Genomic DNA, 72,089 nt, shown 5'->3' on the forward strand with positions numbered 1-72,089 from the left:
CATTACTGAGAAAAGTCCGGGCAGGAACCCCAGCAGGTGTCATTGGAGGAATAACCCCACCCCACCCCCCAGCCCCAAGCATCTTACACAGCCCAGGCTCATAGGCCTAGGGATTGGTCTTCTCACATCATCCACCACTGGTGACAGTCTCTCACAGATGTGAACATAGGCCCTTCAGTTTAGGCTCTTCCCAGGTGACTCTAAGTTATGTCAAGTTGGTGACAAACACTAACCAATACAAAAGACTAGGGTGGAGGTGCCCGTGCAGTAGAATTTACGTATTGCCACTAAATCATATATCTAAAAATGTCAAGAATTGTTAATTTTTTTAATGCAGTGTGTATTTTTCAACATTTTTCTAATGTTCAGGAAAAAAGTTTTTTTAAAAGGGCATTATCAACACTGTGTAGGGTCAGGGAGGGTTAGTAGAATTCAGATGTGCTTCTCATACCCCATATTTAATACACATGGATCCTCTCCTTCCCCTAAGAAATGTCGACACAGTTCTCTCCATGTTTGGAGAGAACTCAATAACCCATGTTTCTCTCCGAGGCATTATTTTACAAATCTCATATTATCACACATTCCACCCCTTAGCCGTGTAAAATCCAGGGACGGGAGAACGCCCAGGATGGGAACGCGCGTGGTCACGGCAGTTGTGACGCAGAGACCTGGGAACGCGAACCGCCGCCGGCTCCGGGGCCCATGGCGTCCACCTCCCGTGCCACCGCAAAACCCTTGCAGGTCCTGGTCCTCGACCCGCCCAAGGTCCTCAGGTTCAAAGGTCCCTTCACCACCGTCGTCACCACGCATCTTAAACTGCACAACCCGTCAGCGAGGAAAGTGTGCTTCAAGATGAAGAGCACCAACCCTCGCTGCTACTGCGTGCGTCCCAACAGCGGCGTCGTCGAGCCGGGCTCCACAGTGACTGTCGCCACCATGCTGCAGCCCTTCCGCTATGACCCCAGCCGGGAGGTTAAGCACAAGTTCATGGTGCAGACAATGTTTGCTCCCCCGGACCCTTCGGATATGGAGAACTTGTGGAAGAAGGCGAAACCCAGTGAAATCATGGGTTCGAAACTGAGGTGTGTGTTTGAAATGCCAAAAGAGATTGGAAAAGGGGACGAAAGCTTGAGACTCAGAAAGCCAGCGCACCTCGACGATCCCAGGCTCGCCTCCTCCACGTCCTTGAAGAAGAGTCGCACCACGCCTATTCCTGTTCTTCTGCTTGTGATTGGAGCAGTTTTCATTGGCTTCTTTCTGGGGAAATTTATCATGTAGAGTGAGGCACAACGCTGTCCCCCCCCCACCCCAATTTAGATCAGAAACAACAACAACATCAACAACGCATCTTTTTACCCACCATCACATGGGAAGTATGATTCGTGGTGACCAACTTTGTGTATGTGTGTGTATAGTGTCACAAAGGCTTCACCTCTAATGATCTCTTATGGTTGGAGGATGCAATAAAAAAAACACAACAAACAAACAAAAAAAAAACTGTTGGGCTGCTGGACACTATGTATATTATCAGATCATCGCAAGTCAGTCACCCATTCCGTGCGCAGTGAAATGCACCAACAATTGTTCTTTTGCTTTTAATAAGAGTTCAAGAATGGTTCAGTCTCGGAAAGGTTTATTTTGCGAGTTCATTTGGTTGTTAACCTCCTGTTTTACCTCTTCATATACTGTTTATTGGGATTTGCCAACCTGCTCTTTCTGGAAGTACCGAGAGGTGTTCAGTGGGGGGAAATGCTATTCTTATTACACATGCTAATATGGCAAAAAATACTCCTATTTTTTCTGAGATAATTGTTGGCTGAGTTTTTCATCTTTACAAATCTGCCCCGTGGTATTTAACATTTTTTTTATTGTTTTTATTGAGCTATACATTTTCCCCATTCTCCTTGTTTCCTCCCTTCTTCCCTTCCACCCTCTCCCTGCCCCCCCCCCCAGTTTACTCAGGAGATGTTGTTTTTTTCTTCTTCCTAAGTGGATCCATGTATGTTTCTCTTAGGGTCCTCTTTGTTGTCTAGGTTCTCTGGGGTTGTAGACTGTAGTCTGGTTATCTTTTGCTTTATGTCTAATATTCACTTATGAGTATATACTATGTTTGTCTTTCTGGGTCTGGGCTACCTCACTCAGAATGTTTTTTTTTCTAGTTCTGTCCATTTCTTTGTGAATTTCAAGCTGTCATTTTTTTTTTTTTTCTGTGTAGTATACCATTGTGTAAATGTATCACATTTTCCTTATCCATTCTTTGGTTGAGGGGCATTTAGGTTGTTTCCAGGTTCTGGCTATTACAAATAATGCTATGAACATAGTTGAGCATGTGTCCTTGTGGTATGATTGGGAATCCTTTGGGTATATGCCCAAAAATGGTATTGCTGGATATTAAGGTTGATTGATTCCTAATTTTCTGAGAAATCACCATGCTCATTTCCAAAGCGACTCTACTTCCACCAGCAATGAAGGAGTGTTCCCCTTACTCCACATCCTCTCCAACATAGCCTGTCATCAGTGTTTTTGATCTTGGCCATTTTGACAGGTGTGAGATGGTATCTCATAGTTGTTTTGATTTGAATTTCTCTGATTGCTAAGAAAGTTGAATATTTCCCTAAGTGTCTTTGGCTATTTGAGATTCTTCTATTGAGAATTCTCTGCTTAGATCTGTATCCCATTTTTAAAAATAGATTATTTGGTATTTTGGTGTCCAGTTTCTTGAGTTCTTAGTATATTTTGGAGGTATGTCCTCTGTCAGATGTGGGCTTGGTGAAGACCTTTTCCCATTTTGTAGTCTGCCATTTTGTCTTGTTGGTCATGTCCTTTGCTTTACAGAAGCTTTTCAGGTTCAGGAGGTCCCATTTATTAATTGTTTCTCTCAGTGTCTGTGCTGCTGGGATTATATTTAGGAAGTGGTCTCCTGTGGCAATGCATTTGAGGCTACTTCCCACTTTCTCTTCTATGAGGTTCAGTGTGGTTGGTTTTATGTTGCGGTCTTTGATCCATTTGAACTTGAGTTTTGTGCATGGCAATAGGTATGGATCTATTTGCATTTTTCTACGTGTTGTCATCCAGTTATGCCAGAACTATTTACTAAATATGCTTTCTTTTTTCCATCTTATAATTTTAATTTCTTTGTGAAAAATCAGGGGTTCATAAGTGTATGAATTGATATTTGGGTCTTTGATTTGGTTCCATTGATCCTACTGTCTGTTTTTATGCCAACAACAAACTTTTTCTGGCAACTTGAGGTGTCTGTTGTGTCATGGGGAGGTTAGAGGAAAAGTACACTCTGTGGGAGTTTGAAATTTATATTGTATGAGTTTCTCTTGCAATGAAGCTCTACCACCTACTTTACTATTTGTAACTAAAATGCCATTTATTGAGGAGAGGAGTTGATAAACCTTCAAGCTATTGTGGTAGTTTGAACAACTGTAATTGATTTGCTTTCCAGAAATATAAAATAATTCTTCGAGAAGTGCTGTATGGCATTGAGTCACGTATGTACTATGCAGTTGTCTTGGATTTAAGTTATTCCATTCTTTGTCATTTCTTATTCCACTGTCTTCTCAAGCCAGACTTATTTGTCTGGATTTTGAAGTACCCTTTAGCCAGCCTAATACTTTTATTACTTTGTAACATATTTCATAATCACAGTTAAAAATAGGGTGTGTTTTTTTCCTGTCTAACTTTACATTTCAAATGAGCTTCCATTATGGAAATTTAAAATTACTGAGCAATCCCTGGGAATTTCCTTTGTGAAAAAGAACTTTTTCTTTGCAAATCTAACTGTTAATCACGTAAAATACTGTCCAGGATAAAGGCTCACTCTGGGTTCTGATATTTTCTTACACTTGGCCTTATGTCTTCAGCTATCTTATTCATACTGAAGAAAATTTTGGGACCTCAGAAGATAGATCACATTTTAAACCGAGGCTAGCCTAATACTTGTGAATTTTTATTCTTGAATTTAGGTGTTAGTTTTGTAGAAGATGTGTTACACCAGAGGGAAATTGGCTCTTGGGTTTCAATGTGGTACAACGAATTGTGCCAGGCTAGGTCTGTCAGCACGCCTTATGTAAGAGTGAAATGATCCCAAGTATTATGGTTGTCTTTTCATTTTAAATGTGTTTGACTTGGTCAGATTGTATGTGTTGTGGCTGTTCTCGATGGTATCTTTAGAACCTCTTGCTTGTGTGCAGAAATTCCCAAACACTACGTGCCACTGCGGGCGCTGCTAGTATTGGCTGTGTGCCGGCTGCTACTGTAACCTCCCTCCTGATATCTGGAAAAGCATGATTAAAACGGTCTACAGTTTCCAACCCACAGTACCGATCTACACTACCACTTACAGCTCGGTAAATAGTCAACAGTCCTAGTGATAAGTATCAAGTGTGGTATTTTGTGTCTTTTAACGAAATACTTAAAATTTCAAAGACATAGAAAAAGCCCCTAGAATTCATTTTACTTAGCCCCTTTATTTTATAGCTGGGGAATCTGAGTTCCTATGAAAATAGAAGAGACTTCTCTGTGTTTTCACAGGTAGGGAGAGACAGAACTGAAAACAGAAATCTTATTCCTGGAATCCTATCTGCTCTAGTAATTAGTAGAAAAAAAATTTTGATTTGTTAAATGACTGAAGTAATGACCAGTGCTATTTTCTAGGTAAGACTTAATTTTTTTTTCTGGGCATGGTACTGCTTTACTGAAATCCCAACACATGGAAGATAGAAGGAGGAGGTCATCCTCAGCTACAGAGTGAGTTTGAGATCAGCCTGGGTTGCTCTAGACCTTGGGGAGGGGGAGACACAAAGAGGGAAGAGGAGAGAGAGGGGGAGAGAGAATGATTGAGGGGTTATATAGCCCAAGACTATACCAGGTTGATGTGCATATTTTAATGTTTAAGCTAGCTATATTTCTCATATTGATAATTATCAAGTGCCATTAAAATACATTAAGTTTTAAGGTAGACTTTTTGTTTTGTTTTGTTTTGTTATTTTGAGACAGAGTTTCTTTGTGTAGCCTTAGTTGTCCTGGAACTAGCTCTTATAGATCAAACTGGCCTTAAACTCACAGAGATCCATGTGCGTCTGTCTCCCAAGTGCTGGGATTAAAAGTTTACGCCACCATCACCCAGCTAAGTTAGACATTTTATAAAATATAATATGAAAAAATAAGACATTGTAGTTGGTTGTTTTTTCCCCCTTCTTTGACTCTTTGGGGGCTCTCCACCCAGCTCCCAAATAATCACATGGAGTCTTATTTTTTCTTTTGAATGCCTGACCTTAGTTTGGCTTGTTTCTAGCCTATTTTTCTTAATTTAAATTATCATGCCTACCTCTTGTCTCTGGTTTATTTTTCTCTAATTCTGTATAACTTTCTTACTTTGTAGTTGGCTGTGTGGTTGGGTGGCTAGCCCCAGGCATCCTCCTCTCTGCCCTTTCTCACTTCTCAATCTTTTCTCCTTTTTCTCTTTCTGTTTATTCTCTCTCCCTGGCAGCCCCACCTATCCCTCTCCTGCCTAGCTATTGGTCATTCAGCTCTTTATTAGACCAATCAGGTGTTTTAGACAGGCAAAGTAACACAGCTTCACAGGGTTAAACAAATGCAACATAGAAGAAGCAACACAGCTTTGCATTATCAAGCAGATAGTCCACAACATAAACAAATGTGACGCATCTTAAATTAATATTCCACAACATAGCTTCTGACCATCCCACGTGTGTCAGTTTGAGTTCCTAGTTCTCTGCATATCTGCTGTTTTCAATCAGATTGGGAAAGCTCAACATAGGGAGAAGTATCTAAGAGTTTAGAGGTGGGAGTACTTTTGCTCCCCATAATGAGTGACCTTCCCCATTCCCCCTCTGCCTTGGTTGTCAGAAGCACTGGGCTAATTTGGGAGACAACCACGGTGACTGTAGCTCAGGACTGGTAATTCATTGCTCTCCAGTTTACGTCTTGATTCCATCGTCTTTATTAGAATAGGGCTCCCACAATCCTAACTTACCTCAGGGAAGCCTTTTATATACTATTCTATACAATAGAGCCCGAATCACAGTTTTCCTCTAAGAAATGAGTGGTGTTTTTCTGAATACTCTTCAGGCCAACTGCTGAGATCTCAGCAAGGATACAAGCTTAGATTTGGGGACTGGATTTTAAGACTGACATTGAGCAACCAAGGAGCAGGTGGCACAGGCATAAAAGATGTCGAAATGCCCAGAAATGGTTTACATAGGGTCCAAGGAAGAGGAGAGGTTTAGCTTGGACAGCAGAACAGGTGGATGTCTTTAAATATTTAAACTTCTGTCATATGACCTCGTAAGAGCTCTTGTTTGCATGTTTCTAGTGCCTAGACTAAGGCCAATCCGAAGAAGCTTTAGAATAGCAGACTACACGACCGCATATCAGGTTATGAGAAGTGGCTTCCCTGGAAGCAGAGCCATCCATCACCCACACGCCTCATCTAAGAAGACGTGTTTATGTTGGAGCACCGTAGGAGGAATCCTGAATTAAAGAGAACATTAACCCCACAGATTTGCCTCTTGAACAATAAGAAACCGAAGTAATCTCAGAAATTATTATTGGAGTTTAGGAACCTGCGGTCCAGAGAGGAGTTTGATTTCTCTGGTTCCCACTGATTTTTGCAGCGTGGGCAATGGAGCCCACATTTCTCATCCACGTTCAGCCGTTCACTTTACACCGCAGGCAGTTCTCCCCCTTAATAGTGCGGTTCAGCTTCTTTGATGTTAATCCTCCCCCAAGGGCTTCAGTTGAGTTAATGGGAAAAGGAAGAAAACTGCTGAGCTTTGAATGGTTCACTCCCTGTCAGCTGTTTACAGGAAACAAACACCAGTTAGACCCTTCCTTCCCACCAATCAAATGAACCCCTTTCCTTACAGAAAGAGGTGCATCTTTCACAGACCGTCAGTGAAGGGTTAATCCGTTCTCTACCTAAACTCTGACGTCATCTGATAGCCATCTCGGCTGAATATTGGTCCATAAGTTAGAAATTCACTTCTGCTTTGAGTCAGATGGAATGGAAAAAGGATTGAAAATGGTAGTAGAGCCATTCAGGAGAGGAAAAAAAAAATCCTTTAGACTTGCTGAGAGCAGTTGACTGTATTTGGCTCGAAAGAGTGGGAGGATTCTGTGTTGACTGTGGGCTTTGAGACCCTTGGGAGCCTGTTCTACACGTGGCCTAAGGCTGACTTTACTGACACATCCTTCCTGGGTGCCAGCTAAACAGATTGACCATTGTAGGGCCATTTGTAAGACTTGGCCATTGTAGGGCCATTTGTAAGACAGGAGTGCCTCCATTACTGTCCCTCCGAATCCTCCAGGAGTTCTTTAGGGGCCATGAACAAGAGTGTCAGGACTTAAAAGGTCTAACACTTAGGATGGGAAAGTTGCTCAGGAGTAGAGAGCACTTGCTTAAGACCCCAGGGGTGTGATCCCTATGTAAAAACAAGATTCGTATGGTATCCAGTAAGTTTTGTTAAGAAGCCTAGATAGTAATAAAATTGCTATTATAGTGGAGGAAAATTATTTTCACTGTTTTTAAAAAGTAAGAGTTTCTCCTCTGAAATTCTTTTTCTCTTTTTCAAAAAAAATATCTAATTTTTATATATAAAATATAAAGTACTGTGTTTCATTATGGCACTTTCTTTAAAAAATATTTGTAAAGCTAGCACTTCCAAGTCAACCAATCAACAATAAGGTTTCATTGATCATAAGATTATAATGCTATCTCTTATTGCTTCCTTTTCTTCTCCCTTCTTCTTTGTCAGGTTTTCTTCCTTCAGCCAACCCTTATCTCATGACTTCTTTTTTTGATTCTGTTCTCTCTGATCCTATCCTGTTATCATTGCTGCTGCAGGAATGTGAAGATGTAATTTAACAATATGGGCACAGGCAATGGTAAGATATACCAGCAGTGACGGCCTTTTTTGTTTCGCACTTCCATAAAAAAGGCATTATACTGCTGGTGGAAGTGCAAGCTGGTACAGCCCCTTTGGATATGAGTATGGTGATTACTCAGAAAATTAGAAAACAACCTACCTCAAGACCCAGCAATACCACTTTGGGGTATATATCCTAAGGATGCTCAATCGTACCACAAGGACGTGTGCTCAACTATGTTCATAGCAGCATTGCTTGTCATAGCCAGAACCTGGAAACAACCTAAATGTCCCTCAACCAATGAATGGATAAGGAAAATGTGGTACATTTACATAATGGAGTACTACACAGCAGATAAAAACAATATCTTGCAATTTGCAGGCAAATGGATGGATCTAGAAAACATCATATTAAGTGAGGTAACCCAGACCCAGAAAGACAAATATCATACGAACTCACTCATAAGTGGCTTTTAGACATAAAACAAAAATACCAGCCTACAAATCACAATCCCAGAGAACTTAGACAACAATGAGGATTCTAAGAGAGACATACATGGATCTAATCTACATGGGAAGTAGAAAAAGACAAGATCTCCTGAGTAAATTGGGAGCATGGGGGCCATGGGAGAGGGTTGAAGGGGAAGGGAGAGAAAGGGAGGGGAGCAGAGGAAAATACATAGCTCAATAAAATCAATTAAAAATTTTTTTAAAAAAGGCTTTATAGCTGGGCAGTGGTGGTACACACTGTTAATCCCAGCACTTGGGAGGCAGAGGCAGGCAGCTCTCTGAATTCGAGGGCAACCTGGTCTACAGAGTGCGTTCCAGGATGGTCAGGGCTACATAGAGAAGCCCTGTCTTGAAAAACAAAACAACAACAAAGAAGCAAAAATCACCAGCAGTAAAAAAAGCTTTATAGAGAGACTCCAGCATGGTGGTGCAAACCCATAATCTCAGCACCCACGATGCTAAGAAAGGGTGTTGCTGTGCATTCAAGGCCAGTCTGTACTTCATAGTAGGTACCAAGCTAACCCTAGGTACAAAACCTGACCCCGCCACTTACCCTAATATTTTAGAACATCTGTGAGGGTCAAGGGACAGGCTAGACATTCCAGGGAAGGATGATAGATACACAAGTATGCCCCATGTCCTCCTGGTATCTCTGATGTAATGGTGGGGGGAGTGCCTAAGGCCTTGAGCATGAAAGAGAGTGGGGAGAGGGGGGAGTCCAGGTACATCCAGTGAGGACTGTGGAATTAGCCCCGGGGTTGGTGCTGGCCAGCAGTTCATTCGTTCAGTGTTTCTTCCACAGATGTTGGTGTGTGTGTCAGGTGCTGTGCTTGGAGCTGGGAGTCTGGCAGGGAAGGAAAAAAAATGGGTCCAGAGAGATGCACGGACTTTCAAATGATAAGCTTGTATCCTTATGTAAATAGCAACCTTTTTCCTTTTCTTTCAATTGTAAATAGATTTTTATAGGATATAATCTAATGATAGTTTCCTTTCCCCCAACTCCTCCCAGATCCTTCCCAACTCCTTGCCCACCAAGGAGTTTTCTCTCTCTCATTAGAAAACAGGCACCTAAGAATAAATAAATAATAAAAAAGAATAAAATAAAAGCAAACAAAACAGAATAGGACCAAACAAACAGAAAAACAGAACCAAAAAAAAAAGGGCACAAGAAACACATACAGATGTAGAAACACATATCATACAGGCAGAAATCTCGATAAAACACAGAAATGGAAATCATAGTATATAAGCAAAAGACCTATAAGGTTAATTTAAAAAAAAGCCTCAGACAAAGCCTTATGAGACAAAGATTCTCCAAAATGTCATTAAGTTGATTCTGTGTTGGCCATCTACTGCTAGTCACAGGCCTGCCCTTAGGTGTGGTTTCTATACCCAGTGAGACTCCACTGGAGGAAACTGCTTTTTCCTTTGGGAGTGGATATTAACTGGAGATAGCTTCTGAGTTAGAGATGGGGGTTTGTGTCTACTTCCGGTCTCAGTTTTGGGGTCCTATCTGGCTTAGACCTGCGCAGGCCCTGTACATGCTGCCAGTCTCTGAGGTCGTCTGGGCGTCAGTCCTGTTGTGTCTCAAAGGCCTTGTTCTCTTGGTGTCTCCCATCTTCCATCCCCACTGACTCTTAATAGCACACTTCTTAAAATGATCCAGGGCTCCAGAAGGTTCAGTAGCAGGAGGAGCTGATTTAAACTGGAAGGGGCCTGACCGAGCACTCTAAGGCCTTAGAGATAACAGGAGACAGTGTATGAGCCAAAGCAGTCTTTTCCCACAGTAAGAACAGCGTGAATCACAAAGTCTTGAGGCATTTTCTTGTTATTTCAAGAAACTCAAAGTAGTCCTTGTCCTGAGCTCAGCGGAAAAGAGAGAGATGATGGACTAGTTTCTTTTGCTAGACTGAGACACCCCCCCCCCACACACACACACCATGACAGATACGAGGTAGAAAGGAAAGCAAGGCTTATTTTGGCTCATGGCTCCAGAGAGATTTCAAAGACCCACAGTGAGGAAGGAGCCTGCTCTGTCTGTGGCATTAGGAGTGTGCGGCAACCACAGCGAGTTCCGGGCCAGACCGTGCTAGTGAAAGGGACCAGCCATGTCTCAGACCAAACCAACTAAACAAATGAAAAGCCCAAACTAAACCAAGCAAAACAAAATTGCCCTCTTGGCTGCCTTGGAAAGACTGCATTTGGTGATCAAGAGTGGGAGAGGATCAGATTAGTCTAAATCATCGTGGCTGCCATAGACTTTCGTTTGGTAATGGTACAAAGAATAATTTTAATGTATGTTGGGATTAAAGAACAAAATGACATTTTAGTTAGTATGATTTTTTTGTCCAGCTAAAATAAATTTTTGGTTCTTCCCACTTGAGCGTTGAAGACACCGTCATTTGCTTTTCAGGAACTTTCTCCCATTCACGTTCCATTGTTCACGTCAGTGTCAGCATCCACCCACTCAAGTGTCACTTGGCCTGCTCCTTACTCCACAGCGGCTGTTTTTCCGAGATCGGCTGAACCTTGCTGGGTTCTGTCCTCTTACGTCTTTCCTTCTCTTATCTGCTTCCCGTTGGGGTAGTCTGAAAGGAGGAAGTCACTAAGTACCTGTCAGAGGGAGAGGGAAAGTCTGTGGGGGGAAGGCAGCTTGAGTACGTGGCTGGGGGCCCAAACTTCACTGACTTCTTTTAATTTTGCCACAGCCTTTTCTCATTTTAGTCATCACTGATCAGAAAAGAAGCTGTTCTGAGGAAGTGCCTTTCACTTCCCACCCTCACGCCCCATTAGTAGGAATGGTGAACTCAAGGCCCCTTAAGTAGAAGTAACTGCCTCCCAGCCTGACTTTCAAAATGGCGACCGTGACAGCAGGAGAAGCCACTGAGCAATTCACCGCTGCTTAAGACTCTCCAAGGAAAGTTAAGACATACTGCAGGGGCACACCCTTGAAGGCACAACTACCTGAGGTCGTCCTGAACCTCATGTATTTGTTGGACTCCTTGTCTAAGCACTCTGTTCTTGAGAAAGAACAGGTAAAACTTCCTGGTAAAGAAGGCACATGTAAGAACTGACCTATCAGCGCCATTTTCTTTGTGGAGTTAGGGAAGAGAGTAACCGCTCAGATTTTTCCCTGTGGTTTTATGGGGCTGTAAGAAGGTCAGCTGTACTTTGTCCTCATGGGCTGTCACTCGAGCATTTCTTAAAGGAAAGATTTGTACACTTCTGATGTAAATGAAGGGATAATTAAAAAAAAATTGGGTCAGCATGCAATAGGAATTTGTAACCCCAACCTTCAGGACGCTTGGGAGTTTGAGGCAGGAGGATCACAAATTGGAGGGCAGCCTTGGTTACATAGTAAAAGCCTGACAGAAAGAAACAAAAACACCCCTAAAGTTACAACACGCCTTCAGTCATAGTGTTTGGGGTTCTTGTTACAAAGTTCCTAAAACTTTTGCCCTTCCCCGATGACTGGAATCATTGTTTCTATTTATAGTGAGTCCCTTTTAGTCAGGTTACTGTAAGTACAGTATGAGGCACCAGAGACTCACTCTTTATCTTAGCCTTACCAACACTGCAAACTCTACTTATGTCAAGGAAAGAGGAGCAGTGATGGGGTTCGCTGCCTGTCCTGTGGAAAGCACAGGACCGGATGTCCAGGCATCCTCACAGCTCGTCTCTATGACCATCCTGGGAGGCTGGCTGAGAGTGGACATAACACCTGTGTGCATCCTGGTTTGGAAAGGTTGCTCAACAAATTTTCTGTTGTTACTGCATGACCAGGATGAATGGTATCTTGCATTCTCCGTCTTCATTATCTGTCACACAGGGCCTTGAACTCAACAGCAATCAATGCTCTGACTGGGATTAACTGTTTAAGGTGGGATTCTTGGACATGGTGTTTGGACAAAGAGTTTCATGACCAGAAAACTCTGGCGCGTCCTAGGATCAGAGTTAAGCAGGGTTTTGACCAAATCTGCAACTGACCTGGAAGTGGGGTGTGCGATTAGAGCTGTACGATGAAGTCTTTAGGGGCCTGGCATTACTTCTAATCACACCAAAATGGAGACAGGGCAGTGGGCATGCAGGGTGTTGGTCTGTAGCTGTGATAAAGCTTGCATAGGAAAACGGAAGTGATAAAATCCAGGCAGTCACAGATCCCTGTCAGTGCACCCTGCAAAGTGCTGTCCACTGTGCTGACGTTTGCCATTTTCCATAAGAAATATGCTAGAAAAAAGGCACATTCATCAAACTTGGATCTCTGCCCAGGAGTTTCGCCTCTGTACCCCAACCCCTGGTGTCTGCTTCCCTGTGGACCTCAGGGCCCAAGGACTCCTTCTCTATAGGATTGCTATCTCGAAACAGGCAGTTCCATGGTGGTTCCCCTTCTAGACAGAAAAACAAAACAAAACAAAACAAAAAAACAAGAAATAAACTCATCCTGCCTCACAATTAGAGAAGCAAAATTCCCCTAGTAACTTCCTCTCATTTTAACACGAGCCCTAGGTAGCACTCTTTAGGGGTAGTGGGCAGTTCTGAACCAACCCATCAGCTTCAGACATTCCCATCTCTCCCCCAGCTGCTCCCTTGCTCTTGAAGGCTTCCCTCTACTTCCAGTCACTTTATGGCCCTTGTCCTCTGCCTCTGCCTCCCTTTCTCCTCTACAGCTGGTTCCTGGGTCCACCTGAGATTCCTCTGAGACAGGCCAGTGGTTAAGTGGACTTCTGTACAATTTTTACCTTTTTTTTTTAAAGAAATATATTTATTTATTTATTTATTTATTTATTTATTTATTTATTATGTATACAATATTCTGTGTGTGCCTGCAGGCCAGAAGAGAGCACCAGACCTCATTACAGATGGTTGTGAGCCACCATGTGGTTGCTGGGAATTGAACTCAGGACCTTTGGAAGAGCAGCCAGTGCTCTTAACTGCTGAGCCATCTCTCTAGCCCCAATTTTTACCTTTTTAAAAATAATCAGGCACCTACTATCTGCTCCATCAAGCTGACTGCAGTCTATTTTCTTTTCATAAGAATTGGTGACGTATGTTTTCCTTGATCCCAAGCATTCTCATTTTTTTCTATCACTATATTCATCCTTTCCCCCTATTTTCCAGACAGGTTTTCCCCATGAAGCCCAGGCTGACCTCGAACACATAATCCTCCTGCCTCAGTCTCCTGAGCACACCACCATGCTTTGTCCCATTTCTATTTTCACAGGCTGGATTAGTGAGAACTCTTCCCCTTTTACAGATGTAGACTCCAGTTGATGTGGCAAATGATGCCATATTGAATGCCTCCTGTGTATGCTTACCAAGCCACATGCTTCTGGGGGAGTCCCGCCCACTCACAGCCCACAGCTTCCTTAGAGGGGCCTGTGGTGTGAACAGCACCCTTGCAAATAAGGAAACAGAAACTCAGAGAAAGCATTTACTTGGGTAGAACAAGCAGGTAGTGACTGCCACCAGCGGTAGTGCCGCTCCACACATCAGAGGGGATTTAACATGATGGCGTCACAGGCCGACCTTGGCTGCATCCGTGTGAGCATTCTGAGGTCCAGAGAGGTGAAGGGAGCAATGTAGAAAGAAGGGAAGCTAGAATTAGAACTTAGGTCTGCATTTTCTGACTTGGCCTCATTTAGTAAATGAAACGCTCCTTATAGCTCCAACCACAAGGGGAAAGTAGGAGTGTCTCACACCCTTAGGGTAGCTGTATGCCACCCTGGCTGCCACAGCAGCTAGTAAATTTGGCACAAACTGAGTGCCCACTTGTCTAGAAAACTTAGCTACTTATTCATAGCCCATAGGGTCCTCGAGCAGCCCAGATATAACTGGAAATACCTTGTGCAACACTTGGCTGCGATGTGGGGAAACACTCAGACAAGCAGCATTGGCAGCTGTAGCTTAAACACAGACAGAAGAAGTGGATGGGGGTTTGCAGGGAGCCCATGGTGAGCAGAACCCAGCAATGCTGCACACTTGAGACTTGTTACAACTCTCCTCCACACCATCCTGATTTGGCTTGGTGGCCTTTGAGTAGGAATAGGACTGCAAAGGCCCCTGTCCTCCCTGATCCCATTTGCATGGCTTCCATGCAAACAGCACAAGCTTGCCTAGTAGGGAGCGACATTTGGGTTCAGCTCTTAGGCAACCAAGCCTGAACCTTCTGAGCCAGGCATGGAGGATCAAAAGCAGCACTCCCAAAGTGGAGGCAGGAGGATCAAGAGTTTAAGGTCATCCTTGGCTACATGGAAAATTTGAGGCCAGCCTGAGTTCCTAACTTGACTTCCCTGGAGTGATTGACTGTAACTTGAAAACATAAGCCAAACGACGCCCCTTCTCCTCTAAGTTGCTTGTGGATATTTTACCACGGCAACAGAAATAAAACTAGAATGATTTGCTAAAATTGATCCTCCCTTAATATGTGGTGCTGCTGCTGAGGATGCAACTGTCAGTTGTCCTAAGGACAATATATCCAAATGGCAGGTGACAAAGGGTGTCTGAGGTGAAGATGGACTTTAGCATCACATGAATTCCCAATCAATGGAGGACAGGAAGTGACTGGGAGGGACAATATTAATCCTATGTATCCCAATACAACCTGGATTGAACTGCTATAGTCCCGCACCTGCTATCATATAAAAATGAATGAGTTGACAGGTGGATGTACTAATACTACTTTCAGCCCATTGTGGTCTGACTACTGTTGGATTCTGTGGAGCTGGTTCTGTTCCTTGATACTGGGGATGAGTGTTCCCCGAAAAGAATGGATACTCTTATTGCCAGTCTCATAGATTCCTACACAAGAAAACAATGAAGTTTATCCAGACTGGGGCTGTCTGGAGTGTGAAAGGGGAGATACGCGTGTTTACTAATAATACACTGGCACACAAAGTGTGCACCAGGACAGTGGCCTCTCTTGGAGCACCCAGAAGTGAGGGAAAGGAAAATACTGCCTCCTTGGGCACCGAGGCAAGAGACTCCTGGACCACTCACCATGGTGGCACTTTGGTCATAGGAGAGGGGAAGGATGTGAGGGACCACGAGACTGGGGCTGGCTTGAATATTTGCTAAAAGCAACTCCTTGAATTCCACTTCTGACCTTCCATCTCTGACTCTTCGTCTACAGATTCCGAAAATACAGTAAAACTGGACATTTGTCATGGGTGAACAGTGAAGGGAAGGGTTGAGCTGGCCGTTGAAGAGTCCAAGCCACTTCCCTCCCGGAAGTCTGCAGGACAGCAGTAACACAGAAGGAACTGGAAGATGAAGCAGAGATCAAGGGCAGGGAGCACCCTATCACAAGCAACATGTGGGAAGCGCTGGCTTTGGTACCTCCTTGCCGCCCAAAGGCAGCTCTGCTCTTTCCTAAGTGGGCTAGACAGGGCAATTCCTTGCAACCCACAGGAGAGCATGCATCTCGGCTGCTCATTTCCTTTGGGTTCTCTATTGGGGAGATAACAGATGTCTGTGGGAAGGGTCTGAGTTCCAAGCTCCACTTGCTCTCAACAGCAAATACCTCCAGAATGGCTTCCCTACAGAACTCTGAACTGTAGTTGCTGGCGCCCTCTCTCCTTCCGTCTGCTAATAGCAGCTGGAAGCTGTCACTTCCCAGGGTTCTACACAGTGACTGGTAAGAAGCAGGGACCCAAAATGTCTTGCAAAAGAGATGGTGAGACAGTCAGTAAAGAGGTCCATGCTTATAGTCCCATCATGAGGGAGGTGAAACCAGGAGGATCAGTGGTCCAAGGCCAACCTGAGCTATATAGCTGAGACCTTGTGTCAAAATAGAAATAGATAAAGGATATAGAGAGATGTGAGTGAGCCTGAAGGGGGATCAGACCCAGATTCTACCATACTCCCCAAAGTCTCAAACACCCATGGACTTTGCCAAGATGGTACAAAAACTCCATCCCCACCTTTACTAATTGCTTTCTCTCTTTTTTTTCAGGTTTTTAAAATGGTGTTTATGAGTACTCATGTTCTTGTGGCTCCACATGTGATTGCAGGTTCTCATGCCTGTGTGTGTACATGTTCATGTGTAGTCAGAGAGCAGTCTTGTGTCCTGGGTGTTGTTCCGCAGAAGACACATTTCCTTCCCTTTTAAAGACAAGGTCTCTCATTGGCCTGAAGCTTACCGATTAGACTGTTATAAATACCCTTCTCCGGGGCTTCATAAAAACTTCTTTCACATTTATCGATTTGGTTTATTGATTCGTCAATCGATCAATTGATTGATCGTGTTGGGAGTGTGTCAGTGAGTGTAGAAGTCAGAGGACAACGTGCGTGAGTCAGCCCTTTCTTTCACCTGTCTTCTGGGTCACCATGCTTGGCAACAAGCAACTTTAACCGCTAAACCATCTCGACAAGGCAACAAGCATCCTTATCCACTAAGCCATTTCAAAACGGCTGGCTATTATTTTTTAAATTGAGAATAAAGTTGACTTTCTGCAACATCTTCAAAATTAATCTCTTTCTCTAGCTTAAAGTTTCTCTTTTCCTTGCAAGTCAAAGCGTGAATTTCTCTACATGTACTCCACTAGGGGTTCACTGGATTCCTGAATTTGTAGGTGGAGATGGTGGCACACATCTATAATTCTAGCACTTGGAAGTTGAGGCAGGGAGATATAGCAAGTTCAAGGCAAACATGGATTATGTAGGAAGACTCTGTTTAAAAAACATGTAGAGAAAACAGCACTTTTCTTCATTTATTGCTCAGAAGACCATATTCCTCTCTACCTCCCTCCTGTGACTAATTGGATGCATATGTCTGCAAGAGGTAACATTATGCTAAGTGTTGACAAACGGGCTTGTGAAGCAGACAACTGTTTTTAGTAATTAAAGCTTTGAATATAGGTTGCTACCTATATCTTCTTGTTTTGTTTTGTTTCTTGAACTATATGGAAAAACTGAATTACTACAATAGAAGGAGTATGGGTAGAATGGGCTTTGTGATTAAAGAATATTATCTCTTATCCTTCTGGAAAAGTTCTATCAATTCATACTCTATGCTTTTTTTCTGTGTTCTATTTTCTTTCTTTCTTTCTTTCTTTCTTTCTTTCTTTCTTTCTTTCTTGTCTGTTGTGGAATATTAATTTAAGATGTGTTACATTCATTTATGCTGTGAGATATTTGTTTAATGATGCAAAGACATGTTTCATTTGTTTGATTAAATAAAATTAACCTGCGGTGAGGAGGTTGAGTCAGCCACTAGCTGATAGCTGTCAGGAAGTGGTAGGGAAGAACCATGTGTAATGTGGGTTCTTAAGTGGGGGCTGAACAGAAGGATGCCCTGTTTTTTGGGGAGACACAAGCTAAGAGAAAAGGCTACCGACTTGCTTGCTATTCAGCTTCACTGAGTGAGCAGAATTTCACCTCAACCTTTGAATCCTGAGTTCTATAGAGGGATAAAGATCTAGGAAAAGTTTCCTTTAGCAGCTGTGATAGAGCTGGTACCTGAGGGAACAGAATTTCCACCTGGCCAGTACAGCTGAATTCTTACTGGTAGCTGAGGAGTTGCAATTGCCAGACTAGGACAGCAGTTGCTTAAGGGCCAGCTGCTGAATTTGATGAAAAAACAACAGGAGTCTTTCTGAATATCATCCCCTGATTTATATTACAGTCTGTTGTATAAATTTTAGCTACATCTGATATATCAATTCAAAAAACATTTTTTTTTTTGCAGTGCTGGGGAATAAACCCCAAGACCTTGAGAACGCTAGGCAAGTCCTCTACCACTTTGCACGTCTGCTACTTATAAATTTCTTAACTGTGACTACTGCATGTTGTAGTTTAGAATTCCCATCCTGTTCCTGTTCAAATCTGTTTGTGTATAGATCAGAGGTTCTAAAATTGTGGGCCTTGACCCCTTTGGGGCCTGAATGACCCTTTCACAGGACTCACATCTCAGATATTTACATTACGATTCATAACAGTAGCAAAATTGCAGTTATGAAGCAGCAATGGAAATAATTCCATGGTGCGTATCAGCACAACACGAGGCACTGTGTTAAAGGGCCGCAGTGTTGGGAAGGTTGGGACCACTGCTCTCGTTCCTGCCTGCTGAGAAATGTTCAGGCTTTTCATTTTGTCTTTGAACACAGAAAATATTGGGTCTGAATTCTGTACCAAACATTTTCACTATCTGAATTTTTTTCTCCACAGGGTCTCACTATGTAGCCCAGGCTGCCCTGAAACAGTTGCTCAGTACTGGGATTACAGGCACAGGACACCACACCTGACACAATCTCAAGTTGTGTGGACTTGTTTCTTTTGTCTTGGTGTCAGCACAGGGACCTTTTTCTGCTTGAGTTTTTTTTTTTTTTCAGAAATAATCTAAATTTTGACTAAAAACATATGCCTGCACAGAGCATTTGAATTTGCTCCAACAAACAAAGTTTCTCATTGGGAGTCCCTGAATTGTTCACCTCAGGACACTGTTGTTTTCAATTCGCTTTCCCTCGCAGTGGTAGTTCCTAGGCCTGCCTTTCACTGAGTTCACCTAGGAAGCTCCATCTACTGATGTCCCTGCCCTGCTCCTAGTGACTGTGATTGGACTGGTCCTCAGTGTGGCCTGGCTTTGGGAGTTTTAGAGTTCTCCAAGCGCTCTAGCACACAGACAGGCTTTAAACCTTCTGTTCAAGAGCAAAGTCCTTTGGTGCCTGAACTTTCTGAGTCATATTGATGAATGAGGTTCCCCCTTGTAGGTCCCTGCGTCTGTACAGTGAAGTCACCAAGCACCAGAGCTCAGAATACAGCGGCTTTTCCTTATCAGGGCAAGCCTATCTTCTTGCCTGCTATGGGATAATCTTTTTGTACACTGTGAAGACGTGTTTTTGCCAAGGCACATTCTGATTGGTGTAATAAAGAGCCAATACTAGGCAGGAAGAGGTTAGGCGGGACTTCCGGGCAGAGTGGAAAAGAAGAGATGAAATAGGCTCCACGGTGAGTTGCAGGCCAGACACAGAGGAAGCAGGACAAGCAGGAGGAGAGGTAAAAGGCCTGAGCCACGCAGCAGCATATTGATGAATAGAAACGGGTTTATTAAAATTATAAGAGCTAGTTAGAAACAAGCTAAGACTGAGTTCTCATATTCAGTAAGAAGTCTCTGTGTCATGATTTGGGGTTTGGTGATTTAAAAAAAAGCCTGTCACACTTGCCCCTCATAAGGCCCAAGGTTTTGGGGTGAATAGACCTTACTTCACCCATTTCCCTGCAGACATTTCACTGCTTTCAGACTTCCCCTTCCTAACCCAACCCCAGCCAATACCATTCTGGTTGGATGGGACCTTCTTAGATTTCTCCTCTTTGCTAATTTTCAGAGCAACTTCTTTTGTGCTAGGGTCTAGATTTATTCAACTCTCTCCTCCACCTTTACTGAGTTTCTTATTTTGATTGAATTTTCCTTTCCAGAAGAAACTATTATTTCTTGCTATTTAATTTACCTGTGTACATAGCCTCTGTGTTTGGACCTAAGACTGGCCTCATCACGTACGAGACACGAAAGTCTTCTTCTAGCCTGCATTATTGGTCCCTTCTGGGTGCCTCCCAGTTTCTGGCATTCATCTTTCCCCTCAGTCACCTGGGGAACCTTGGCCCTCTGATCATGTTTAAGGGCGAGTCTTTAGAAGATGGTTCAGGACCTTGAGTGTGTGGCTAGAACCTGTTGGTCTGTGGATTCCATGTGAGTGGTGGCTGAACTGGGTCATGGATACAAAAAACATGAGGCTGGAAGCCTTTTTCTTTAGAGTCATTTAGTTTGTCAGGAAAATAATCTTCTGCCAGGTATACTGGCACATGCCTTTAATCCCAGCACATGGGAGGCCGAAGCAAGAGTTTCTCTGTGAGTTCAAGGCCATCTTAGTCTACGTAGCAAGCTGGGGTTACACAATAAGAAGACCATGTTTCAAACAAGTCAAGACAACACAAACAAAACCTCTGGCATTCTTTATTTCCTGTTAGCACACAGAAGCCAACTTAAGGAAACTGATCACTGTGTGGGTTATTTTGTTGTTGTTCACGTGACACAGCCAGGGTGTTCTGGGAAGCATGTGACCTGAGTTGAGAAAATGCCTCTATCAGATTGGCCTGGATGCAAGGCTATCTCTATCTATCTATCTATCTATCTATCTATCTATCTATCTATCTATCTATCCATCCATCCATCCATCCATCCATCCATCCATCCATCCATCTATCTATCTATCTATCTATCTATCTGTCTATCTCCGTATATCTCAAGCCGAGCTGAACACCAGTAAGCAAGCTCCCCAAGCCTCTGTTTCAGTTCCTGCCCCCAGGTTCCTGCCTGAGTTCCTTTCCTAACTTCCCTTAGTGACAGATTGTAATCAGGATATGTAAGCGAAATAAAACCTTTCCTTCCCCAAGATGCTTTTGGTCCTGGTGTTTCACTGCAGCAAAAGAGAGCAGACTAGGAAGATCATGTGGTTCAGCAGTTTTCTTTGACAGACTTCATGTACCATCCCTGGGCTGCCACCACCTGAGTAACCCTGACTCTGAACTGTTTCCCACCAAACTGTCAGGATAGTGATTCTTTAATCTCTAGTCTAACCGCACATCCTGCATCCGCGAGCCTCCAGCCGCACACAGTTTGCTCCTCCCCGTGACCCATCCTTACTTTGGACTCCAATCTGGAGGAGCTCAGGATTCCTCAGTGCTTTAGCTGGTTATTTTTCTTCCACAGTGATTCTCTGTATGACCCAGCTCACAATCTCCTGTGCCCTGCCAATCGCTCACCTTTCCTCCTTCCAGTCCTGTCTTCCAAATTTGTGTTGAATTTTTCTGTCAACCTGTCTTCTTTATTCGTTCTGTCTTTTGTGAGTCTCTAATTTCTTTTTGCTGTATAATTTATTTTCTTTAAAACGGAGCCTTTGGTAAGAAAAGAGACAAAATCTGCTGCCTTAAAATGCACCCACTCTCACTCTTGACTTGTCCAACACAAACAGTTCTTTTGTGGTTTTGTTAGATTGCTTTAGATTTGTGGATTAATTTAAGAGTTGTCAACTCAGTGGTTACTGTGTGTTCTGATTCAAGGGCATGGGAAATCTCTTCATTTCTTCTGATGACTGTGGCCTTCTTTGAGTTTTTACCATTTCTTCATGTTAGACTTGTCACGAAAATATTCCTTTGCTGATAAGTCGAAGAGACATAATTTGAATGGAAATGTGTGAGCTTGAAGAATGATCTAAGGGTTAACCGAGATCACAATGAGAAAGGACAGAGAGAAAAGTATGATGGAGGAATAAGAATCTGGATGATTTGGAAACTCCACTGCTCTTATGGCAAGGGGCGCAGAAGGACAGCAGAGAAAGAACCACAGGGGAATCCTATCTATTATTGTTGTTATTATTTTATTGTGCTTTTAGTTTCCTAACATTTCAGAATAAGGAAAACCACATATATCCCCCTCACACATATACCTTAATTCACCTTATATCAAAATTCCAGAAAATGCTAAAAGATTCAAGACAGAAACTTACATTAATAACCTCTCCTGACCCTTATTGTAGACACATTAAAATTAGCGACAATATAACCAGCAAGTGAGAGAGGTGGACCCTGTTCCTTAGAAGAGTCTTCACCTGTCATAGGGCCCACGGAACCTTGCCATCATTGGATTCCCACGTGTGTTGTACTGGCTGCCATTAAGGGACCTCCAGTTAGCAGCAGGTGACATGGCTATCTTCCCAGCTGGTTTAATGTTTTCAGACTTCCCTGGCCTCCATTTTAGAGAAGTCCTGTCTCCCCTCACTCTTCTGAAACCTCTGAAGGTCGCTCTGGTGCAGAAGGGGAGGTGTGAAGAGTGTGAACTTGAGATCTCATCACAATGGGATGGCGGAGAAGGGCGAACCTTTTGCCTTTGAGCTTACTTGAACCCCAGTCTCATATTTCGTTACTTTTTCTCCAAAAGAAACAAAAAAAGAGAAATGGTACCATGTCAAGACCTGGAAATTTCTAAGTGCTCTGTCTACGAGTGGCCCTGTTAGAGTATGAGGCAAATCAGATAGCGGTATAGCGGTATAAGATGTGCTTCCCTGTGTTGGTGCCAAATATGCTTCATTTGCTTTAGAGGAAGCCCTCAGAACCGCCCGGTGGGGAGCGGATACATTAACAATGGCGGTCTGGTTCCAGGAATGAGGGTGCATGCCTGTACTCCAAGCATTTGGGAGGTAACTATGGAAAGGTCAGGGGTTCACATGTCTGTCTCATCCACGTACTGAGCTTGAGGCCAACTTCAGCAACATTAGACCCCTCCTCAAAAAACCAACTGAAACTTCAAAAAAGAAAACCTTCAATTTTTAAAAAATTCTCTCTCTCTCTCTCTCTCTCTCTCTCTCTCTCTCTCTCTGTGTGTGTGTGTGTGTGTGTGTGTATGTGTGTAGTGGGTCACAGCTCACACACATATGGAGGTCAGAGAACAATTTGTTCGTTTTCTTCCACTCTGTAGGTTCCTGGGATCTTGATTCAGCAGACTTAACAGTAAGTGCCTTTACCTGATGGTCCCCACCCCGAATAAAATTGTTTCTAAGGGCTGCCTGGAAGGTGTGAAGAGTGTGCCACTTGCTGCTGAGCATTTTCGTGATAACTGATAATCTGTCCCTGCGCAAACCACTGACCACCTCCTTGCCGCATTTCTTGGCCCCGGTTCGCCATCTTCCTAGGTTCCTGGGTCCTCACAAAGCAAGAATATCAGAGTCATTTTTCCGACCACCAGGAACCTGTCTGTTCATTCAGTTTCCTCAGGAAAGCAACTGGAGTCTTCCTCTGTGTCATGCCTGGTGCCTCATCTCCTAAAGGAATGGTGCCACCTTTGCCCGTGTGACAGACATACTGTGTGTGGCTGTACTCAAATGTGAACGTGTTAAAAGAGAATCCAGCCAAACAGTGGTGGTGCACGCCTTTAATCTCAGTACTTGGGAGGCAGAGGCAGGCGGATCCCAGGGAGTTCAAGGCCAGCCTGGTCTACAAGAACTAGTTCCAGGGTAGCCAGACTGTTACATAGAGAAACCTTGTCTCGAAAAAGAAAAAGGAAGGAAGGAAGGAAGGAAGGAAGGAAGGAAGGAAGGAAGGAAGGAAGGAAGAAAGTCCATAGGTTCTAAATTAACATTGAATTCAAACTCAAATGTGACTTCCATTTTCTGCCATAATGAGAAGCCTCTGCTTCTTGGTGGTTGGTGGCCCTTGAGTCTCCTCCCTGCCATCTCTTTTCTCTCCTTCATGATGCTGCAGAGTGAACCCAGGTCTTTGTGTATGCAAGGCAAGGACTTTCACCCTGGGCTGCAGCCCCAGCCTCAGTTCCCAGTATACTAAGATCTTTGCACAGTATCATGGATCATCTTGTGTTAGTCCCACGTACTAGAGACAACTGGGGGCTCAGATAGCTAAAATCCCCAGTGCTGATGAATGAGAGAGGTGGAATCTGACCTAGAGAAATTCGTCTCTTTCACAAGCCATGTTTTTTTTTCTTTTTTTTTTTTTGACCATATTGTCATCTCCTCTCATGAATCAGTTTGCCAAACTCTTCTGGCATTGAACGTGCTTTGTGTTGAGCTAGCATTCTTTGCTTCTCTTGTGACATAACAAAAAGGCAATTCTGAGGTTCTGCTTCTAAAATTCTCTGTCCCCTGTATCCCAGACTAATGACACCGATATAGCGCATAAGTAGTAAGGCTGGCTGCTGATAGAACCGCAATGGAATTGTCAACACTGTCCATTTTTGACTTTCGCAAATGGCATTTCAAACGGTCTGTCTAATGTTTGCCGAGCCTCTACTTGCTTGGGTCCAAGATTGGTTCCCGGCATTTTCCTCAGGCTGTCTCCGTTAGTGTGTGCAGGGATCCTTGGAAGTGTTTTTACCTTCAGCTCTTCCTCGCGAGGAAACAGACTGATTCCGCAGCGGAAAGCCAGGCAACAGCTGCGGCGGTAGAGCCAGGCACATGTTCCAGATGGGTCCCTTTCGACTACGCCCCTTGAAAGGAGGAGTCCGGAAGCTAAGTGGAACTTGCCGTTCAGTAGGTGAGGAGGCAGGCTTCCATCAAGGGACAGACTGAAGTTACGTCAATTTTGACAGGAAACATGAGTCAAAAGGGGAAATGATATGACCTCGAGAAGATACTCAGGTCTGACGCAGGGTGATAATCAGCTTGAGAAAGCTGAGTCATACCTGGTGACTCTTATCCAGTCAACCACGAGGACCTGCCAACCTGATGAGTGTGTTTGCTGCAGGTATGAAGAGAATTGGTAGTGAATTACCTAATTGGAGAGTGCGGTTGTGGGGAGCCCAGCAGCAGAACCAACTTAGGGATAGTTGGAGAAGATGGAGAGAATTGGGACCTGGTTGAGGCCTTTGGGTCTCTGCTGCCCACCGGGCACTCCGGGCTCAGGAGCCCAGTGGAACCACCTGAAAGCCTTTTGGGATTACCTCCTGGAAGCTGTAGACTCTGTTCTGGGGTGGGAGGAAGGCATGTTAGTGGGCACTGAGGGATATTTTTCAGGGATAGGTGCATGAATAGTTGAAGTGGTTGAAAGGCATTCATTTTAATGCTCTGGTTTTTCTCTGTGGGAAACCGCATTCAATTGGCACATTTCCATCTAGATGAAATCATTTTCTTTTCATCTGCTGCAAGCATTCACTTGTCATTAGTATTTTAGAACATTGGGCAACTGGTGCACCCTGCTGAGCTGCTGACTCTCTGCGCCTAGGCACTTGAGATTAATTTCTAACTACTGGCCCCAAACTATTAACAGACTCAGGAGTCAATGTTGTTGTTGCTCACTACATAAAAAAAAAAATGTATCTCTTTTCTGAGAGACCTACCAGGTTCTGGAGAGTAGGCAGGTGTAAAACTGTCTTCTGTGAGCTTACAATTGAGCTGGGGGCAATGTGACAGGCACACAAGACCAGGATACTGTTTCACTGAGGAAGCTGGCGTTGGCAGTAGGCTAGTGAGTTCCAGGACTCTGGAGAGAGTGGGCGTGAACTGACCATTAAATGAGTTTTCAGGAGTGCTAGGAAGGGAGAGGAAAGCGTGGTAGGCAGAGCGAGTGGTGTGGAAACAGAGGGTTAGATACAAGAGAGAATACATTTGCTTAGCCACTGAGCAGAAAGAATCTTGTTAGGAAGTTATGTAAGCGCCCCTTCATTTCTCCATCCACACAACCCCCTATGTAATCCTGTTTGCTGTAATGTAATCCTGTAATGCTGATGATTCCCAGATTTAGAACGTTAAGAAAGACTTCTATTCTGTGTCTCTCTTGGTTTTCAGCCTCCTCATAAGTCCTGGTCTCCCACCTCCCTAGTCATTTTCGCTCTTGGTAGGTGGTACTTTGGTTCATCCAGGTAATCAAGCCATACTCCCGATTCTAACCCATCAATGAGAGATATCAACCTTCCGCAAAGCTAACTTCAGATCAGGCCTAAGTTTCTTTGACTCCTGTTGCTGCTATACTGGCTCAAGGCCTCCAACTCTGTATATCCTTCCATCATAGCCCTGAATCCAGTCCTTCCATATGCAGCTCCCTCCTCTAACTCTGTCTCTAGCCTGAAGTCAGGATGGTGTTAGTGTGCCATCAGGTCACTCCTATGCTTAAAATCTTTGGATGGCTTCTCGGGTTCTGAGCATGGATCTCAACTCCTTACCAGCGCTGCTTTGTGGGCATCCCTCATGCCTGTCTATCATCTATATACTTTTTTTTCTTTTTTGAGGCAGGGTTTCTCTGTGTAGCCCTGGCTGTCCTGAAACTCAACTCTTTTGACCAGACTGGCCTTGAACTCAAAGAACTGCCTTCCTCTGCCTCCCACATGCTGGAATTAAAGGCATGCAGCACCATTGTCTGGCTCCTATGTACTTCTTTATGTTAGTTATATCTCCACTCATCTTTGGGGGGAATTACCCTAACACACAGACACACATGCACACACTCACTGTGGGTGGGTTGATTCCACCCTTTCCCTGTTTTGGAGGTTGGTTAGTAACTCTGGCATGAACAATCAGGATATTCTTTCTCTGTGTTCACACTACCTAGCTGAGAGATGAACATATGCTAAATCGATCCCTAGAACTCAAGGTCTTTTGTTCTAACACCAAGGACAGCTAGCTGACTGTAAAAGGATGCACACCTAGAGCTGAAGGAAAACCTTCATCATCATCATCAAGTCAAAATGCATGTTCCTGGCTTAGTATGTACTTGAAGGAAAATGTGCATGGGCATGTATGATCAGAGACCGTATTATATCCATGAATACCCAGCATCCCCATAGAATCCAGGGCTGGACCTGAGTTTCAAAAGGATCCAGCAGAGACTGGGCTGAAGCTGAATCAGCAAGTGGAAGGTGTAACATGGTGCAGGAGGATTCTCCTTAAGATCTTTGTTCTTGCAAACATGATCCAGGGGGCTAGAGAGATGGCTCAGCAGTTAGAGCACTGGCAGAAGTGCTCAGATTTGGTTCCTAGCATCTACATGGTTTGTGACTCACAACCAATTGTGACTCCACCTCCAGGGGACCCAACACCCCATTTTGGCCTCTGTGGGTACTACGTGCCCAAGTTGCACATAAACTCATGCGGTCACATATACACATAAAGTTGATCAACTTATCTTGTGTTTGCTTTATGAGGAGGTACATTTGTAGCCCAGGCTGGTGTGTTTCTCCTTTATTGGCACTTCCTCTTCCTCAGTGGCTCAGGCCTTGCCTTCTTCCTGCAGGGAGCGGCCTTTACAGCCCTTCCCCACAACTCTGGCAGGTCTTCTTCTGTACTCCTACGTCACTCTGCCTTTCATCAAAGTGGCTCTTCCCTGGTTGAAACACCCTAGTCACGTCTCTCCTCACTACTCAGCTCCTAGAGAAGTTACCATTTTCAAAGTCAAGCAGTTGTATTAGCCTTTCTGAGCCTTAGTTTCTTCATCTATAAGGTGGAGGTAATAAGAAGCCTTGGAAATGGTGGTGTTAGAATAAACGAAGACAGGTTATAGCTTGGAAGCTGGGATACAGTCCTCAGTGAATGTAACTGCCAAGTTTGTGCTTGCATCTTCTCTTCCTCCTTCATCATCATCATCAAGTCAAAATGCATGTTCCTGGCTTAGTAGGATCTTGAAGGAAAATGTGCATGGGCAGGCATGTATGATCAGAGAATGAAAATATCTCAAGAGAATATACAGCAAACACACACACACACACACATTACTAATGAATGACTGGATATAATGACACATACTTATAATCCTAGGACTTGGGATGTAGGCTAAGAAGATCAGGAGTTCAAGGCCACTCTTAGCTACGTAGCAAGTATGAGGGCAGCCTGTGCTACATGGAACCTTGTCTGAAAAGACCAAAACAAATTTTTAAAATAAAAAAATAAATAAATAACAATAGCAAAATTCTTTATGAAAGCGGCACAATAATGCAGTGACATGGTGAAGCTGACGAGGTATCTAACAACCCCGGTGTTCTACAAGGGGTCTACAAACTGTTGGTTCATTGATTGCAGAAGAACGAGGTATCTAACAACCCCAGTGTTCTACAAGGGGTCTACAAACTGTTGGTTCATTGATTGCAGAAGAACAAGGTATCTAACAACCCCGGTGTTCTACAGGGGGTCTACAAACTATTGGTCCATTGATTGCAGAAGAACGAGGTATCTAACAACCCTGGTGTTCTACAAGGGGTCTACAAACTATTGGTCCATTGATTGCAGAAGAACGAGGTATCTAACAACCCCGGTGTTCTACAAGGGGTCTACAAAAAGTGGGTTCATTGATTGCAGAAGAACGAAAACATCCTTTAAAATAAAGCAGAGAGGGGCAGGAGTGTCTGCAGTGGTCTGCAGCGGAGTCCATTACAAGTGGGGGATGGGGGAAGGGTTCAGGTAGATGTCTCCATACTCAGACCCACTTTTTTAGAACATGTAAACATGGATACTATTCCCTTCAGGAGATGAAATTTCATTTGTTTGGGGATCTGTGATTCAAAGAACCTATATTTTTTTCTCTTCTTTTCTTTCCTCTGTTTTCTTTTTTTTGCCAGAGAATGGGAGGCGACTCTACGGAGAAGCCCACACATCTGCAGACGTTTCCTTTGTTAACCAGTTCTCTATGACAACCATGGCATGCGTTCTGGGGTAGGAGACAGCTGAGTAAGGAATTAATCAAATCCTTTTATTGCTATTCTCACCATCTGAAAAGGGGTCTTTACACAGAACGCTCCTAAATGAGCAGTGGATGAATATTTATAGATAAATTCCCCCACTGACAAGCTGGAAGGACACCACTCTCAGAACCGTTCGCTGCTTCCCAGGAGAGTGGACTGGCTTCAGTCTTTGTGCTTTATTATAGAGGGACATGAATCAGCCTCCAACGCTGAAGAAACAGAACGTTCTTGTCTGTGATAAACTTGTCAAAGTTCAAGGAGTGTTGGAGAAGGAGTATGAGGATTTCTCATGTCCAGCTTATCTGTGGTGTGTGGAAAAGGCTGGCGTGTACACCATCACAAGCCACCAGGTACCCTCTCTGACTTGTGTGAATCAGTTTCTCATAATCTACTTTTCACTCTTTCTCTTGCTAGAACCACAGTCCGCAGTGTTCTGATAAGATCATGTCTCTCAAGACCAGCAATTCCAATATTTGAAGGCCAGTTCACTGATGTAACATGTTCTTCTGTATATGTGTTACTTTTATTGGTCAGTTGATAAAGCTGCTTTGGCCTATGGTAGGGCAGAATATAGCCAGGCTGGAAGGGATCTATATAGAGAGAGTAGGTGGAGTCAGGGAGATGCCATGTAGCTGCTGAAGGAGGCAGATGCCATGAAGCTGCCTAAGAAGCAAGAGGTAACAAACCATGAACCTCATGGTAAAATATAAAATAATAGAATAATGGGTTAATTTAAGATATAAGAGCTAGCTAGAAATATGCCTAAGGTATTATTTAAGCAATGTTGTAATTAATATAGTTTCTGTGTGATTATTTGGGTCTGGGCAGCCAGGAACGAAAGAGCAGCCTCCAGTTACAGCTTAGAGCTTTTGAAGGACTTCCCTCTGCATCATCTCTTTCCCTGCAAGGAAGGCAGGGTGGAGGTGGCAGGACCCACTGCATGCTGGCAAGGTGTGTGTTTGTGTGTCAGTGGTAAGAACAGCAGAGACGAGATACTGATGGGAGGGTTAGACTTTTCAATAGGTACTTTTCATACCATTTGTGTTTTAAACCGTGTTCATGAATTAAATGCTTCAATTCAGTCCAATCAGCTTGTCCCTGCCAGTTAATCAGGATGTGCTGACATTTTTACCACAGGAGCTTCCAAGAGATATATGCTTTTGACTAGGATCTACTGTCCATCCAAAAGAACTGTGTTACCCTAGATGGAGATATGAGGAACAGTGAGGGACTTCCCCGAGGCTAGACAGTGCAGGGTGATTGCTTAGCAGATGGAAAAGCAGTCCAGTGTTTTTTCTGTGACCTTTGGAATTTGTGAAAATCAGGGTCTCTTTCTTTGTAGTGCGGGTGAATTCCCAGGCCATTACTGCAATGCCCTGGCATGCCCTGGTTCCATGGAACTGAGACAAGCTGCTCTAAGAATAAGAGCACACTCTGCTGTTGAACTTAACCTCCCCAGGTACGAGGCCTGGAGTGACCTGGCTTCTAGGAGTAAAGCTTGGCACCAACTGCTCAACCCCATTATCAGTATGTGAAGCCCTTGAACCACCCAAGGGCATCGAGCCATCCCCACTCAACAGCTGTCGGGGTAGCTCAGGCTCTGTTAAAAGAAGTTAAACTGCTTCTGGCACCTCATCATCCTTTTCTTATAGCTTCTTCCTTTCCGAGATATGTCTCCCTTTGATATTTATATAGTCAGTTCAGTTTTCTTTTTTTTATTTCATGGGGCATAATAAAAATGAGCCAGGCCTCCACCAGCCAAGCTGGCAGGAAGGCCTGCTTGTCACTGCTTCCTGTGCTCCACTCCACTTCAGTGCTAGAATGATGATTTTTCACAATTTCCCTGGAGCTGTGGTTTTCAGCCTTCCTAATGCTGCAACCCTTTCATTCCTCATGTTGAGGTGATCCCTGCAACTGTAAGATTATTTTCAATACTATTTCACAACTGTAATTTTGCTACTATTATGAATTGTATTGTAGGCACCAGTGTTTTCTAATGGTACTAGGTGACTGTAGTTGGACTTTTTTGGTCTTGACAGCCAGCTCCCAAATAACCACATGGAGATTTACTAGAAATTATGAAATCTTAGCCAATAGCTTATGCTTGTTTTTAGCTAGTTCTTATTACTTAAATTAATCAATTTCTATTAATTTACTTTCTGCCTCATGACTTTATTACTTTTATTCTGTATTGCCCATGCTGCTCCCTCTGAGTCCTGGTGTCTCCACATCACTGCCCTTCTTCTCTGCCCCCCAAATCCTGCCTAGCTATTGGCCATTCAGTTTTTTATTAAACCAATCCTGAGGGACAAATATTCATTATACAAAGAGATTATTCCAAATTTCCCCCTTTTTGTCCAAATAAAAAAGAAAGGGTTTAACTCTATCTAACACAAGAAAGCTCTATGTAATAAAAATGTATAAAAACACATGGCTTCAATGTCTGGGAATATATTTCCACAAAAGTCCCAAGAAAGCTTTAAAGCAAAGCATCCCAAATACACAAAAATTGAAGCCAAACATGGTGTCCTAGTACTTCAGTATTTCTGTGGTACAGAGATGCATTTCCTAGTCAAAGCTTGCAATCTCGAGTCATCAGTTAGCCATGAACTAAGCTGCAAGGTGCTTTAAGATTTTGCTCATGCAGACAAAAAGGTTACAGATACACAGAAAAGCAGTTTCAGATGGGAAAAGCCTCTAAACAGGTTACAGTGTGTTTAACAATGTGTGTAGGCTTAAGAAAAAAAAGAAAACTGGTATAGACAGTCATAAAATAAATAAATAAGTGAGTGAATGATAAAGTCTCCAAAGAAAGAGTAAAGTAAAAAAAGAAAAGAATAAGTCGTGTAGAGATGGGAAATGAGTAGGGAGTCTGGATCCTGTAAGTTATTGTATTGTCTTTAAAGTTTTTGATTGCTGATAAGCAAACAATAGTTGCTGAGAGACATTAGATTATAAAAACTACTAAATTAAATCAACTTATATATTTAAAAAATGTCTTGACTTCAAAATGTAAATAAAAATCTGTTGCATCGGAGAAGAATTTATACTTTTGTTTCCACAGAAAATGAAAGACAGTGGATTTTTCAAGATTAAAGAGGATCAGGTTTGGTTAGGGGAGCCCCTCTGAAAATCCTGGCTATGGACACAAAGCAATAAACCTAAAAATAAAACAAGCTAAACCTACAAGACAGGTGATGTATGCTTTACCTGCTCAAACATAAAACAAAAAAAAAATCATCTTTGGTTGGATTGCATACAACACACAGTCTGAACTTCTGTTAATAGAGATATGTATGTTACCATTGAAAATTTGTATGCTTTCAGAGCAAGGGGACCAGATACCAATGAAAATGTGTGACCCAGTGATCCAGCCTCTCAGAGTACCTCTGTTACAGTTCCCTCAGAGTTCTGCATCCAGCACAGCTTTAAGGCTGCTGCTGAGATTGTCCAGACTCACAGACTATTCCAGATAAGACTTCAGATATGCCTTGCATTATCCCATCACACTGAGACTGGAAAACAGCTAACTCTCCAAGGACTTGATCATTTTCCCAATTTTCTTAGGGTCCCCTAAAGATATCAGTGCCCACAGACAACAGGAAGCAGTCTAAAAAACATGATGCCCACATTCCCAAGAGATGGGTAGATGGCTTTTGGTCATTTGATGGGTTATAAATGTTTGTTGTCATTTGGAGGGGTTGGTTACAAGTTGTTATTGGTCATGGTCAGGAAAAAAGCTAAACAATGGAATTGGATTCAAGAATTTCTTTCTGAAGGAGAAAAGGGGGGTATAGTATAGACATGATGAGATAAAAGGGTGAATTATTGAGTCTACTTTTGAACAACCACTAGTCTCAAATATTTTACATTGACATGGACTTTGGTATATTGATACAAATTTAATGTTATTTTTGTTAGGCCAAGTGTATATTTCTACTCTTATTTGGGATATTGTGCTTATCAGCTCATTTAAAAATGTAATATATAATTAAGAAATGCAGGTTAGTAGTTAGCCACCTATAACCATCAAACTTAGTCATATTAAGTATGTTTTCCAGATCAAACAGAGATATATTTTAGACAGATATATGGTCTTTAAATGCTTAAAAAACCTATAGAATATGGCATTTAGGATGTTTCACAACCTGAGGATTTTCATGACAGCACCAACCTACTTTATAGAAGAATGATGGGCACTGAGGAGCTTCCATATGGAGTTTGCTTTCAATGTGGCAAAACTAGCCATTTTGACAAGAAACTGCCCTTGCCTCAACTGCTGATGGTATGCTGTTCAAACTGGACAAGCAAAACACAAAAGAAAGTGACTGCTAAACTTTGCCAAGACAAAGTAGAACAGTCCTTCACAATTCCTACTTCATAAAAGAATCTTCCAGATATTCTAGGCCTGTAGGCTGAAGATTGGATGCCCCAATGTTACAAAGGAACCTTGGGGGTGATTGTTCAGGCAGCCAGATGTCTCTGTCATTTCTAGTTTTGGAAGTAGCTTGTTCTGTACTTTGTTTACCCAGGTAATAGTTTATCTTTCTGGAATCTTTGATTGAATTGAAGACCAGGTAAACAAAGTGCATGTTGTCACCAGCTGCAGACTGAAGAGTTCTTTCTAGAACTCTCTGCTCAGATGAAGCAGGGATCCTTGGCTTAAAACACTATAGACATGAATTTCAGGATAAGTACAAGTGAGGCATACTTGGGGTATATGATTTGTGAGGTATTTTCATAAATGTGTCATTATAAAGAAAATGATTTTAATTTGATTAAGCATGAGCATTAATAGAGAAAGTACTTACTCAAGTGTGGGTAAGGGGTTCCCAGAAGAACTCATTTAAGGCCAATAGATATAAATACAATAAAATTTTGGTGGCTTCTGGAGCCACATTGTTCCAAGGGATGGAGTCCATGTGTTTTGATATACTTATTCTTATCCAAGAAATTTCCTTTTGAGACATAAGATCATATAATTTCTGAGGTGCATTTTATAGGCTTCTAGATTGATAAGATCAGTAGATTGATAAGATCAGTAGGATCAAAGGGTCAAAGGAATTCTTATTGCAGTAGGTACACCTAAGTCACAAGGAAGTCAAGTTACACTCTGACGTAAAACATCGTTCATAATCTTGTTTATGAGATTCTCATAAAGTTGCAGTCTTGCAGATGAGAAAGGAATTAAGGTTAAATTCAAAAGACACATGAATTTAGACTTAAGCATGGATCCTTGCTATTAACACGCATACCTGAAATTGCTCCATAAAAAAGAATACTGGGGCTGGAGCAATGACTCGGTAGATCAAGACATTGCCGATGACCTGAACTGGATCCCTAGGACTCGTTTAGTGGAAGATAAGAATCTACTCCTGTTGGTTGTCCTCTGCCCTCTTCTCCTGTGATGTGGCATCCTCATAGGTGCACATACACAAACACAATGTACAAAAACAATGTAATTTGAATAAAAAATATACTGAATATACATTGTATATTTGTGCCTTTTTGGGGGGGTAAGTTGTGTCCAAACTCTTCACTCTCAAATAGGCAAGAGAGATATCACCCAGATTTTCAGCAGAGGAACTTCTCTTCCCTCCTTTGGTTTTCTCTATCATGCTTCAGACCCTTTTCCTTGGTGTCATAGAAGCATGCAAAAAGCAAGAGTTTCCTGAGAAATGTGATCTCATTTGGCTAGTCTGGTTTGGACATGTTTCTTTGTTTTTTTTCTCTTTGCCTAGATGAAAGGCACTCTGAATCAGAAGTCTAGGCTGTTACTCAAACCTAACAAAGGAAGGTCTGTGGTTGATTCCATCAGTCTGTGGGCATGAGTGTCTTGTCTGTGGATGACGTGTTACACCTCTTTTATCTACCTGAAATAGCGTGAAAAGAAGTGAGCTGAAATTTCACAACTGTTTTCTTCTATTTTCTTGCCAAATTCACTTTTTTCCATGATGTCATAAAACCCCTGAAAACGCCTTGTGTAAAAATCCTCCAAGTTCATATCTAAGGAACTCATTGTTTTCAAGGGAAAGGAGCTAAAACATACATCGAAGAACACTAGTGAGAAGGCTCACGCATTGTGACACCATGGAGGAGAAGGTTCTATGGTAGGGCATTAAATACCTGTGCCAAGGGTTGTGGAGAGGGGTGTGTGGGAGTAGGAGCTGGAAGGCATGCTCTTAGCACCGGGTGTTGAAAGCTGAGGGACCAAAGCCATGGGAGCAAGAGACACTGTCAGTGCAAGGACACAAATTGAGTTGAGGCCCCACAATGGTTAATCTTAACTTAAATGTCAACTTGATTACTTTTATAATCACCATAGAAACAAACCTCTGGATACAGTTGTGAGGGGGTTTCTAGATTAGGTTAATTGCAGTGGGGGAGAGCCAACTCCATCCCAAATCTGCCATTCTATGTCAAAAGGAAAAAGCAAGCCAAGCGCAGCATTCCTCTCTCTCTCTCTCTCTCTCTCTCTCCCTCTCTCTCTCCCCCCCCTCTCCTAAATGTGATACAGTGTGATCAACTTTCACATTCCTGCTGCCCGTGGACTGTAACTTCAAATTCTAAGTGAAAGTAAGTCCTGCCTTAAGTTGCATTTATCAGGTATTTTGTTACAACAACAAGAAAAGTAAGTAAGGGAGGAGTAGCAATGGCTTTCTATGTGGAAGGAAACAAATGACGTTTTCCTGGATATTGAGAACCCTCCTGGAGCAGCTGCTGGCCCTTAGCACAGAATGAGATGTCTGGGCTAGTGTGGGACCCTGTCCTCCCTGATCCTTGAGACCAAAATACTGGATGCAAATAATGTTTACGCTAACCAGCTAAGCTTCCTGCTAGTTCCGTCCTTGGTTCTGCTACAGCCTGGTACATTAGCCTGAGGGATCTATTTTACTTTAAAATGGTAATTTCTCAACCTGCCTCAAAGAAGCTCAGGCTCCAAGACCCATCTAACCTGTCTGACATTGCCTTGTACCCTCGACCACCTGCCTGGGGAAAAACTCCCACAGAGGCCAGTTTCCCCAGCCCCCTCTGGGTGGGAGGAGTTTTCCTTTACTGGGGCCTTTATTCTCCTTCCTGCTTTTGTTGGGAGGAGGCCTTGCCCTTTTTGATCCTGGTTGCCCACTGGTATAAATACCCGACTTGAGTTTAATAAAGTTGCCATTTACTCTTGGTAAATGAGCAAAGGTCTCTTTTTTGTGTGTGTCTGTTTTTAACCCTCAGGACAATCGTCCATTCTCGTGGGCCCGAGTTCGGGAAGTCGCGCGCCTGGGTCGGGTGTGGATATCCACAGGAAAGTGCAGACTCTAACAGGCTAGTAGGGTTTGAGAGGTATGGTGAGGTGGGGAGGAAAAAAAAATCAGAATCAGGACATCCCAGTGAAGAGAGTAAGACTCTTGGAAGGAGAATCTCAGTGTTGAGCGCCTCTCTCAGGAAAGCTAATCGATCTCCTATTATTGTCATCACTATCCCAGATAACTGTGAAGGAGCAGGTTCTTTGTCTGGGTCTGTCTCAGCCTACCCATTCTCCATCTCCAGTGTCACTGACCTCACACACATACCTGGGAGGGACCTCAGTGCCCACATTCACACTAGGCAGAGACACCACATTAGGTGTGGGCTGCCTGAGTCAACGTGGAAGGTAGAGGCACACAAGAATGAAATAATTGGCCTTTAGTTCTTGTGATGTCTACTATACAGCTTGTAGTTCCTCATGATCATACATTCGCAAGAACATACATATGCTTAGGGGAAAAAAGTGTTATAATATTATATAAATTTCTGGTCACAAATAGACTATGAAGATAGGAAAGCTCTGGCTTGCTTAGGGGTTGTGGGTCTTTACAAGGTGAGAGCATTCCATCCCTTATTAATATTGAAAACATATGGGAAGCCTATACTTTATCCTACCTACCTTGCTGCTACTGAGATAAACACCATGGCCAAGAGGGAACTTGGGGGAGGAAATAATTTATTTCACCTACAGCTCACAGTCCATCATCAGGAGAAATCAGGGCAGAAAGCTGGGGGCAGGAACTGAAGTTGAAGACATGGAACAATGATGCTTGCTGGTTTGTCTTCATGGTTTGCTTAAGCTGCTTTCTTATACCATCTAGGACCATCTGCCCAGGGATGGCATCACACACAGTTGCCTAGACCCTCCCCACATCAATCCTTAATCAAGAAAATGTCCCACAGATGTGCCCATAGACCAACCAGATAGAAGTATTTCATCAGTTGAGTTTCTTCTGCCCAGGTTATTGTAGTTTGTGTCTAAAAGGTTAGTGGCCTGAAGGTCTCAGGTGAACTGAGGAGGTCTGGGCAGGAAAGTTGACTTGGCTGATCATACCCATGGAAACTTCCAGTAAGGAGATCCACACATTCAACCCTCTGGCTTTTTCCCCAAAGTTCCCCCTTTTCCATTCTATAAAATCCAAGGCTCCATGCCACATGTATACAGTCTCCACTTCTGCAGCCCTGAAGTTATTCTTTTTTAAACTATTCTGCTTCTGGGTATAGACAGAAGTTTCTATGTCCTCCCCCAACTCCCCGCCCCACACCCACACCCCTCCTTGGTCCCACAGTCATTCAGTCCCAAATAAATGCATAGAGCACATAGGCTTCTATTAATTATATACTGTTTGGCCTATTGTTCAGGCTTATTACTAACTACCTCATGTGACTTAACTAACCCATAATTCTTATCTATATTTAGCCATGTGACTTGGTACCTTTTCTCAGGAAGGCATTCTCATTCTGCTTCCTCTACTTCGGGATGATGACTGCATCTCTGCCTTTCCTCTTCCCAGAATTCTCCTTGTCTGGTTGTCCCACCAAAACTTCCTGCTGGGCTACTGGCCAATCAGCACTTTATTAAACCAACATAAGTGTCAAATCTTTACAGTGTACAGAGCCTTATCCCACAGCATCTGGGGATGTCTGTCTGCTTTTATTTCCACACTACCTCCATCAATCCTCATGTAACAGCGTCGCTGATAAGACAAATAACAGCACATGCCTGATGCATCAACAGTCTAGAAGAAAAGCATAGTCACATGTTAATGTATGTTTGCTCACATTCTCTAAAGACTTCACTCAGATGTTGTAGGTCCATATTTCATACAAGATATTTACAGCCAGGTTCTCTGGCCATGCTTAGTTTCCTGGGGCAGCTGCAATCCTGCCAGACACCTGTAGCCACCTAACAAAGGCTCAGGATGTATTGCTCCTTTTCTTTTGTTAATATGTAGATCGCCTGGGGAGAGGTGTGGATTCCAAGCTGGTGACTAAGTTGCAGGTGTTTTGGTATATTAATGAGTTTCCACCTTGGTTTACCTGGGGGATAAAAGGTGTTTGAATAATAAACACGGGGAGATCTTCAGGAATGAATGAAGCCTGAGATGCCCTTCCGATATTGCTGTGTAAACTGTGTCTCCTTATTTCCCGAGCCTCTGTACCGGTCCAGTTAGGGAAAAGTAGTTTTTATGTTGGGGCTTCAGACCCCTACAAGATGTGACTGACTGTGAAATCTGTTTACAGTAAAACCCGAGGAATTTGTTGACACATTAGTTTTAGGATTTGTTTCTCCTGAAGAATGGCTTCATTTCCCTTTACATCTTAGTTCAGAACCAGCCCAGCAATTTACATTTATATTCCTCATTGTCTGTTTCTGCTATGGTACAGGACCAAGGTGAGTTTATTCATAGGGCCATGCTCTCTTGTAGAAAGTGAGTAGTTTCCTTTATCATCTGGGAGATTCTTTGGTGTCTCTACATATATCTGCCTGTTTACTCTCCAGAAGGCTTCAGGAACTTTGATGTTCTGTCTGAGAAATCTTTAGAACCAGAAGTGCTGCATTCTCCTCTGTTTCTTGGTCTTAGAGCCTTTGGGCCATGCAAAAGAGAGGCCTCTATTTGTTCTGAGGGTATCCTACCCCCACATCCCCTTGAGGCAAGTTGTCAACACTAGCTTTCAGGAATTCAGCTTTAATTTGTTCTCTAAGGAGAGTGAGGAAGCACGCTTATTATTTATTTATTTATTTGGGGAGGGTATTGACTTGCTTGCTGTTAAATAGAGGGAAGAAATGAAGTTTTCAGGCAGAACTGGTCTGGTGTGGTCTGGGCATTTCTTATCCATCTGAGAATCAGAGGTCAGTCTCGGGGGAGTGGGGGAGATGCTCCTCAGCATATCATTGGATGAGCCCTAACTGGCAGAGTGGGTACAAAGGGAGTGATGGTTTTCAAAGGCTTGTTCTAGGCCCCAGTGCTTCATTAAGGAATCATGGACTCACTTAAATAGTATGGGGAAGACCGGTGGCCAATCAGAGAAACTATCTAAAACCTTAAGATCTTTAAAGTTAAGTTAGCTTTTTGTTACAGTGACAAACAGTCAATCACATAAGTGGAAGGAAGGTTTGTTCTGCCTACAGTTTGAGAGGTTTCAGCCATAGTTGTGAAAGACCCCTGGTGTGGGGAGACTCTCACTCAAGCCTCGGGATGACACGACCCTCACAGTAACTCACAAGAGACCGTCCTTGCTGCAATCACACGAGGTTTTAATTGACTAGACGAGAACCAGTGCACTGGGGTCGAGACTCAGAACCCACGCAGGGGAAGAGTTCAACCCCGAGTGACTGGGAGAAGTAGTTTTTATAGGAAGAAAGCCCAGTAATCCGAAAGGGGCAGGGAGGGTGTCACAGAAAATTCTGAAAATACCAGTGAAGATCACAAGAGGGCAACTCCCTGCCTCTCAAGATCACTCTCAAGGTCATACTCAGCTAGTTCCTGGAACACAGTATTCCAAAAATACCGATGATAATCACAAGGGGGAAACTCCCTGTTTCTCAAGATTATTCTCAAGATTACAATCTAACTTTATCTTCAGCTAGTTCCTGAAACACTGAACCAGCTAATCCTAGATTTCTGATTCTTCTCTTCCTGATAGATTTTTGGCTCTATTTTTTTCTGCTAGGGGGAAGGATCTGGATTTAACCAGGGCTTTCATGGGGGGAGGGGGAACCCAGATTTATCCAATTCTTTCAGTTGCTTGGCCATGCTGCTTTGAGCCTGTGGTAGCTCAGGACATTGTGGTCAGAGAATGGAGCAGAATAGACTGCTGGGTAGTCAGGAAGCAAAAAGAGAAAAAAGAGAACAAGGGAGGCCCCAACCTTCAAGAGCATACCCAAATGGGTCTTGTCTCATTGTCCAAATGCCAAAGTAGAAGGAAATTCCTTCAAGACAACAGTCTAGGAACTTTACTTGAGTTTCTTGATGTGGGATGTCCTTATATGCCAGACACTATGGGCCTATAGGCTAAAGATGGATGCCCCAATGTTATAGAAGATCTTTGGATGATTGTCCAGGCAGCAAGATGTCTCTGTCAATTCTAGAACTTTGGATAAAGCACTTCCTATTTACTTAGGTAGTATTATATCCTTCTGGAGTCTTTGAAGAGTTGAAGACATACAATTATAATTTTTCTTAGTTATGATAAAAGATAAATTGAATATGAAACTTTAGACTCACAAAGATAAGATAGATAAAAGTATTTTCCTTAATTTACCAAATATAAATGGACTAAATATTGTAACTGTAACTCTTGTTTGATAACTGTTTTGTATATGTAATTTTATTATGTTAAAGTTAAAATTTTTCTTTTAATTGGACAGAAAAGGGGATATGATGTGGGATGTCCTTCTGTATGTATATAGCTTTTATTGGTTAATGAAAAATCTGTTTTGGTCTATGGCAGGGAAAATATAGCCAGGCTGGATGGGATATATAGAAAGAGTAGGCGAGTCAGGGAGATGCTATGTAGCTGTCAAAGGAGAAGGACAAGCCAGAACCTTACTGGTAGGCCACAGCCTCATGGTGATACACAGATTAATAGAAATGGGTTAATTTAATATGTAAAAGTTACTTAATAAGAAACCTGAGCTAATAGGCCAAACAGTGTTGTAATTAATATAGTTTTTGTGTGATTTTTCGGGTCTGGGCAGCCAGGAGACGAATGAGCAGTCTCCATTTACAGTTTCTAGCCTGTAGTGCTGCGGGAGTACATTCTGCTTCTTCAGCCAATAGTCGCCGTGAAGTACGAGCCCACTGGGGCGTGGTATATTCCTCTTTAAAAAAGAGTGGCAAGCTTCGGCTCGGCCTCTTGATTCTGGTGCTTGGTTCTGGCTCCTGCTCCAGGGACTAGGCTCCTTTCCTGATGGTTTGTGTGTATGTAAGTTTTACCCCACAAAATAAATACCCCTTTAAAACCTAACTGGTGTGGGACTGATTCACCATTACTGTAGAATCTGCAGACACAAGACTCAAAGATCAGCTCTTACCTGACTTGTTAGCCTGCCAGGTTCTGCCAGTGCCCTACAGATTTTTGAATTGCCAGTTCTCATAATGACAAAACCCAATTCCCTAAAAATCTCCCATCTTCTTGTGTTTGCATGTGTGTACACATATGTATGCATAGGAACTATATCCATGTCTTTGTCCAGCCTATTATTTCTGTTTTTTTGAAAACCTTTTTTATGCTCCTTAAAGTTTCCAGGAGGGCTCGAGAAACCCGTACACACCAGAAGTTTTCCTAGGCGTGAGACCATAAGGCAGAACGGAGTGGGTGGATTAGGTGTGTGGCAACAAGGTTGGAATAAGTTCCTCTGAAAGGAGTGATTGCTACTCAACCCTCTGTAGGTGTTGCCCTGAAAGAGGGAAAATCTGGTTTATCAGAAAAATGTGACATTTCATCCATTGAAGCCTAAACCTAATTACCATGGAAAATCTCTATAGGCAGGGGAATCCTAGTTGGGTTGCTGATGCAATGATAAGAACTATCACCAAAACCATCTAGGGTTTATTTCATTTTATGACTTCCAGGCGGGACGTCAGGGCAGGAATTCAAGGGAAGAAAGAACCTAGAATAAGGAAGGAAGCAAAGTTCCTGGAGGAACACAGCTTCCTGTTTGCCACCAACGCTTTGCTTAGCTACCTTTCTGGTACAACCCAAGGCCACCTGCCCAGGTGTGGCACCACCAGTGGGCTGGGTCCTCTCACATCGATCATTAAACAAGAAAGTGCTCCACAGGCCAGTCCGATGGAAACATTTTCCTAACTGAGGGTCCTCTTCTCAGGTAGCTCTAACTTGTATCAAGTTGACAAACCAACCAACCAACAGAAACAACAAAATACCAAAGCAACAACAACAAAACAAAACCAAGCAGGAAACGGGTTTCGCAGAGGACACAGGTCTTAAGCATCGTCCTGGAAGTCCAGACTTCAATGATGTGTAGGAAAGGCTGATTTCATGGACACAGGACCTCTCTACACCCAAGTACCATCCTACAGAGAAAGGAAAGTACAGCTCATGAGTCTGAACCTTTCTGAAAAGAAAGATAGTTTTAATCGTTCTTCCTCTGGTTCTTCAAGAGGCCTTTGTTTTTATTTCATCACAATATATATTTTTGTTTAAATGCTGAGGTGAAAGGGGAGATGGAGAAGTTTCCATATTTCCTTGGCTTCATTTATGTCACCCTTCGAATCCTGTCAGGTCCATTTTTAGAAGCTGGGAACTGAATGGAGCTTTATGAAGACAAGGTAACTTCCTGAACCTTCTACCCAGGCTATTTCTGTCTCGTTGCTTTCAAAGGGCTCACAAGCCAAGGCAAGAAGGAACAAATAACAAAGGTGAAAAGAAAGCCCTGCTATGTGGGAGGCAGGCTTGCACGGAACTTGTGATTTAGGTGGCAGGAGGTATGAATGTGAATCGTGAGATTGTATAGCTGTCCCCCCGCCCCTAGGAGAAAGGGGTTCGGTGAAACAGACCAGCCTGTCACTGCAAGTGGAAAAACTGCTGGTTAATTGTTGAACCACAGAGAGGGCAATGATTTTGACTTTTGTTTCCTTTCAAAAGCAGCTAATTTCTGAGGATATATTTTCCCCCAGCTTCCCAGTGCATTCCATGTTACAGAACACTTGATGATTCATGTAATTGAGCAAAAATATGTGTTATTATATAAGAGGATGGAAATGATTAAACTATCACTTGGGTGCCTCTCATTTCTGATCCATTATGCAAGATGTAATAGATACTGAGGTTTTCATTCTCTGAATAGTGAAAGCTAGCCTTTGGCTGAAATGGTTTCAGGTAAATCGTTTGGATTAAGAACTCAGCACCAAAAGGATAACGCCCTAATTCTGGACGCTTTCTCTGGAGGATGCTGAGCACCAGATGGTACTAGCAGCATCAATGAGAGAATATAATTTCTAATAGGGCAAGTGTGGTACTGTGGCAGATGCCCTGAGCTGCAGGGCCACCCTGAATGCAGTTGGGGACTCTGGGAGGTGTCTGTCCTCTGCCAGGGTTCTTTCATGATGCTACTCCGTTTTCTCTCCTAGACAGTTGTGGAATGAAATAGAATCATGGTTCTCTCTCTGCCTGGAAATTCCCAGGGAGATTTAAAGCACACATGAATATCTGAAGCTCAAAACCAAAATTCTTATGTAACATGTTGGGGCTGTGGCTTAAAAGTCAGGGTCAGTTCTAACCTGTGGTCAAGGCGGAGGTCACTTCTTTCTTGGAGAACTGAGTAACTCATGGACTGCAGAAAGCCAGAGCTCGGAGAGGGGACCTTATTGATAAGGCCAGTGACATTCAGAGACAAAGCTCTGTTCCAAACCACATTCCACATCAATGACAGAATTATGACCAGAACCCGTCCTGATTTTGTTCTACTTTTACTTAGTATTTGTTACCATTAGTTTTGTTTTGGATGGTTCTCCACCACGCAGACATCAGTTGACTGACTAGGGAGAAATTAAGAGACTTGGAAGGGTTTGTGAAAGTTGTCCAAATATTGTAGAAATAGCTTTCTACTTCCCTACTTCCTTAATATAGAACTAGTCATAACGCCACCATCCAAACTGTTGTGGGTGGTTGAATGTATAGATTTACACTGAGCCAGTTATCCCAGCTCACCTGCTCTGAGCTTTATGTCCGACGTTACAGTGCTTACCAACATAGGCGGACATCCATGAAGACTTGTTGAAAACCTTTGTAGGAGCCCTGACCTTTGGGAGTTTCTTTGTCTTCAGTCCACATACCACCAAGGCATGGCCTTTACTGGGATGAAGCCAGAGTCAATCCCCAGGCAACAAGTGGGAAGGAGCGTCTATGAGGGACGAGGGCCTCTGCAGCTGCTTTGACCTTGAAGATACGTGGGACAGGAGCTGCCTCCAGTCAGATCCATTGCATACGGAGGATAAGGTACCACCACGATGGACTTCCCTTGCTTGCCCAGCATCTCTTCAGAAGTCAGCCGTTCTCATTCCAGATTATATTCATGCGGGCATTTCTACACTAGACTTAGGGCTGGAAACAGTTGTTGACTGCCTCCCAGAATTAAACGATAGGCCCATATTACTGAGAAGGTTGCATGATTGGACTGCTAGACTTGGAGAAATAAAGCTAGACCCTGGCGCAAAGTGTCCCTTCCATGTGTGCTAGTTCCTGCAGCGCCAGAAATGGCTAGCAAGGATTCTGGGGAAGAGTTAAGCCCAAAAGTCCTACCTACTTGTGAATCCTGCTTGCTTCACAATGAAAGTTCTAAGCAAAATGTGCCAGTCAGTGCAATAGTGGCTTAAGTCATTACGGCAGAACCACCCTGCTTATTTGACCAAAGACTAGCTCTGCAGGGGGAAAGTCATATCTAGTATGGGGAATTTAGGCAAAACCCTGTGAGTACAGAAATCACAAGCTCCAATGGAGAAGCAGCTGCTATTGGCTGGCCAGCTGATACACCAGGTAACCTGCTTGCCCACATTGGTGTTGACAATCAAAGGTTCATATTGTGGTCCATGACCATTCGGGTTTTTTTCCATTTTCTGTTTCTCACCCCTTTCCCCATTGTGTTTTGAGTAGGAGCAATGCCTCTGAGACTTGCCAGCAGTCACACTCCAGACCAAGTCCCAATGAAAGGATCCAAGGGTTCAGTATGTCTTTTGAAAAGCAGCAATCGGATTTGGTCAGCCACTCCAAGGCTTAGGAACCCTTGCAGGAGAGAGCGGTGATGGTGGTGATGGGAAGAGGTGAAATTGTTGTCCATCCACTGAGCCAAGCAGCAGCCATCTTGAGGTGTTTGTCTGTGCTTGCTTGTAGATGCTCGTTGTGGATGTGCTTGTTGACAGTGGGGTCGGGAAGTGTCATGAGATCCTCACATGAATGTGCAGCCCCCTCCCCCAACCTGTTCTATGGAACTTTGCCTTAATTGCACAACTGGGGAGAGGCTAGAGTATATAAGCTGGGGAAGCCTGGAGGAGGGGTGCTCCATGTACACGACTCTGGGGAAGGCCCTCATCCCTGCTGGATAAAGACTTTCCAGGTGTGGCCTTTTTCCTGTTAGGTAGCCCCCACCCCCTATGCTTTGTAAGGTAGTCCGTCAGACTCGTTGGCTCCCTAAGGTTCTCAACCTTAGTTCCTAATGTTGTGACCCATATATATATATATATATATATGTTTCTCATGTTGTGGTGACCCCCCCAATCAAAAAGTTATTTTTGTTGCTACTTCATAATTGTAATCCTTCTACTGTAATGAATTGTAATATGAATATTTTTTGAAGATAGAGGATTGTCACCGGGGTCACGACCCACAAGTTGAGAACCACTGCCCCAGAATGACTTTTGGTGGAATCCCACCTTTGTTTCTTATTGGGTCCTTAGGAAGACTGATAGATATTGTTCACATCTTCCCCCTAGGAAAGAATGTTATCAACAAGGCCCTAGGAATTCCTGGTAGTGGAAGAAGAGGCTTCATTCTGTGGAATGATCCAGAACTCTACTATCCAGAGGTTAGAGATGAATTAAAAGAGGCACATTACTGTCTGGTATCAGGAGAGCCACTGGATCAAGCCTTGACTGAAGTTTCCTGGATGATTCTGAAGACTCTGGGTGTCCTGGTTGCATGACACATAATCAATCTTCACTCCCCACTTTTTCCCCTTTGGCTGGTTTGAGTTGAATGGTTTTGCCCCCCAATAGAGTCCCAGGATTTGGAGCTTTGTCTTAGCCAATGTGGTGCTTGGGAAATGTTGCCGTTCAGAATATCCAGACATATTGAGGCTCACTGCAAACAACTCTAACATGAGTGCTGGTAAATTGGATAAATTGGCTATATTGCCAGACCTTTTAAGGGCAAGGCCATTTCAGGAGCCAGGAGAGAATTTCCTGGTTGTTGTTACATAGATTAATGTGGTTTCCAGGGACAGCACCTTGTTGAGATCCCATTAACCAATAACCTCACCCAGCTCCCTTCTGCTCAGTACAGTTAATTTGACACTTGTCTGAATGCTGCATGGAGAGTCAGATTTGTTTCTGATTTTATCAGACATAGATTTGGGAGGTAGCTTAATATGTGCTTGTGACTTTGCTAGTTTTTTTTGTTGTAAAAGGAGCAGAGGGCTGCGTTCCCACTGAGATCCTGGCTCCCCGGCTAGTTTACACCCGAAATAATCACATGGAAACTGTATTCATTTAAACACTGCCTAGTCCATTATTTCTAGCCTCTTATTGGCTAACTCTCACATATTGATTCAACCCATTTCTAATACTCTGTATCTCACCACGAGGTCGTGGCTTACTGGCCTGAGTCTAGCCAGCGTCCTGTCTTGGGAAGGGGAATCATGGTGTCTATCTGACTCTGCTTTTCTTTCTCCCAGCATTCCCAACATTCGGTCTACTCCACCTATCTAAATTCTGCCCTATCAAAAAGCCAAGGCAGTTTCTTTATTAACCAATGAAAGTAACACATAGACAGATGACCCTCCTACATAAGTTTTTCCTTTTGTGCATAATTTTATATTGTAAAATGGTCTGTAGTTATGGATGTGTCGGTGCTGAGATTAGTGAAAAGGCAAACGTGGGCCGTGCTTAGGACACTAAAAAACGTGAAAAATATTTTAAAACATATCTGATATCTTCACAAACATCAACTCATCAACGTTTTCACCATATCAGAACTCTGTTGTCTTTTTTTTTTTAATGACACACCCTTGACAGACTGGTTCCAGTCTTATCCCAACCCAGGAAACCAAAATTGAAGCTGTTCAAATCCCTTTGATTAAAAACGGTGATAGAAAAACAAAACAAAACAAAAACAAAAACAAACAAACAAAAAACAGTGATAGAATGGCACCATGTTTGTGTGTAACCGACAGAGGTCTTTCTGAACACTGGCCTTGGCTGGCCTGGCCTGGAACTCACTATGTAAATCAAAGAGAGCTAGGGCTTAGAGTATTCATTCTACCCCTGCCTCCCTAGTGCTGCGATGATAGTAGACACCACCACATCTGGCCTAACTGATGCACTTCAACCACAGCACTAACTTTGTCTAGGGATGGTTAAATGCAGAGACAGAATCCAAGGAGAGCTACCGGGGGCCCTCTGGCTTCCTCATTTGTGATTTAGAGTCATTCTGATTATGAGCCAATGGGGAATGAGAACTCTATCACCACAATGTAGCCTCTAAAGAGTCTGAAATGCCAAGTAGTATAAAAGCAAGAACTGAGGAAGAAAAACATATAGTGGAGTGGAAAACAAAACCCAAATGAAAGGGAACAAAGGTTCTTTAAGCATCAGGATAGAAAACATTCTGGAAGTGTGCAAAAGGTTTATATTGTTTCATGTAGACAGGGGAGTCTTAATTCCTTTGCAAACATTTTGAGATTTCAAGAAGTCCTTGGCTCCCTTGTTTATGGAAAACACCCAATTGCTTCATGAACTGGCCGCAAGTGCACCTCGGTAAATTATTTATATGGCATGTCGCCGTGGCTGCAGGTTCCTATCGAGCTACAGCTGTATAAACAAAGGCCATTAACCTATTGGCTAGCTTTAGCAGACACTTCATACTGTTTAAACCCACTGACATTTTGAAAGACTGTGTCCCTAGATTCTCTACAGATCAACTATTAACTGTGACAGGGCTGTTTCTAAATAGCTCTGAAGACAATGTGTGTGTTCTGAGAATGGCCATGGAAGGCACAGGCCCCAGTGTTTTATTTCCACTCAGAAGCATGGAGAAAAGACTCAGAAGGCCCAAGAATAGGAGCTAGAATGGCTCAGGAGACAGGCAGGGTCTAGACAGTCTTCCAGGTAGTGATGAAAGCTCTTACATTTTTCCAGTGAGAGACGTGGCTAGCAGTAGTGAATAATTTATCTGCTAACTATGAAATACAGTTTGCCCTCCCCTCCTGTGTTCTTTCATAGATAAGCTTTTAGGTGGGTGTCTTCGGTTGGCCTGCCCCTACTCTGAGTTGTTGTTTACTAGATCCAGGAATTCCTGGATCCAGGAAGCATCACTGAAGACCACAGCCAACAAGACAAAGGAGGAAGAGGCCAGTGACTCCGGGAGGGAGGACCATCCAAATAGTCACCTGGATCAGACTGTGAGGAATCTTTGAGTAAATGGGCATTTATCCCATTATCTACCGTTCTTCTCGCCAGTGCAGAAGTGCTTCTGGGGCTTTGAACCCTGGAGAATTCCCCAGGCTGACAAGGAGAGAGGCCAGGGGGAATCACCTAAGAAGCTGTCAGCAGGCAAAGAAGAACTCTCTGATTCATTCAGGTGAACAATGTACAGGAATATGCAGGTGGGGCATCAAGAGTGTGGGTTTCCTAAAGCAGCCATCTTTATATAGCTGAAAACATAGTTTTCTTGTCACATATTATATTCAGCAGTAAGAGTGTCTATTGGACACATTTTTTTTTTCCAGAGGAGGATTTTAGTGATTGATCTGAGTCAGGTTTTCCAGCGGTATATCCCAATAATATTGCTATGATACATGGCTCATGCAATAAAAATCACAGCTAAATTTCCACAGAACCTCTGAGACATAAAATATTATAAAGTCATTATAAACCATACTTTAGGGATTTTTCAAAACTCAAGAAAACGCTACATAAAATGTTAAGGGAAAAACATCAGATTATAAACTACAGTTGCAATTATTTGAGAAAATATTTTGCAGAGAAGAAAAAGATTGTGAAGAAGTATACCAAGGGGGATGGTATTGCTTATTGTAGAAGGGGAAGCTGTACAATGGATAACTTTTTATACTTTTCATTTCTTAAGTGTTCTATATTAAACATGTGTGTCTTTTAAAAAGTCTATTGAGTAAGTGCATGTGTGGGGGTTTCTCTCTATGGTCAGATTGAGTGGGAAGCTTGAAGAATGAGCTTTGAGTTCACAGATGTGTACTCACCCATGTGTGCACCATGAAGAGCAGCTTCCCTGTCAACAGACACTCTTGTGCTTGTGGATTTGAACATAGGAGGCCAGCTATTAGTCATTGCTATCCTTGCTTCTGGTTCCCCCGGGCAACCTTGCAATGTCTGTGCTCAATTCAAAATTAGCTCCTGGGCCTGCTTCTGAGAAAACTTGCCAGATCACCAAGGCAGATAACAGAACTGAATCTGCCCATCAAGATGCCTGCAGAGATCTTAGGGAGGCCATGGCTCACTCCTTGGTTTGGAGGAGACCGCTAGGAAGTAGTAGTCCCTGGAGGAGGTAGCCCATGTGTTTTTTTGGGGCCAAGCTGAGGGCTTTATTCTGATCACTGTAACTTCAGCTTCTGTCTTCAGTCAGCAGTCACACAGGCGAGGGTAGCCAGAGGGCAGGGCATTCTTATCCCCATCTGAGACTCAGGACAGGGCAGGGAACACTAGGAGAGATAAGACAAAAGGATGTTTCGCCCCACTGCATACCTGCAGTCCCAGCATTGAAGCAGGAGGATCAGGATTTCCAGGTCATGGAAAATTTGAGACGGCCTTAGCTACCTGAGATCTCGTCTCAAACAAACAAACAAACAAAAGAAACAACAAGTAAACAACAAAACAACAAAAAGGTAATATCCTTGTGAAGAATATACTCAGAAGGAAGGTAATAGAAGCTGCTGGGGAGGACTGGTACCACACCACACAAGGAAGCCTGGGAGAGCAGCCTCCCTCACAGACAAAACACAGACACACACAGCGGGGGGTTTGGGGCTGAAGGGAATGAACACTCACGAAAGGCTCAGTGATTTTGAGTGGTTGAGAAGGTTTTTTTTGTTTTGTTTTGTTTTGTTTTTTTAAAGAAAAGGCAATGCTCTGAGTAATGAGTCACATTCAAAATCATGAAACCCACCTACCTTAGTAGTGTGCAGCATCTTGGGTCATGGACAATGCAAGCAGTCACAGCTCTGACCACATCTCTGCCTCAGATTCCCTGTGTGTCATTACTGATACATCTCTTGGAAAATCCCTGGTCCATAAAATGTGAGCACTCACAGCTACCTGCCATTGTAGGAACGTTATGTGCAACGGATGGGAACATCATGGGTAAACATGGTTGATGATCCCAAACACTTAAAACTGAGACAAAGACACAGACAGGTGCTGGCGGATTCTTATACTATAAAACAATAGTGACAGAAAGCTCATAGAAAGTATGCCTCAAATGGTGAACATTTGGCACCAGCAAGTCAATTCAAAAGGACCCTGTTTGGAGTCCGATAGACACAAGCTGAACATAGAGAGGATAGTCAATTGAGAAGCAATGACTCGGTTCCTCAAGTGGAGCTCAGCACTTAGCTAACCCTCAGCAGAGTTCAGAATATCTTACCTTAGGAAGAGTACTGTTTGGGCAAACGTCTTGCTCACAAGCCTTAACTAGAAAAACAGTCTCAGTTATCGTAGCTGACAAAATGGTGAGGTAGCCAAGGCGAGTCTTGAACTCCTGATTTTCCTGCCTGTGCTGGGATTACAAGTGTGGACCTTCCTACTCCACTTACTCAGCTGAATTTGTAACAGAGCTGATAGCGCCCACAGGAAGGACCCTGAGAGGCTCTCATTCCCAAAGATCTGACTCATCACTGCATCTAATTCATCAAGATTTTGAACACAAGATACTGAATACACTTGCCGGTTCTGTTCATGTGAAATGGATTCATTCAGTCAAGGAGGGAGTGGTGTGCCAAAAGCAAACAAATAAATGAAGAATAGCCCTGGCTCAATCTGCAGAGAGAGCACACTTATGGAGTCCTGTGTGTGATTTTCTTTGGGGCTTGCTGGCTGTGGGGTACTGGGTGGGACAGATACCCCAACAAGCCGGCCTTCATGTTACATCTCTTTTATGTTGGACTCCCTGACAGTTAACATGGACCATTCTTGATAACATTACTCCTCTCTCTCTCTCTCTCTCTCTCTCTCTCTCTCTCTCTCTCTCTCTCTCTCTTCCAGCTTTCCAATCCTTTGGGGGCTGGGACAGCTTTGCTTAAGGAACTGGAAAAGGTCAGGTTTGACTCGATTGGTTGTAGTCATCAGGAGGGGCTGTGTCGTGGTGGTTTTTATACAGCAGTGTGCCATTTGACACCAGAGTGAAAACCACCTGTCAAGAAACCGTATAACAAATGTGGGAGAGAAAAAACAATAAGCAAACAATAAAAATGAGGCCACAGGGATACAGTAATAGGATTTCCATGAGGTGATATTTGCAGCCCTTGTGCCAATATTGACTCACTAAATATGAGACTAAAAAACAAACCTGGTTTGCATTTTAGCCAACCAAGAAAAGTTCTGGGAGTCTCCCTCAGGGAGGTTTTCACAAGCCCTGGGATTCAGCCTAGAAGTCAGAACCCTGTTCTACCTAGCCTGTAGACTCCCCCTGCAGGATCTCCCACACCCCCCATATCATCTCTGCTGGCTCCCTGCTGCTTTTCCCTCCAGTGGCTTGAGAAATAAGGAGTCAAAATCAACCTCTAATGATGACATATGGTCTCATGAAAACCATCATTCTATTTTAACGTGGGGTTACTAGGTTTGCTTCCCTCCCTTTCTGCTTGCCCTGGAAGAACTTCATCTAAAGTTCCCTCTCTTCTGGAGAGGGTTGACTGACCAGGACCTTCTACTACAGCGAAGGAAAATGAACATCTAGTTGACTAATCATCCTACTGTGGGTTTAATAGAACCAAAAGCTATTGCAAAAGATCTAGAAAAGGGACAAGGCTTGAGAGGGGGTAGGGATGTTTGGTGGGGGGGAGTCATTAACAAAGAGGGAGCCCATGGATATCTGGAGCAAGGACTATACCCCCATTTGGTCCAGGAAAAAAACAAGAAAGGTGCAAATCCTCACAGGTAGGGGTTGCATAATGATCCTGAGTCATATTTGGAGTTCTCAGTTCCTGTAGTAATTACCTTTCAACCATCCTCAGTGCCCCCCCATGTATGCGTGTGTGACCCTCTATACATTTTTATCCAAGACTTCATTTCTGAGTGATCCCTATAAGTGACTTTCTTGTCACAAAGTCACTGGACAGACTTCGGGCTTTATTGGCTGACATGTGTGTGATCTGGTTGGCCAGAAGCTGAAGTGGGTCTAGGCCCAAGTCTTCTGATTCCTTCACAAATCTTGTTCACCTTAGGCTGAGAATATTTCTTGAGTGTCTAATTCTTCTTCTAAAGACTAGGGATTTTATGAAAAAGAAAACAAATGGACAAGCCGAAAATTACCCAGAAGACCTTGGGAAGAGCCAGTGTGACTGAGGAAAGCAGAACTCTGAACTTCACCAGTTCTGTGATGATTCTGTCCCTGCTGGCATGGTTATCATTTATCCTGGTCATGCTGGGAGGGGAAGAATTCTGAGTTCCTCCCACACCAGGGACAATCCTCTGTCCCTTTGGGGTTTTCTCCAGCCTTCTATACCATCTATTACCCAAGGTAGTGATAATGTTTGGAAAGTTTATAGAACTTTCGTGAGGTGGAGTCTCGTTGGAAGAAATGGACCACTTGGGGCTGGCCTTGAGGTTTCCTAGCTTAGACACACTTCCTGTCTGTTTTCTGCTTCCTGACTGCAGATATAGTGTGACCAGCTGCTGTAGGCTCCAGACCCCACTGTTTCTCTTCCATGGTGGACTGTCCTCCTCTTGAACTGTAAGCCAAAATGGGCCCTCCTCCCTTAAGTGGCTTCTTGCCAATTATCTGATCTCAGCAGTGGGAAAAGTGACAAATGAGCCCTACAAATCAAGGGTGGCCATGGAAGGTCACTTAAGCACAAGATGGTCTCCCTACAGAGATTGGTCTCTTCCAGTGATGACTTAACCAGGATACTCAACCCTTGCACTTTTTTCTTGTTTTGAAAAAAAAAAATCTTTTATCAAAAAATGAACAGTTCTCAAATTTGGTAATCTTTCTATCTACACATATATTTTAAAATGCTAGGAATCTACCAGTAGTTCACAAAGCTGGGAGGCAGGAGGAGGGAGGGGACTCATATCACATACCACTGACACTATTTATTTGTTCTAGAAAGGACACTGTAATGAGACTTTCTCTGTCCCACCAGCTAGCTCCCAAATTACCACAAGGGGACCTATTATTAATTATGAAAGCTTGGCCAATGCTTAGGCTTATTTCTAAATAACTCTTGTAACTTAAATTAACCCATATCTTTTAATCTATTTTTTTTTACATAGCCCAGTTACCTTTACTTTGTAATGTCCATGCTGCTTGCTCTGTGTCTCCTGGTATCTCTGCCCTTCTTCCCAGCCTTCTCTGTGTCTGAAATCCTGCCTAGCTATTCGTCATTCAGCTTTTTATTAAAGCAATCAGAGTGGCACACCTTCTCAGTGTACAAAAAGATTATCCCACAACAGGAGACTGATTTGTTTTCTTGAGGAAGCTCAAGTCTCTGTCTGAGGCACAACAGGAGTTAAGAACTCCATAGACTGGTCCACACACATGGCTGACGTTTCCTGAGCTCCCACAGCAGAAAAGTGATAAGGGATATGGCATTTGCTAGAGAAGATGGTTGGAGTATTGTTTCTGCCAGATGGAACCGCACTCATTTCACTAGGCCATGCCAAAGACCAGGCTGCAGGTTCTCTAGGAAACTCCAGAGCTGGGAAGCATGTCAGTGAGGTGTTCCTACCACCCAGACATTTGATGTCATGTAACAAAGAGAGAGCGGTCACAGGGCCATAGGGCGTTTCATCGTGTAGTGCTTTATGGATCAAACATGCTTGACATTGTCCGACCCCTGCCGTGAACATGGTGAACAAAGAAATAGCAGGAGCTTGCAACAGAGAGCGGTGACACGTTTATTTTGGGCTCACAGTCTAGCTTTCCCCCTTATACTAACAACTGGCAATCCCTAGTGCTTAGAAGAGGGTTAAAAGTCCAAAAAATAGTGCTATGCTAAGGTGAAAGAGCTTGTGCAAAGTCAGAAAACTCAGAGTCCAGACCCTTCACACTGTCTGAGCAGGCTGGGGACTTGGTTCCATTCTCCCAGTCTCTTCACTGAGCTGGGCACACGTAGGCGAAGAGAAGGTGGGCAGCTCGTCTCTCAGCCTTTCCCAGCCTGCTGCTTGTTCAAGGATTTTCCTCTGAGACTCCTTGAAGCCTTTACATAACTGCCTGGGCTGAAAGTCCATTTAGGGTAAGCAGAGGGCCTCAGCTGTGGTCTGGTCACCATCATTGCCGAGCTGGCTGAGCTGAGAACTGTTTGTTCAGACTGAGTCAGGAGAATTCATGGCTGTCAAGTCAAAGGCGTTGGTCTGCGACTGACTACTCCCCAGTTTGGTGACTGACAGAGAAAACTGGCTTTTGGTCAGAACCCTGGTGTCTTGAAAAGACATGCTGGAGGGGGAACTGAACCCAAGGGCAGTCCTGCAATGCAAGGAAACTGACAGGCTTCTGGCTGGTCACTCATCTTTCTGGGACCCTGTCCCTCTGTGAGTGTAACGTGAAGGTAATAGGGAAATCTCCACTTCACTGAAATATCTGATAAGGACAAAATGTATCTGAAAGCGAAGCTATAAAGTGACAACGAATCAGACTCGTGACCAGATCAGATTGTTGTTCCTGTGCCTGCCCAGGATCTAAGATGAAAGCAAGGGCTGGGAGAACTTTAGCACAAGATAAAGGCAGAATCTGGTCATTCGGGTGTGATTAGTGGATGGATGGGGAGACTCAGTACAAAATAAGAGAACCAGCAGATGCAAGGGAAGGGCTGCTGCCTATGCACGCTTCAGGCCTGTTCATACTTCTGGTCCTCATGGTGGCACCCACCTCGTACTTCCAAAGGCACCATGTTTGTTGATGGGTGTTTCTACTGGAAATTTCTACTGATTCTCTCTCCCTCTCCCTATCTACCTACCTTCCCTTCCCCACTGTATAGGTAGGGGGGTGTTTATGTGGGTGTCAGGGGTTATGTGTTTACATTTGTGTGTGTCTGTGTATAGATCAGAGGTCACTATTGCTATCTTTCTCCACCTGATTGTGTGTGTGTGTGTGTGTGTGTGTGTGTGAGAGAGAGAGAGAGAGAGAGAGAGAGAGAGAGAGAGAGAGAGAGAGACTTTAACTGAACCCTGGCGCTCGACACGTCAGCTAGACTGACTATTCATCAGATCCCTAGGATCTACATGTCTTCTACCAAATTCAGGGGTTATAGACATGTGCCTCCATGACCAGATTTCATGTGAATTCTGGATGTGTAATCTCTGGTCCTCATGCTTACCCAGCAAGCCCTCTACACACTGAGTCGTCTCCCCAGCTTCTCGTGTATTTCTTTTAAGTAGAAACCTCCTTGCTAAGGGACCAGAGGGGCCAAGGGTTGATGTTCTACTCTGTGCCTCTCTGTTCTGGTGAGATACTGGATGGGCTGTAGTGCCCTGCAGGGGAAGCAGAGGCCTTTAACTGTACAAGAATGGGATCAGTAGACTAACTGGGAACAATCCAGCTGATAGAATAAAGATACTCACGGGTGCTATTATGGAGCTAAGCGTTGCATGCATGTTTGCTGTTTAACCTTTCTGTCTACCTATGAGCCTGTTGTACTGTTATTTTACACCGATATCAAGAAGCCGTGGTGGAATTTCAGTCACTCAATCTGTCCCCAAAGGCAGATAGACTTTGAACCCACATTGTTTGGATTCTAGATACTGCTCTAATCCCTGTGCTGTTATCTCCTAGGTACGAAGGTTTGGACTTCGGCAGGATTACAAAGTCCTTATGAGTCAAGTCAATCCTGGGCACGGAAGAGACTCGGACACAATAAGAAATTCCCCAAAGCTCCCAACTTGCTCCTTTACAAAATTTGGATAAGAGTAAATAAGGTGGGGGCTGACGAAACAGTTTACCTAGCAAAGTGCTGGCATTGCAAACGCAAGAACCTGAGTTTGAGTCTCCGAATCCACATAAAAGTCCAAGACATGCTAGCACATACTTGTGATCTCAGATAAAAATGGTATGGTCTGCTAATCTAGCCTAATTGGTGAGTTCCAGGCCAATCGCATGAGTATTGTACCCAAAGCTGACACCCAATGCTGTCCCCTGGCCTTTACATAAGAGTACATACACAAACATGCACCCAAACACGCCACACATACGTACATATGACAATTTCTTCTGAGTTGAAACTATCCACTCTGAGGTGAGATTCGCTAAAGCTCGGGACCTTTTAGTTTGAAACATTCCATTCTGGAGGATCCATTAAGGCTCAGGCAGATCCTAATCACAAATCTCGGGAAGACCTTAGAATTTACCAGACTCACAGGTCTGCTCCTTCCCAGAGATTACATGAACAGCAATGATTTCTGAAGGAAGGAGATTTTGATCAGATCAGCTGCCTGGAGAAGAGACTCCCCAGTCTGTGCTTGCAAGGAGTATAGTTCACCTCAGGCTGGGTGAACTTCTCAGGGATGCAGCTGCCCTTCCTCTTGGTGAACCCTTCCACACGGTCCTGTGAGCCACCCCTTACCCCACACTTCTCTAAGTAACGCCAATAAGCTCTTTGGTTCACCAAGTTGGACTCTGGTGGAATTGTTGGTATGGTCTGTCTTCCATTTCCTATCTGATGTGAGTAGATGTTTAACTCCTAAGGAATAGTTATATCCCTCCCCCAGCACATGCACACACACACACACACACACACACACACACACACACACACGCACACTCTATGATTTTTGTTATTGTTATTTGTTTATTTTTAAAAAACAGTAGTTCCTTTGGTGAGAATAAGTGTTCTTCCCATTTTGAGCTTTTCTCTGTACTGGTCTAGAACGTGTAAGATGCCCTAGAGGGGACAGTGTCCATAGCCTGTCTATCTAGTGCTGTTGTTAGCTAAGCCTGGCTTATCCATGCTTAAGGGCTAGTGGTGTGTACATCTTCCACATTATATGAGGTTGAAGTAGGACGTTTGCAACTATACCATGGAGAGTAGAGCCGATGTCCCAAACCAGAACCCTGTGTTCCTGCAGCAGTGATGGGATATTTATCTACGTATTACTGATTCCTACCATTTGCCCTTTTGTTAAGAAGTCGATGGCCCCTCTAAGAGTTCTTCCTGAAATGTATTCGAAAGGCTGTCTGGATTTTATGTATCTAGATCCTATCCCTGAGTCAGCGTAGGAGGCACAGCTTAGAGTAAGCACTGGAGAAAACAGGACTGGTAAACTCGCAGGCCGGCTTTCCTCACTGCAAAGAAGAATGGCGCCTGGTGCCCCGGAATGCTGTCTGCTGCCGTCAAAGCAGTCAACCTGGTGATCCTCTGATGTCCTATTAGAAGTCAGCCGCCACCTGAACTTCCCCTAAATCCTGAGAACTGGTGAGGCCCTATCTGTGGACTTTGTCCCTCAGTGAATAGAATTCATCCTTCTGAAAGAGGAAAAGAGGCCCCTTGTACTTTCATCCTTCATCAGAAGGGTCCATCTTATGCTTATTACAAAGCCTTCCTCCAAACCAGTGGTTCTAACCCTCCTAACGCTGTGATATTAATACATATTGTGTTATTATGTGGCTCCTCATGTTGTGGTGACCCCACAACCACAAAAACAATTTTCGTTGCACTTCGTAACTAATTTTGCTACTGTTACGAATTATAATGTAAATATCTGATATGCAAACCCCAAAGAGGCCAAGACCCACAGGTTGAGAACTTCTCTGGTCCTGGGCCTTGTTTCCCAGCCAATAGAGCTCGTCCTTACCTAATGGTCTCAGGCACTTTGCTTAGCTGAGGATTTTGCAAGCGAATTTTGATGAAGCCATTCCTCAAGCTTTGTTATGAGAATTGCCCCATGGAGAGACCCCTCCAAAGTTTTACTGTATTTAAATGTGTAAGAAAATTAAACCATGGGTCAGACTCTCTAGATTCCAGAATTCTCTAGATTCTCTAGTCTACAAGTTTTTCTCCCAGCTGACCCAGTCCAGGTGTACAGAGTTTTCTTTGTCACCCACATCAAACTGCGGATGCATTTGTATGTCTAGTGGAACACATACACTTGAAATTTCTTAGTGATCAACCTTGCCCAAAGCAGTTGATGCCGACAGCGAATAGCCCCTAGTTGCCAGCTCCAGAGAGCATCTTGCTCCCAGCCCTGCCACCTGTGTCTGTGGGAGGAAGGATGCTGTTTTCATTCGGTAAGGTCTGGTGGCTTAGGTTGTGATTTGGAGACTGCATGACTATGGGGATGACCATCCCCTTCTTGACATTTTAAAATAGCATTTCCAAGGCGGTGTGGACAAATAATTGAAGCATGGACCTAGATATGTTCTTCAGGAAAAGTATTTTGTCAGATCACCAAATTTTTCGGTGACATCTATCTTTACCAGGAATGACACTTTTGATCTCAGCTGTATTTCCCTTTAATTTCCATGGAAATGAGCATGAGGAACGGTAGGGAAAAACAGAGCTACCTGCTCCACACAACATCCAGGGCTGTTGATACACTGGATCTCTCTGAGAAGACTTTTCCGAGCCGGGCAGAAGTGCGTTCTTCTATTACTCTAGTCCCATCCTTCTGGTACCTATGTGAGACCCATGGGATATGTCTGTTAGATGCTTACACCAACATCCTTTAACCAGCTATGAGACAGTGGTGCTTTAGTTCCTTTAAGGGCTTCTCTAGTTTAAAGATTCTGCAACTAAATACCTGGCGACCATGTGGCCTATGGTACAAACTACTTTTCAAAATGACTCCTTTGCCTGAGATTTCAGCTACAGTTCCTTCAAAGCAACCAGACTGCAATAAAAGATAGAGATTGAATAACCCACTCTGCACCACCCTTTCGGAACTCAGTGCCGATGGGGATGGGAAGATGTTGAGACTTATGAGTCTTGTACCTTTAGCTGCATGCTGCTCTTCCTGTATGAGGTCTTATGTAAGCCTGGGGCACACAATAGCTGGCCCCTCCCTGCCAGGGCATTTTACAGTCCACAGGATGAGCCACACTCTATTTCTGGAAGGCAGAAAGTTCACGCAAAGGGTAGCCACTGGGAACATATTCATTTACTCCACTGGAGAAAGCAGACACGGATTCCTATGGAGAAGACTGCGCAGGAGAGACAGGAATTTTGGGCCTAGGTTCGGGGATCAAAGAGAGTGAACTAGATAGAAATGTAACCAAATGCCCACAGTCATGTCTGCCTTTGGCTGCTACATAGATCAAGACCTTGGATTTTAAAAGTGTGGTTTATCTAGAAGGCTTGATGAACCACCTAAACTTAAGTTTGAGTACACGCTATTTGTTAAGAAGTATGGAATATTCTGACCGTTTAACACCTTGAGGAATCTGTTAGGTCAAATAACCAGTACTCAAGGAGTACAGTCACTGTGCACGGACTGATCTGATTTGCATGTTCTGGTCTGATTTGCTGTCCCACTCACTGGGTTGTTAGCTCCTTCAGCACAGAAAGAGATGGTGTGTTATAACTAAACATAAACATTTTAGGATGAGCGATATGAAGGTCTGTCTTTAGCGGTGATGATGATAGAGTGTGTGGGGATAGCAGGGTGCATGGGGTCTGTTGGAAATAACGGCTCTGCTACTGGGTATTTCAAAGCTGGTAAGAAAGCATCAAGCTTTGACCTAGGGAATCTAAGGTAAAACAAAACTGAAGGGTCTGAAGACAAGAATAAAAATATAGAAATAGAAATATAGACACTAAAGATTAGAAGGTAGAAGTTTAGGATGTAGGAAGAAGGACACATAAAGCTGTAAACCTAAGTAAACTATCAACAACTTTCTCAGCAGATCACAGATCAATCTTCACTTGAAGATTACTTTCTCGGATGCCTGGGAAATCTCCATCATGTTAGCTATTTGCAACTGACTTTTTTATTACAAGGCCAGAGCATCTCCCTGTAAACTGAGGGTAGTGTCTTGACTGTCCTTAACAAACAGTTAACCCTTAGGAGACAGAGATATGTGACCTCTGAGTCAGACACTGTCTCTGTTATGAGAGACTGGCACTACCAGAGGAGAGGCATGACCTCAGTTTGTACTCGGGGATACCAGGAAACAGTGGATAAATAAAAGAAGGTTTTAATGAGCTCTGATAATGAAGGTTGTAAAGTATGGCAGTCAATATCTGAAAATTTACCTAAAAATAATGAGAAAGACTTTTCTTCTAAGTTCTCAGTCCAAGAATCCTAATTTATTAACCTTCTAATGTTACAAGCAGCCCCCTTTCTGACGAATTGCTAAAGATATATGTTTTCTTGCAATTAGTGAGTTTCGTTGTAGTCTCTCCTAAAACATATTTCATGATGGCTGCCTAATTACTCATGGACACTAGCACTCACTCCCCTCTTTAGGGTCTCCGCTGACCAACCCAAGGGTCAGGACAAGGTTGTAAAATTCTTTTGATCAGGGATAATGCCTGGTGCCCCTGCTATAAAAAGGAGGTTCAAAAACCAGCCGTTTGCCACAGCCTAACAAACACCATTTCTGGCTGTGGTCTCAGCTAGCTGATAAGCTTCTGTGCCCCGCGGTGTTTTATTTTTATTTTTATTTTTAAGTTTGCTTCTGGTTTTCCTAGGATCTGGTTTCTGGAATAAAGTTTGCTTCTGGTTTATTAGACTTGGTGGTGTTCTCATCTTTGCGCGACCCCCCTGGACCCAACAAAAACAAAACCAAAAACAGCAGCCAAGGCAGACTGGAAACAGACTCTCAGGTCATGAACAGGAACCAAATCAAGAATGGACTCTCCAGAGGCTCAGAGGTTAAGAGCACTGACTGCTGTTCCGGAGGTCCTGAGTTCAATTCCCCGCAACCACACGATGGCTCACTCCCATCTATAATGAAATTTGGTGCCCAGAACACTATAGACATAATAAATAAATTCAAAAAAAGAACGGACTCTCCTTCAACGTGTGTGTGTGTGTGTGTGTGTACATGCACACGCGTGGAGTTGAAGAAAATACACTAGAAACCTTGCTGGGAGACCCATCCTGAAGTGGCAAAGAGAATGTGAGTGCAGGTGTATAGGCCAGAGTAAAGCACAACGTCTGCTCTACGCAATGGTACGCGAGCCAGGAACTAGACTGGAGACTTAAAAACACACACAGACATACAGAGACGCGGGGACATGGGTCATCCTGGATACAAGAATGCCAACTTTATTGTACTCCAGGGAAGCTTATAGTGGGATCCTTAACTGACAGCCACGCCCCAGCTCTCAAGATCTTTCAGCTGCAGGCCTCACCAGAACCCACTCCCCTGCCATCAGGGTCTCGTGCTCAGAGCGGCTGCAGGCACAGGCAAACAAGGTGTTTTGCTCAGTTCACTCCAGCAGGCAAAGGGTCTGAGGCAGGCAAAGAGGTCTGAGGCAGGCAAAGAAAGTCAAGGGGCCAGGGGTCTGCAGCCCCCAACAGGCCAAGATTGATCCTGTTTGTACAATAGGCAGGGGATGCTCTCACCTAAACGCGATCTGTACAGGTGAACACTGACTATTTCTGAAACTCACAGCCGGGAATGTCCTTCAGAGATAGTGCTTGAACAGCAGGAGAAAGCAAATGCCACAAATTCCTTGCCATTCACCAAACCCCACCATCCCTAATTGAGCAGAAGGTGAAACAACTTATGCCAGGTGGAGGCTGGGTGATGGGTGATTACAGTGCCTGCGGGGGTGGGCACCACACTGGTTCAGAAGAAGATGGTGGTGGGGTATTCAGGGGGCAGAGTGCAGATGTGGAAGAAGGGGTAGGCTTGGTGCAAGTTAAACCATTGTTTGCAAATTCAAAGGCATGTAGGTTTTTGTTTTGAGGCTTAAATTTTCCATAACAATTATTTTAGTTGGAAGAAAATAACAGATGGAGTTTCAGTCTATAAATGTGTTTATGAGACTTACAGCTTTCAGTTGCAATGTAAGGATGTGTCCAATATGTAAGGATGTGTCCTCGGTGTAAGGGTTGACACCAAGGTGTCCAAAGACCAAAGGAAGGCAGAGAAGTTTAGGAACCCAGTTCGTTGCCCACCAACTGAGGGCAGCAAATCCTGGTGTAACAGTGTGACCAAGTGAAATCTCGGCTTCCTGAGAAGGGGAGCATGTGTCTGGGTGAGGGCAGGGGTCACTGCATCTTAAGTGAATGTGGTTGGTTAAAAACCAATATCAAGAAGTCAGGCACACAGTGAAGCTCCATATATCACCCTGATGGGAAACTCAGAAAAGCTGACCATGCCATTATAGGGCATGGTGCTTGTTATATTGAATGGTTGTTTCAGTTCATGATGGCTGCCAGGATACAGAAAGGAACAGAAATAAAGACTGAAATGCAAGGAAATTAAAAAGTCTTAGTAGAAGATGGGTGATGGAATTAAAGGACTCTGCGTAAGGAGCTGGTGTGTGTGTGTTTGTGTGTGTGTATGTATGTTTGTACATGTTAATTACTGGTTCCACATACCAAGAACTTTCTGAGCCATACATCTGCTCATAAAGGTTAACTTGCACATAACAAAAAGTGAAAAGAGTCATTGGTTTTGGAGTCGTGGAGATTTATGTTTGTATTAAATGTATATATCCTGTTTTGTTCTTTCTGCCACATAGCCAAAGAATGCCACATTTGGGAATTTATCGTGAAGAGGGATGGTGTGAAAAAGGCTGTTTACCTCCTATCTCTTCTTTTTTTTTAATTTATTAAAAATTTTCACCTCTTCCCCGCCTCCCTTTCCATTCCCCTTCCCACCTCCCCCTTCCTCTCTAGTCTTAAGAGCAGTCAGGGTTCCCTGCCCCGTGGGAAGTCCAAGGTCCTCCCCCATCCATACAGGTCTTTAAAGCTGAACATCCAAACAAACCAGGCTCCCACAAAATTAGTCCATGCAGTAGAATTAAATCCCAATACCATTGTCCTTGGCTTCTCAGTCAGCCTTCATTGCCAGCCATGTTCAGAGTGTCCATTTTGATCACATGCTCCATCGCTCCTAGTCCAGCTGGCCTTGGTGAGCTCCCATTAGATCAGTCCCACCGTCTCAGTGGGTGAATGCACCGCTTGTGATCCTGACTTCCTTGCTCACGTTCTCCCTCCTGCTCCTCATTTGGACCTAGGGAGCTAAGTTCAGTGCTGTAAGAGCCAGCACTTTCCAATGGATACCCACGCCTGACCCAGGCTGCGCGCTTCCTGAACTCGGGCCCACGAGAAGGGACAATTGTCCTGAGGGTTGAAAAAGAGACACACAAAAGAGACTTGGCTCATCTACAAGAGTAAATGGCCACTTTATTAATCTCAAGTCAGGTATTTATACCAGTGGGCTAGAAAGACCGAAAATGCAAGGCCTCCTCCCAACCAGGAGCAGTAGGGAAGATTAAAGCCTTACCGGCGCCTCGGGCAGGGTCAGCTAGGGGAGGCAGGCTATCGGCCCACTGCTAAGACCTTGAATACAAGTGGAATCACCATAACAAAGAGAACCAGGTTCTAGCTAGGTTATCCCCTCAAGCCAGAGCTAGTGCAGAGTCTCCAGGAAGCCGGAGGTCACACGGCCCTGCGAATCGCCAGGAGAGAAGGGAAGAAACTTTGGTAGCTACACAGTGCTCCAATGTGGGACTCTGTCTCTATCTCCATTCATTGCCAGATGAAGGTTCTATGGTGATATGCAAAATATTCATCAGTATGGTTATGGGACGAGGCCAGTTCAGGCACCCTCTCCTCTATTGCCCAGGGAACAATCTGGGGATCTCTCTTTGGACCTGGGACCCCCTCTAGAATCAAGTCTCTTACAAACCCTAAAATGGCTCCCTTAGTTGAGGTATTTACTTCCCTGCTCCCATAGCCATCCTTCCTCCATCCCACCAATCCCATTCCCCCAAACTATCCCGAATCCTCCCCTTCTCCCTTCTCTCTACCCAACTCCCCTTACATCCACCTCCCAACCCCCACCCCCCACGCCCCTGTGCACCCAAATTTGCCTGGCAATCTTGTCTACTTCCAATATCCAGGAGGATAACTATATGATTTTCTTCAGGTTCACTTTCTTGTTTAGCTTCTCTAGGATCAGGAATTATAGGCTCAAAGACCTTTAATTATGACTAGAATCCACTTATGAGTGAGTACATACCATATTCCTCTTTTTGGGTCTGGCTTACCTCACTCAGTAAAGCGTTTTCTATTTCCATCCATTTGCATGCAAAATTCAAAATGTCATTGTTTTTTACCGCTGAGTAAAAACTCTAATGTGTATATGTTCCACACCTTCTTTAACCATTCTTCTATTGAGGGGCACCTAGGCTGTTTCCAGGTTCTGGCTATTACAAATAGTGCTGCTATGAACATAGTTGAACAAATGCTTTTGTAGTATGATAGGGCATCTCTTGGGTATATTCCCAAGAGTGGAATTGCTGGGTCCTGAGGGAGGTTGACTCCCAGTTTCCTGAGAAACTGCCACACTGATTTCCACAGTGGCTGCACAAGTTTGCATTCCCACCAACAATGGATGAGTGTTCCCCTCACTTCACATCCTCTCCAGCATAGGCTATCATTGGTGTTTTTGATTTTAGCTATTCTAACAGGTGTAAGATGCTATCTCAAAGTTGTTTTGATTTGCATTTCCCTGATCGCTAAGGAGGTTGAACATGACCTTAAGTGTCTTTTGGCCATTCGAAGTTGTTCTGTTGAGAATTCTCTGTTCAGTTCAGTACCCCATTTTTTAATTGGGTTAATTAGAGTTTTAGTGTCTAGTTTCTTGAGTTCTTTGTATATTTTGGAGATCAGACCTTTGTCTGATGAGGGGTTGGTGAAGATCTTCTCCCAGTCAGAAGGTAGCCTTTTTGTCTTAGTGACAGTGTCCTTTGCTTTACAGAAGCTTCTCAGTTTCAGGAGGTCCCATTTATTCATTGTTTCTCTTATTGTCTGTGCCGCTGGGCTTCTGCCTAGGAAGTGGTCTCCTGTGCCTATATCTTGTAGACTACTTCCCACTTTCTCTTCTATCAGGTTCAATGTGGTCAGATTAATATTGAGGTCTTTAATCCATTTAGACTTGAGTTTTGTGCATGGCGATAGATATGGATCTACTTTGATTCTTCTACAGGTTGACATCCAGTTTGTTTGGCAGGGCTCCTTGCTTCTTAAAGACTACATTTCCCAGACTCCCTTATGAGGTATGGTCATGCGATTTGGTTTGGCCAATGAGGTGTAAGGAACTTTATATGGTGCCTCTGCAAGAATCCTCGGGGTCTGCTGACTGTGTGGTGTGCTCTTTTCTCCCCAGCTCTTTCCTGCTGCCCAGAATGCAGACGTGAGGCTTAGTGATTCAGTAGCCACGATGGGCCATGAGGCAGCCTTAAAAGTGGACGCCACGTATCTCGTATACAGAAAGAAGGGCCCCACTGTTCCTTCTGATCATTGATACATCTTGACTATCTATCTCTAGACTCATTACCAAGCAAGAAATGTCATTAAGCCAAAACTGTCGCCTGATTCTGACTATGTACAGATAATGTATTATTATTGATCAAACAACTGATGGTTCATTCTTTTCGGGTTTGTCTGTGTGTAACAGAGTCTCTTTCTGTATCCCAGGCTGGATCCAGATTTAGAGCTGGAGGCAGGTTTCCTGCTTCAGCCTCTAGAATGCTGGGATTACAGTTATGAAGCAGCATGCTCAACACTGATTGGTATTGTTAACGAGGCATTATGGATTTGGTATTATATATCAAAAATCAAAGTAGACAGAACAATTAACTCACCAATCCCAGAGTTAAGACTTCATTCTACAGATAACCACACAAGAAATATTATCATCATTCATAATATCTAATACTACAAACAACCCAAGGTTATCAGTTATTTAGCGGAATAAATGGCAGTCATTCAGAGAAAGAGCAAACTCTGCATGCATTGCCATGGAAGAGCCCCACTTCCGAGTATTAAGTGAAAAAACAGATCACAGAGGAGCACATGTGTCTAATACACACAGCATGCTGCGGGGGGTCTCTGCTCAACCAGCTGCAGATTAAAAATCTTAGAAATAAAATTGTGTGTGTACTGACCATGTACAGACGGTCACTATTCCTTCGAGGAGTTAGGCGAACAACTGTTTACACTGTGTATATGAGGTCTGGCTTTGTACACAGACTAGAGACGAGGACAGTAATTGGGAGGTGGGCATAGATTACATGAGAACTCCCTGCCACTTTAAACAAGGAACTTAACATCAGAGACTTTGGTATCTGACATCAGTCCCCTGTGGATAATGAGAGGTGACTGCACATATGAACGTACACACACACACACACACACACACACATACACACACACACACTTTTTTATATGTCAAAGGAAACAACCCTATTAAAGAGAGAGAAAGCCTTGAATCTGGGGTGTTACAGAGAGAGGCATTTGTCACACACACACATTAAATACATTAAATTTATTTCTCTAACATCTGTCTCTCTATATACTGGAGATATCTCTAGTAACATAGCTTTCTGCGCGGTCTAATTGCATGAATTAACAGCACAGAGAGTCTGTCCTTGTTGCCGTTTCTTTAGCTATCTTAAGGCACAGACTGACTTCCATTCTAGGGATTTTTAAATAGTTACAATAAAGAAAGGTATTGCTGGCTCCCCTCCAGTCCTCGCTCGCTGTCCTCCCCCTCTTTCACCTCCTTTCCTTCCTCCTGCCTCTGTCCCCCACTCTCTCCCTATAAAAACAACGTTCAGGCTTTAAGAACCTAGTCTTCCCAGGGAAAGGAGCAGGAGAGCATCTTCTAGAAGGGCTAACCCAGCTGAGGAGTCTCTCCGCCAGCCTGGGCTGGATGCTGTGATCCTGTCAGAACACAGTGTCCTGGGAACGCTTAGCAGCCTTCAGGTAGATGCAGCCAGGTTGTTTGTGTCTTGCAAATGAATGAGTACATGTGCTCTGACAGGAGCTGGCAAATGATCAAGGGTTCGTTTACTCGGGCTTCATCTGGAGGAAAAGGTTTATTTTGACTTGTCCTGTAGCACCGAACTGCCTATGGGAGCAGGATGAAACCACGGCCGGAAGGGCGCAGCTTGCCAGCCTGTACAACGAGCAGATGGCCGAAGGGGTTTTGTGAACTCACAAGAGAAGCCCATTTGGCCTTTAATTTTAGAACAGTCATGTCCATGAGCAGCGACCTCAGTTGGTAGCTGTGTGCTTTAATCATAAAGCCTAAACATGGGTACTCTATGAGCCAGAAAGGATTCTCTTAGGCGATCAAGAGAATTCCTGTCTACACAGTGGCATATTCTAGGTTGTTCTGGGATAGATGCTCCCACAGACTAATGAGTACCAATCAGTATCAGGGATGGATGCTCAGAGAGATTAATGTGAGCTAATCAAGTCTAAGATGTGAACGGAGGTGTAAGTGGGAAGCATGGGAATTTGTTATGAGGCCAGGTGTACTGCTTATGAAATACATGCCCAAGCCAAATTAGCAGATTCGTGGATTCAGTACCTGGGAGATTCCATATGTAGCCGCAGGCACAGCCTGATTAGAACGCTCACCAGGGCATGAAGGGCGCTCTGCCTCTCTTCCTCTCAGGCCTGTTGATGCCGCTTTCATCCTCATCAGACATTCTACTCAAGGAAGCAAAGATGGCTACCAAGGAATGAGAGTGCTATACTTGCAAAGGACCTGGGTTCAGATCCCACATCCATGTCAGGCAGCTCACACCTACCTGTAACTCCGGGTCTAGACTATCCGACAGCCTCTTCTGGCCCCCTTAGGCACCAGACACACGTGTCGTGCATATCCATGCAGATATTCACATTAAAAATAAATACGTCTCTAGAACATGGTTGCCAATCATTCTACCTGCCAGCTCATCATCCCCAGACACCTATTTCAACAACCTCAGGGATGTTTCTCATTGATCTAACTCAGAGCGTGTGCCCGTAACTGCCTCTGTGACTATTCACGTCCGTCCAGACCAGATATCTATGACTGGGCTTCTGGACCCCAGGTCACAGCCAGGCTCCACTGTCCCTGCCGTGGGTAGGTAGACAGAGCTTCAAAGAACGTTGGTGGTGCTACAGGAATGAGCTGTGTGACATGAAATCTTCACCAGGCTGTGAAACACTGCCGTTCAGAGGAATGAAAGAGATGGTAGTGATTTTTAAAATGCATGTGAGATGCTGGATCCGATTGTAAGTTACCCAAGCAGATGGACAGTCCCAAAGAGTGGCAGCCTGCCCGTGCCCTCCTCCCCACTGCCTGCTGGAACCCTGTGAGGTAGTTAGCTCACTTCAGAAAACAGACACAATCATTCTTATTGATGAAATAGTCTATAACTCTTATTGTAGGCCTGCCTTTAAAATAAACATCACTAAGGAGAAGGTGGTAAAGTGTGAAAATAGAGATCACCTATTGTTGAAATTACTCTTCAGGGGGAAGCCATCAACAATATCTACCCCTCTTCCCAAGGTTTCAATGACAAAGTGGGGTACAATTCTGCCATACTCCACCCAGGGTAGCCAATGAGTTTATTAGGCTTATTTACAGAGCAACGGGTGATGGGCTATGGGAGGGAGCACAGGTCACCTTAAAGTGGCCGCCCTGGAAGATCTGTGCCCAGCAGTGACTATGGCTTCCCCATGGCTATGTAGAGGGAACTCCCTCCCTTCCTCCTGGCCTGCTATCAACACTAGCGCCTCCCAGAGACACTGAGGCCACATGCAATTAGAACAGAACTGCATACAGCTGGTTAGGAGGGTGACTAGATACTCAGGTGAGGGCCTCATGACATTCCCTGACCCCGCCTTTCAAGAAGGATTATCGACAGCAAGACAAGCTTCAGGAGCAGGCCCAGCTGGACTCCTGTAGACGGCCTCAGTTTGACCTGGAGGATAGCCCTATCTAACAGCATCCTAGAGACAAGCAAAGTTCAGGGGAGGCCCATCCTCATCCTTGTTCTAAACAGACTGAGATGAGCTTGCCAGGGATGGTGCCAGTCATGGTTCCTGGCAGAGTTGGATTATTACCTTATACAATCTGGATGTTGTCACACAACATTGGACAAGGGGGCTCAGGTTTGCTTAGGAAGGTTCAAAGTTTGGACAACATACATCCTCTCCCTTCTCAACTCAAGACATATACAAAGAGGGACCAAACCCTGAAAACGTCTGCCTACTGGTAGTAGACCTTCAGGATATCATTCATACTTCCTTATTGACTACAATGTCAAAAAAGAAACAGTAATCAATCCTACCCACACACTCATTGGGCCAGGGTGGTCTCTGCACAGGCAAGAAATCTACAGCATTATTCTTGTGGAATTCAGGACCCAGATACATGACAGAACTGGCTGATGGGTTGAGAATCATAAGGAAACACAAGGCACTAGTTCTTCAAGTCAGCCACAAACAGGATCTATCAGATACATTGTACTTTTGCTTGGCCCACAGGGTTTAAATTTGAAATGGCTGCCAGCATCTAGGAACTGGACTGTTTGGCATTTTAAAATGACTGGACCTTCCGGAGAAAGCTACATAGAAACTGCAGCTGTTTAAACAGGAGCGCGCAGACAGCGTGGAAACCAGAATTCAGTTACACGGAGGCTTTTTCAGGCTTCCAGATTATGCATGAGTTTAGTTCCTGAAAGCTCCATCTGGAGCAACAATGAACCTGCTCTACCCTCACTTGAGGCTCATAGCCAATGACGAAGCTCCCAGCAGACTCACAGGGGGCTCGCTGGACAAAGAGTTCCTTTTCATAAGTTCATGTACGTAGCCCAGAGTCCTCAGCACCCTCTGCAGCTCCCCAGGCTCTGTGAGTTTCCGTTCCAGATGTTACCGTTCCACTTGTGTGTTCACAGATGCCATGCCAGACATGAAGGGTCTGTGCTGTGCCCGTGGAGGGCTTCCAAGGGGGTCCGTTCCCACCCCTTCAGAGCGCTGATTCTTTAGCAATTGCAGAACTTTTGGAGGGCTTTTCGAGTGAGCCTTCTCCCACGGTTCTACTATACCAATCCGTATACAAGGCATCTGTGCCCATGTGAGTGGGTTTCAGGCTTTATTGCGTGTTCTGGTTACGTGTTATGTTATGTTATTGATTGACTGATTGATTGATTGATTATCAGCTTGACACAGGTTAGAGTCCTCTAAAAAGAGGGAACCTCAATTGAGAAAATGTGTCCATAAGATTGGCCTGTCTAGGGCTGTAGAGATGGCTCAGCGGTTAAGAGCATTGCCTGCTCTTCCAAAGGTCCTGAGTTCAATTCCCAGCAGCCACATGGTGGCTCACAACCATCTGTAATGAGGTCCGGTGCCCTCTTCTGGCCTTCGGGCATACACGCAGAAAGAATATTGTATACATCATCATCATCATCATCATCATCATCATCATCATAAAGATTGGCCTGTCTGTGGAGCATTTTTTAAAACTTAATGATTGATGTGGTAGGGCCCAACACACTGTGGGTGGTACCAGTCCTGGTAAGTGACCCTGGGTTATATTACAAAGCAAGCAAGGCGAGCAAACCAGTGAGCAGCATCCCTTCAAGGTCTCTGCGTCAGCTCCTGCCCCGACTTCCCTAGATGATGGACTACAAGCCGGGAATGGAAATAATCCCCTTCCTTCCCAAGTTGTGTTTGGTCACGGTCTTTATCAAAGCAATAGAAAGCAAGCTAGATACTACCAAAGGGGCTCTCACTATAGCAGTGGGTGAGGATTAACCTCACAAAGAAGAGATCGTGTGTGGAGCGATTTGCCTGTGTCCCCTGATGTCCCCCGGGGCTACCAAACGCCTTTAATGAAGCCTTCACATGCCTCTTTGACTGGCTCAGTCCTGCTGATGTCTCCTTGCAGGTTTGTTTCCACCCACAGCATCTGGGCACAGCTCACTATACCACAGAAGACATCACGCTATAAATGACTTGACTTTTAGTTTTGCACCCACACTTTGGCTCAAACGGACAACCTGCAAGCTTGGGAGATATTTTAATATTTGTAAATCTTTGCTCACTTCCACACTCCCCAATCTTGATGATTGTGCTCATTAAATCTGTTTATCAATGACCACGGAGAAATGGATCCTTACCTTGGACTCCGGGACATTGGAGAGCTCCAGGGATCTTGCCCAAGGGAGTGGGCGTGTGGCATGCATCAAAGCCTGTGTGCTGTCTTTGCTCTTTCTTTCTGTGAGTCAGAGTCATGCACTGTCTAAAATAGGTGGTGAGTGTGGGCAAGGCAGGCCACACACAAAAGCAATTCATCAAGTTCATTGCTAGGCAGAGTGTGACTCCTTAGTCCAAAGTCACGGGAAGGCTGCATTTGGTTACTGTTAGATTGACAAGTGAGACTAAGGATGCGAGCCTGGTGAGTTGGCTTAGCTCAGAGCTGGTTTTCCTGAACAGCAAGCAAGCAGTCACATATTTGCAGGCTGACTTCCTGATAAACTGTGCCAACATGCAGATTCCTAGGCAAGCACCAGCTCACTAGACGCGGTTCAAGATTGGGAGAAGCATGTTTGGGATTTTTATCCCTTTAGAACATGTGCTTTGGGACAATACACACTTGCATAAGTGTGTTTCCATGACGTTCACATGAGCGCTTCCGGGATAGCTGGCGCTGACTAGAGGGCTGCTGGCTAAATTCTTAACCTGCTCTTCAGCCTTGAGTCATTGAAGCGGGATCACATGACCCCCACAAATGCTTAAGCTGTCACAGCCGTGGGGGATGAGCAAACTTAAAGCCAAGAATGGCAGAGACGCAGCAGAGCCCTGAGCGGTTGGCCCTCCCAAGAAGGAGGATGTGGACAAGAGGAAGTGGTTGTTTATGAGAACTACGAAATTCCAGTACAGCAAAAACACAGTGGCTTTTAAAGATGACGTGTGCTAAAAGAAAAATCTTTGGAGGCCACACACACACACACACACACACACACTCATGTGAGTTGTGTGTCTGTGTGTGCACATCCACTTGTGTAAGTGGTTCTTACCAAGGAGAAATAAAAATATTGAGTTAGACCTAAAACTTTTTCTCTGAATGTGGGTTTGTTCCTTCTGTCTAACGTCTGTCAATTCCCTTACCGGTATTTTCTAACTTGTTTATTTTCTTAGTTCTAAACGTTCTTCTAATTTATGCCACCCCCACACCCCATGTCCTGCCAAAATCCCACTTTCCCATCTCCCACCCGGAGAGTCTTTTCAGCCAGCATTTCTTCCTCTTTGTCTCCTCCACCCTGCGACTCTTTCTGACCAACAAGGTCACAGTTTGGTGGGCCTGGGGCATCCACCACCGGCTTGATG

The 72,089-nt window shown here is 43.9% G+C and overlaps 1 long non-coding RNA gene and 1 pseudogene across 1 annotated transcript; both read left to right on the forward strand.

The window, feature by feature from the left end:
- Nucleotides 1-685: 685 nt before the first annotated feature.
- Nucleotides 686-1,623, forward strand: LOC125390564 (vesicle-associated membrane protein-associated protein A pseudogene; annotated as a pseudogene).
- Nucleotides 1,624-24,067: 22,444 nt separating this feature from the next.
- Nucleotides 24,068-34,062, forward strand: LOC146891750 (uncharacterized). The gene is made up of 2 exons (XR_015005379.2): nt 24,068-24,446; nt 28,025-34,062. It is a non-coding gene; the product is annotated as an uncharacterized LOC146891750 (long non-coding RNA).
- The last annotated feature ends 38,027 nt before the right edge of the window (nt 34,063-72,089 follow it).

Source organism: Myodes glareolus, chromosome 13 (genome assembly GCF_982192425.1).
Source record: "Myodes glareolus chromosome 13, mMyoGla1.1, whole genome shotgun sequence".
NCBI lineage: Eukaryota > Metazoa > Chordata > Mammalia > Rodentia > Cricetidae > Myodes > Myodes glareolus.